Genomic DNA, 70,880 nt, shown 5'->3' with positions numbered 1-70,880 from the left:
TTTAGTCTCGGACTTTGCCACTGATTTGTGTAGCAAGAATGCAGGCAGGAATATATTATCCCAATGATGGAGGAAAGACATGAGCGGAACATAAATCTCATTTCTGTAGCCATTCACGCACTGTCACCAATGCCTCCCTGAACACACACACACACACATACACACACACACACACACACTCCAGTATAAAATATTTTGTTTCCCCAGAGATTTCCCACTTTTTCTTATTTGCTCATTCCATAATTTCTTGTATTGCCTCTTGGTTTATTTGGAGATATAACACACTTAGTGTGTGTTAAATCCCCACTTCGTTGGGAATCATTACATAATTTCTTTACCATGCTTTACTTTCAAGTTTTCAGGGGTGTTGGAAAGAGAAGGTACAGGAGAGGGCGTCCGGTGGCCTGTACTACAGGACCCGGTCTCTGTTCTGTCCTCTAGTACCTGTCTAGGAATCAGATATGCCACTCCTGCCCCTGCTTTATATTTCAAAATATCTGCTATCATGAATTAAAAATGTGATTTTGTTTCCTGTTTTTAACTAACTGCATCTCATAGAAAACCACACTGCCTACTATCTGGGACTGTGTCTGCTTTCTTCATGGCTTAACATCTAGCACATGTCACATGACCTACACAACAATAAGCTGGTTCTGAGTCCTTCTCAGTGGTGCATTTATATAGATGTGTGTCTTTAGGCAACATGTGGAGCCTCTCTTAGCCTTAGTGTTCCTGTTTGTAAGAGGAATGTAATCATGGAATCCACTGCAAAGCATTTTTTGAGAATAGAATGTGACTGATTAATGTAAACACTCACTAAGGGCTTGCCAATCTTAATTATTAAATATTTTAAAATAAATGAATACGGTGGATGTGGTGGCTCATGCTTGTAATCCCAGCACTTTAGGAAGCCAAGGTGGGTGGATTCCTTGAGCCCAGGGGTTCAAGACCAGCCTGGGCAACATAGTAGAACTCCATCTCTACAAAAATTAGCCAGGTGGGGTGCATGCCTGTAGTCCCAGCTACACAGGAGGCTGAAGCAGAAGGATCATTCGAACCCAGGTGTTCAAGGCTGCCTGAGCTGTGATCATGCCACTGCACTCCAGCCTGGACAACAGAGCGAGACCCCATCTTAAAAATAAAATAAAATAAAATGAAATAAAATAAAATAATAAATGAATGGATAAACAATAAAGTTCCATCAGTTCTACTCCCTTTCTGATCCTCGGCTGCTTTCTTTGAGAACCTATTGTCCAGCCCTGAATCTTTTCTTTTCTTCCATTCAGGGTCATCAGCCCCAGTTCCAGACAGGCATAGTTTCAGACCACCCTGCTGAGGCTGGCCCCATCTCAGAAGGTGAGCAGGAGCTCCACTACGCTGTCCTACACTTCCACAAGGTGCAACCTCAGGAACCAAAGGTCACCGACACTGAGTACTCAGAAATCAAGATACACAAGTGAGGAATTGTCCAAAGCCATAACCTTGATTGGAGAGAACATGGTACCTCTCAGTGTATTGGTTACTAGGGCTGCCACAGCAACGTACCACAAACTGAGTGACGTAAACACAGAACTTTATTTTCGGATAGTTTCAGATGTTAGAGGTCTGAGAACAAGGTATTATCAGGGTTGGTCCCTTCTAAGGCCTCTCTTGTTGGCTTGTAGCTGGCTGTCTCCTCCTTGTGTCTTCACATGGTCTTTCCTCTGAGTGTGTTTGTGTCCTAATCTTCTCTTCTTATAAAGACACTAGTCATATTGGATTAGGGCCTCCCCATGACCTAATTTAAATAAATTAACTATTTAAAGACCCTCCAAATACAGTAACCTTCTGAGATATTGAGATTTAGGACTTCCAACATATGAATTTTAGAAGGGAACAATTTAGCCCATAACACTGTGTCCAATTCTTTTAAAATTAATGTTTTTGTTGTCAATGGACTATATAAATACCTTCGTATATATGGCAGACCACAGGACTTCTGTCCAAGAGAACTGAGTTCAACTCCATCTATGCCAGCTATTGAGCAAGTCACTTTATGTCCCTGCTCTGTAAGGCAGGGAAATAATTTCCATCTAACCAGATTATTGTGAAAGGTCAAAGAAAGCATACAGCTAACATACAGCTTTGTTAGCTGTAAAACAGCTAACAAAGGCCCTGACACAAAGGTTTTCATAAAGTCTGTGTATTATTGTAAATGAATGCCTTGTATCTGGATTTGGCTAGCTTTTTTTTTTTTTTTTTCTTTTTTTTCTGAGATGGAGTCCTGCTGTATCTCCCAGGCTGGAGGGCAGTGGTGCGATCTTGGCTCACTGCAAGCTTCGCCCCCTGAGTTCACACCATTCTCCTGCCTCAGCCTCCCAAGTAGCTGGGACTACAGGCACCCACCACCACATCCGGCTAAATTTTTTGTATTTTTAGTAGAGATGGGGTTTCACCATGTTAGCCAGGATGGTCTTGATCTCCTGACCTCGTGATCCGCCCTCCTCGGCCTCCCAAAGTGCTGAGATTACAGGCATGAGCCACCGCACCCGGCTTTGATTAGCTGTTTTAACAGACAGTTTCTGCTGGCAATTTCTTCTAAGGCTAAAAAGGAGTAGGCCCAGAGGCCACAGCACCAGGTGTCTGTGTCACCCCCTGTTCAGAACTCTTCACGACTCCCCAAAATAAGGTTTCCATCCATCATCTTTCTGCTCAAGGCTCTCTACATGATCTTGTCCATCCAGATTTCCCCAAATCAGTTCCTCACCAGTCACCAATACCCCATGTCCATTTCCACAGCTTCCTCTTACAAATCCCAGTCTCCACTCTTTCAGTGAAATTGAAGAAAGCATTTAATGAAGACCAACTATTAAGGAAAATTCTTAAGAGTAGCCATGAAAAATAAAAAGACAGATTACACTTAAAAGACCACAGTTAGCAGTCACTCACGCCTGTAATCCCAGCACTTTGGGAGGCTGAGGTGGGTGGATCACTGGAGATCAGGAGTTCAAGACTAGTCTGGCCAACATGGTGAAACCCCATCTCTACTAAAATACAAAAATTAGCTCAGTGTGGTGGCGCTTGCCTGTAATCCCAGGTACTTCTGCAGGTTGAAGCAGGAGAATTGCTTGAACCTGGGAGGTGGAGGTTGAAGTGAGCTGAGATTGCATCACTGCACTCCAGCCTGGGCGACAGAGTGAGACTCCAACTCAGAAAAAGCAAAACAAAACAAACAAACAAGCAAAAAACCACAATTAGACTGACAGCTGACTTTTTTAGGAGCAATATTGGAAGGCTAAATGCAATAGAAAGATGTCTTTGATGCCTTAAGAGGAATAAATGTTGTTTTAGAAAGCCTACTCAATGAAAACACATTTTAAGACTGAAAGTGAAATATAGATATTTTAAGGAAAACCAAAATATGTGAGTGTTAATAAAGAAAAGATTTCTCAAATAAATTCTAAAACATATAATTCAGGTATTAGGAAAGTGATCCCAGATTAGATTTTTGAGATCCAAAAAAAATGAAAACCTAGGAAAGTAGCAAATATGTGAGCAAAATGAAACAAATACTTGTTGTAAAAATGATGGTTTGTAGAGGGGTCAAACATCAAATGTAATATTGAAATACCAATATTATATAGCCCAGAAACTATAATAACATAAAGTTCAGAAGAGTGTAAATAGAATTTATATTACATAAAGTCTTTATATTTTTCCAGAGAAAATTAAATGTTATGATGAATGTTACATTTGGATAATTTATTATTGTAATCTCGAGGAAATTTACTTAAAGAATCGAAGCCAAGTTTATCACCTGTGAACTAGAGGAAGTATAAAAGGTGATAGAAACATTATTCAGTCAAACCAGAGAAGACAAGAAATAAGAGATTAAAGAAAAAAAGGATGGATAGAACATGTAGAATACAAGTATAAGATTCTGTATTTAGACTCAAATACAGTCTAAGAATCACATTAAGCACAAGTGAATTAAATGCTACAGTTAAAATACCAGCATAGTAAGACTGGGGGAAAATGTAGCTATACGTTGTTTATAAGAGATCTACATAAAAGATAAATATAGGGGGGGTTGTGTGTAGAAGGATGAAAAAAGACATACCATGAAAACCGTAACCAAAAGAAACTGATGTAGTCAGTCAAGTTTCCACTGGAAAAAACAAGTCTGTAGGATGTATGTATTGAAAGATTCAACTATTCACAATAGCAAAGACATGGAATCAACCTAAATGCCCATCAATGATAGAGTAGGTAAAGAAAATATGGTACATATACTCAATGAACTACTATGCAGCCATAAAAAAGAATGAGATCATGTCCTTTGCAGGGACATGAATGGAGCTGGAGGCCATTATCCTTAGCAAACTGACACAGGAACAGAAAACCACATACCACATGTTGACACTTCTGAGAGGGAGCTAAATGATGAGAACACATGGACACATAGAGGGGAACAACACACACTAGGGCATTTTGGAGGGTAGGAGGGTGGGAGGAGGGAGAATATCAGGAAAAAATAATGGGTACTAGGCTTAATACCTAGGTGACGAAACAATCTGTACAACAAACCCTCGTGACACAAATTTACCTATGTAACAAACCTATACTTGTACCCCTGAACTTAAAATAAAAGTTTAAAAAAAGGAACTTCAAAAAAAAGAAAGAAAGACTCATTGCAAGAAAATGGCGTATGCTTTTGTGGGAGCTGGCTAGGCAAGCCCGAGATCTATAGGGAGGGTCATCTGGAAGTCCAAGCTAGGACTTCGTCATGAGCTCAAGCTGCAATCCACAGGGAGAATTTCTTCTTTCTCAGAGAAGCCTCAGTTCTGCACTGAAGGTCTTTCCACGGATTGAATCAGGCTTACCCAGAGTATGAAGCATAATCTTCCTTAAACTGATTATAAATCTTACTCATGTGTACAAAGCATCTTCACAGCAACACCTAGATTAATGTTTCATTGAATATCCTGGAGACTGTTACCTAGACACATTGACACATAAAACTGAATATATCAATATCAGAAAATATGTCTATTACAAAAAGAAGTATTAATGGAGGTAAAAGGGACCACTTCGTAGGGATTAAAGATTCAATCTACTAGGAAGATACATTTGAAATGTACCTGCACATGATAAAATAGCTTCAGAATACATAAGGCAAGAATAGGCAAAGTGAAAACAAAATAGCCTAATCCACATTTATGGAGGGCAATTTTTAACACATATTTTACAATAACTGATGGTACACACAAACAAGAGAATTGCTAAGGATATGCAATATAGTATACATAAATAACATGATTAACAAACTTGGTCTATGGCCATAGGTAGAAACTGCTCCAAACAACTGCAGAAAACATATTCTATTTGAGCACACATGGAGTATTAAAAATTTTTTTTTTACCGTATACTGGGCCAAAAGTATATTTCAACATATGTCAGAGAAGTGAAACCATACAGAATATGTTAATTGATTTCAATGTTATTAAGCTCAAAATAAGTAATAAAACGTAATTATATACCAATGTCTATGTAACTGTACATAATTAGTGGAAACTTAGAAAATCCCTTAAAATAAGTCATAGATTAAATAATCAAAACATACGGCCAGGCGTGGCAGCTCCTGCCTGTAATCCCAACACTTTGGGAGGCCGAGGTGGGCAGATCACTTGAGGTCAGGATTTCAAGACTAGCCTGGGCAACACGGCGAAACCCTGTCTCTACCAAAAAAAAAAAAGTACAAAACTTAGCTGGGTGTGGTGGCATGTGCCTGTAATCCCAGCTACTCAGCAGGCTGAAGCAGGAGAATTGCTTGGATCTGGGAGGCACTGCACTCCAGCCTGGGCAACAGTGAGACTCCATCTTAAAAAAAATTGTCATCATTATCATCATAACACAAATAAGAAATTATTTAAAACTGGATACTGAAAATACTATAAAACTTTTAGAGTAAAACTAAAGCATTTATTAGAGGAACTATATATAACCTTAAATGTATATGCTAGGGTGGGAAAAGCTAAAATTAATAAACTAAGCTTTAATTTCAAGAACTTAGAAAAAGAACAACAAAACCAAAAGGAATTGGAGAGAAGGAAATATCAAATGATAAGAGCACACAGCATAGAAAACATATTCAGTAGAAAGGAACAACATCACGAACGGCTAGTTCTTTGATACAAATAATAAAATGGGCAAACCTCAGTTGCAATTAGTCCAGAAATATAGAAGGCAAAAATAACTAGTATGCAGGAATATAAGGGAGAAAACATTACTTAATGTAATGCAAAATAAGCAGAAAGTAGTAAGCTGTATGAAAAGTTTTGAATATTTATATAAAATGGACAAATTTCTAGGAAAAAATGTGTTACCTGACGCTGTAGGCATGGTTCAGTTTGTATCTGTCCTTCTGACCTCTCAGTCTCAAAATGAAAAGCCAAATGTATTTATGAAATTCTGCCACTAGGGGGAGTTCCTTCAGCCCCGCTCTCAGGTTCACTGTGGTTGAGTTTGTCATGATGCAAAAGTCCACTCCTTGCTGTGCCAGCTGATTGAGCAGAACCACTTGAAAACCAAGATGAAATGTTTTCCTCCTCAAGCAATGGCCATAAAGAACTGCCCATGAGGTCACACATGTGATTTCATGAAAAAATAAGGCAATATCCCAGGAGGAGTTGTAGGAATCTGGGTCACCTGCTCATGTCACTTGGTTGTGATTTCTGGACTTCTTGAAGCCCATCTTGAAGTCAGTTGTATCATATCCAAATTCACTTCATAATGGATTATTGCTTCACATGCCCAACTTTTTAGCTTGATGTGTCACAGAGCACCTACTTCATGATGGGCAGTTTGTATTATATATTCATTTCATATCCCATAGTAAGGGTATCAGTCTCTACCAAGGCCTGGTAATAAGTCAGAAGCTCTTTCTCAAGAGATCCATCATGTTCTCAAAAACAGAGCATGGCTTTGCAACAAAAGTCCTAGGGGTCTTCACTCTGGGGCACACCGACATTCTTAATTATTCCAGATAATTCAAGTATAATTTAATCTTGAGTTATAAACCTCAAGTTGTAAAGCTTCTTATACTACAGCCTGGACATGCTGCAGAGCCTTTCCTTGAACTGAGAACAACTCCAAACTGGAAGTCTTAAGATTTACATAGTAAGTGGGTTAGAGCATCCAATCATAGTTGTACATTTCCTCCAAAATCCAAAGGTGACTATCAAGAATTGAGCTTCTTTGGTAGGGGTAGGATGACCTCCCATTTTATCTCTGATCCTCTTTAAAGCTAATGTGCTCAACTTATCTCTAGAGATTAAGTAATGACGCATTGCCTTTGACAATTCCATCATCCTGATTGAAAGCAGTGTGATTATATCCATTGCAGTATTTCTTTCTGTCATCCCCAATAAACTGATAATAAATCTTAATCCTGTGTACAAAGCACCTTCACAGCAACACCTAGATTAACGTTTCATTGAATGTTCTGGGGACTATAACCTAGAAACATTGGCACATAAAACTGACCATCATAAGTATGTCAATATCAGAAAATATATCTTTTACCAAACAAAGTGTTAATGGAGATAAAAGGGCCAATTTTATAAGGATTAAATATTCAATATACTAGGAAGATACATTAGAAATTTACCTGCACATGATAAAATAGCTTCAGAATATGTAAGGCAAAAGTAGGCAAAGAATGGCTTCAGAATATATAAGGTGAAAAAAAATAGGCTGAACCAGGTTAGTCTTCACAGAGCTTTTCATGGACACTTGTGCTGTCTTTACCAGTATACTACTTGAGGGGTAAGAGCAGGGGAGATGAGGGTACAGGTTGAACTTTTGTCATTTTTTACTTTCCAACATTTTTAACTCTCTAAACCTTTGGGTTATTTTTTCTCCATTATGCCAAGAAAGTTCTGACATCATCCTCGTTAAATTTGGGTCATTGTTGAGTCCATTTTCATTGGAATATAGTGATAATATTGTTTCAATCAAACATAAAGCAAATTCCTTCATCCACCTGAGAGCTTCTTGAGCCAAAACATTGTATCTGTAATCTTTTGTTAGTACACCCATATCAATACATTTGGCTAAGCCAGTGTAATATTTTATCTTTGTTGGTCTAAGATTCCTAGTGTCCACTTTAACATATATTTTTCAGGTGTCTGCTGATATAAATCAGAGAATCCAATAATTCCTTTAGAATGTAAGATCTTCTCAAGAGTCGGGCATTGCATTTACCCCATGGAAGAGACTTGCATTTTATTCTTGATCTGGAATGAATAGTGATTAGGATGAGTTTTGAAGAGACTCAGCACCTTCCTGTGCTTGGACAATCTCTCCAAGCAGAATTATTCAAGTCTTCCAGTAAGGAAAGACTAATCTCTCCAGACCAAGGAAATCAGGCTATATTCTGGTATCAAGAGAGTTTCAAAAAGTCTTGGGGCAAGCGGGGTGAAGATTTTCAACTTTATCCAAAGACCATGCATAGGGGTCATCCACATGTTCTTGGGTACTTGATCTTCATACAAGACCCCTTTCCAAGTCCAAGCCCCTCAGTCCTTTCCAATAACTGCCCTAAATTTCCTATAAGAAGTGCAGACAAATCTTTAAATTCAAATTATGTCGTAATTCTTCAATAAATACAATTAAATTTGGGGCCTGATTTTTTTTTTGCAAGATTGTCCCCATAGTCAAATGACATGAAATTGTTTGAAGTCATAAGGCATTTCTGTAGTTTACAACCATAACTTGACCTACGAGGTAAGACCTGAGCTTGGCACTTGCCCTTTGCAGGTTTTCCAGCAGAGTTAGGAGCAGAGAGTTTACCACACAGTCTTTGTGGTCATTAATGCTCACACAGCAGTGAATAGCATCGCCATTCGATCCTTCAAGGCATTTGCTTAATAGCCACTCAATCATAGGTAATTAATTAATCATGATGGCACTGTATGTGGAATTCTACGAAACATTTAAAGGAGAAATAATATCAAACTTTCCCAGACTCCCTCAGTAAATAGAGAAGGAGAAAACACTCATTTCCTGAGGCAAAATTCAAACCTGATACCAAAGCTTCATGAGGACGTTACAAGAAAAGAAAATTGCAGACCACTGCACCTCATGAACATAGAAAAGTCTTCATTTAAATATAAGTAAATCCAATCCAACAAATAAAATTGACATAATACATGATGACCAAGTGGGGTTTCACATCCAAAAATAAATGTAATTCACCACGCTAACAGAATAAAAGAGAAACATCAAATGTGCCTCTTGATTACTCCAGAAATAATGCTGGGCAGAATTTAAAACACATTTATAATTTAAAACAATCTCAACAAATTAGGACTAGAAGAGAAAAACTTCGATTTGATTAAGAGCATCTAAAAACCTGCAATTAGCATCATACGTAATAAAGAAATATTGAACACTTTTTCCCCTAAGATTGGGAGAAAGGAAGGAATATCTGCCCTATTATTTCTATTCGACATTGTAGTATAGATCCTAGCCAGTGAAATTAACTAAGAAATAAAAAATACAAGGCCAGGCACGGTGGCTCCTGCCTGTAATCCCAGCGCTTTGGGAGGCTGAGGCGGGTGGATCACAAGGTCAGGAGTTGGAGACCAGCCTGACCAACATGGTGAAACCCTGTCTCTACTAAAAATACAAAATTAGCCAGGCGTGCCAGCACATGCCTGTAATCCCAGCTACTAGGTAGACTGAGGCATGAGAATCGCTTGAACCCGGGAGGCAGAGGTTGCAATGAGCTGAAATCACACCACTACACTCCAGCCGGGGCAACAAGAGCAAAACTCCATCTAAAAAAAAAAAAAAAAAGTTTAACTGACAGGCCGTGTGGATAGATTGCATATGGGAATTGGAAATCAGGATGACACTGGGATGCAGGCAGATGCAAACAGATACCACTTGATACTGATGCTCAGACATCCCAAAGGGCCAGAGGGAACGCCCCCTGCAGGAATTTTGAGGAGAGAAACACTGAGTGCTGCCTGGAACATGTGAGGCTGGAGATGCCCACTTCATTTCCTGGAGTAGATGCCACAGAGACAGGAAATGATCAGGGTTTGGCATCCAACTTTACCAGTCATCAGCGAGTCTCTTGGTTGTCATTATCATGTGCCTTCATGGTCGTTTTTTGTTTTTTTGTTTTATTTTTGATTTGGAAACAACTACAGATTCATAGGAAGTTGCAAAGAAATGTACAGGGAGGACCCACACACCCTCCCCTCAGCCTCCCTCACTATCATCATAGGATATGAGAATATGATGATCTGAAAATCAAAGAATTGACATTGGTAGCTTGTGTTTTTAAAACAGTATATGAAATAGGACCCTTTTCATATTTTGCATTTCAAATAGGACATGTTGGAATAGGATGGATTCCAACAGTTAGGTGTCAGGAACAGAGAAGGAACCCTTAGAAAGATAAGGAAGATGGTTAGGAAGGTAGAAGGAGGCATGAAGTTTCTAGTATGTTACATATAGTTTGATCCAGGCAGGTGACTTAGGAGTATGTGTGTGTTGCCCACAACTGGTGCAAGGTGGCAGCTCTAGGTGGCCCAGAAGTCAATCTATGAAGTGTTTTAAACGGGAATGAGTGACTGAGCCTAATGCTACTGAGAGAGAGGCATCCAAGTGAGATGAGAATAGAAATTGTGCAGGTGGTTCAGCACTTTGGAGGTCGTTAGTAATCCTGACCAGAATGGTTTGAATGATGTGGTAGGGACAGAGCAAGATGAAATAGGGTGGAGAGGAAATGAAGGAAGACATTTCCTCAGAGAAATCCTCCTGTGAAGGAAGAGGGAACCCACAAGTTTGCAGGGAGACAGGCACAGGGGCTGATGGGCTCAGAAACTTTTCCAGGACCCTCTTGGCAGCACCTCCCAGGAGCGAGAAGGATCAACCCACAGCAGAGCCACTGAAGGCCCCTGACCCCCTCTCTCCCTTTCTCTTCCTATCAAACCCAGCTCTGCTTCAATTCAGCTGTGCACACAGATGCTGCCTGACCCCACACTGTCCTCCCCTCGTGCTGAAGTCCATAGATCCTCATTCTCACCACGGGGATCAGCTCTAAGGTTAAAAGGGAGATCTAACCCAAGGGGGGCCACACTCTCAGTGGAGATGGTGAGGCCTCTGAATCCACTGGGGAGTCCCAGATTGTCACCTTTCAGCCTCAAGGTGGCAGGGGGTCCTCTCTCCCTTCTCTGGCCCATGGGCAACTGAGAACAATGGCATAGAAAAATCCACAGGAGGACGGAGACGTTACCACTTTCCTGGTTCCTGTCAGCTGGTTCCATATGGGTATGAAATGCCCAAAGGCAGAAGTGGGGCTGGGCCTAGGATTGCAGGACTTCAGGGGTCATCACACCCACACCCTCCTCCGTTTACACCTTCCTGTGAGAGGCCTTTTTTCTGAGCTCTGTGGATGGAGGGGAGGGTGTGATATTTCCCAACATGAGCGTTCCCAGGAAAAAGATAACTTTTTTTTTTTTGGAGAATACACATGTTGGTGGCTCATGGGGAACCAGAGATCAGAGAAAAGGGGAGGGTCAATATTAGGGTCTGAATTGTGTTCCTCTCCCCAACCAAATTTATCTGTTGAAATCCAACGTCCAGTACCTAAGAATGTGACTGTATTTGGAAACACATCTTTAAAGAGATACGTCTGTCCCTTGGTATTAGTGGGGGAATGAACCCCCCTTGGATACCAAAACCCATGATGCTCAAGTCTCTGATAGAAAATGAAAGAGTATTTGCATATAACATAAGCACATCCTCTTCTATACTTGATATAGTTTGAATGTTTGTCCCCTTCAAATCTCATGCTGAGGCTGGGTGCAGTGGCTGATGCCTGTAATCCCAGCAATTTGGGAGGCCGAGGTGGGAGGATCCCTTGAGCTCAGGAGTTTGAGACCAGCCTGGTCAAATGGCGAAACCCCATCTCTACTAAAAATACAAAAATCAGCTGGATGTGGTGGTGGGTGACTCTGAGGGCTGGGGACACTGGCCCTCTCTCCCCAGGAGCCATATAAATGGAAAAGGTGGAGCCAGCATCCTCCAGACCCCTGACCCCCAGCCCAGACACAGGGACCCAGATCCCTGTGTCCAACCCTGACCCGCATCCCACTGCCCTCAGGGAATCCCAGTCAGGGGCCTGGGCGTCCTGGCCCAACACTCACAGAACACATTGAGTTGGATGTTCCTGTTTGTGGTCACACCAGCCCTCGGTAAAGTCACCTGACAGGTGAGGCTGGCGTCGTGGTCCTGGACTGTGGAGGGCACCGAGGTGGAGCCCAGTGGGAACATGGAGGCCCCATCCAGGTAATTGTCGGAGGCATCCCCTGCTCACAGGCCCAAGGCACAGAGCAGGTAGATTGCTGGGGCAGCTGACTCCAGGGTTATTGGGATGAAGATGTCGGGCCTGTGGGTTGGACCTGTGGGTCAGGGCTGGTGAGGAGAAGGGGACAAGCAGGATTAGGACGGGGATCCAAGGTGCCACCCAGGGGGAAGCTCAGGCTCTGGTCCAGTTCTTCTCCTGAGCCCATCAACACCATGCCATCCCAGGATGGAGATCCAGTCCCAGCCCTGCCCTGCCGCCACAGCACCTTTGCTTATGGCCTCTCCTGGAGCCCATGCCTTACGCATCACATGCATGGACAACTGGTTAATTTTGTATCTCCATTTCATATTTCCTCCCTCCACGTGAAAGAAGTATGACCCCTCAGAGAGCAGTCATTGATCTGTCGGTCCCTGGAGAGTTGCAACTGTCCCTGGGTCTCCTCCTGCACTTTTCTATCTGGGTTGTTTGTGGCCACTGGAGCATCTGAGGCTGGAAGGGCCACTTCCCCTAACCAATAGCTGTGAAGTGGGTCAGAGTCAGTCCAGCTGTCTTGGGGGTAGCAGAAGGAGCAGGGCACATGGACACCACCAAGGGTGGAAGGACTCCTTTCCCTTCCTCCCCAGTCCCCAGCCCACCTTGCCACTTGTCCTCTGGGTCTCCTGGGGGCTGCCTGGCCTCGGATTTGCTGAGCTGGTCCTTCCAGAGCCTCCTCCAGGGAAGAGAAGAGGGAGAGCTGTGTCTGTCCTGGGGGCATGGCTATGGGTGCAGAGGGGTTTGGGGGCTCTCCCTCTGGCCCCCAATTTAGAGGTCATTGAGGAAACAGCAATGAAAGTCCACAGGGAACTCCCCTTATCTGGGCTACCAGCAGTGGTGGTGATGGATGCAGGGGAGGAACAGTTGCTGGAGGGGGCTGGTCGTCTCAGATAAAATACAGGATGCCTGCTTGAAATGGACTTTCAGATAGAGAATAAATAATATATTTTTTTAGCATAAGTATGTTCCAAATATTGCATGAGGCATGCTTACGCTAAAAAAAAAAAAGGTTTTATCTGAAATTCAAATTCAACCACATATGTTGCATGGTTTTTCTTTTTTGTTTTGATAAATCTGTCCACCTTAGGCTGGTGTCAGCCCCACGCCTTCATGCTTCCTGGTGAACTCACTGACCTTTGGTCTCCCAGAAGTACCCTCCCACCCCCACTAGGCCTTAGTCCACTTCCCAGTCTCCCTTCCTCCTCTGTCATTCAATTGGGCAATGCTTGCAACAGCTTTTGAGATCTGAACACTTGTACTCAAAGGTAACACTGAAGGCGAGAGTTTCAGGCAACATGAAGGGCTTGGGGTATGTGGGGTGAGTGGAGTAAACTCGGCAAGATATTGTCCCCTCACTTGGCACTTCCTGAAATGACTCTGTTTTGGTCACGGAGAGACAAGGAGCTCATCCCTCAACCTCCATGCACCGGGAGTACCAAACAGATGCTGAGTTAAAGAGGATAGATGGAGGTGAATCTTACATGGCATATGAGCTCCAGGGACCCCAAGTTGGTAAACGAAGACTCTTAAAAATAGAAAAGCACTGGGGGTCTCCTAAGTGACCCAGATGCTGGAGAGATATTCAGGACAGGTCCTGGGAAGGGAGTGGTCAGCTCTGTGTAATGGAGGAAAGTCAGGAGAGGCCTTCTGGAGGAGGTGACCCCTAGCTGTTCCTGTCTCCGCCTTGTCCTTGTTCTCTTATCCACTTTGTTAGTCACTCAAGCTCTCATAGCAACGTGCCACAGGCAGAGAGGCTGAAACAACAATTTTTTTTTCTCACGGTTCTTGTGCTGAACATGTCAGCAGAGTTGGTTCCTTCTGGAACTCTCTGCTTGGCTTGTAGCTGCTGACTTCTCTCTGTGTCCTCACATGGTTTGTGTGTCTCTGTGTCCTAATCTTCTCTCCTAGATGGACAGAAGTTATATTGAATTAGGACCCATACAAGTGGCCTCATTTCAAATGGATACAGTGCACCCTCCATATCCACCCATTCCATATCCTTGGATTCAGCCATCTGGGGATCAAAGATATTCAAAAAAACAAAAACCAATAAGAACAACAACACAATCATGAAAAATAATACAATTAAAATACATTATAACAACTAGCTGCATAGCATTGACATTGTATTAGGTATTATCAATAATCTGGAGAGGACTTAAAGTATTGTGTTAGTCCGTTTTGCATTGCCGTAAAGGAATACCTGAGACTGAGTAATTTAGAATGAATAGAGGTTTATTTGGTTCACATTTCTGCAGGATGTACAAGTAAGGAATCAGCATCTGCTCAGCTTTTAGTGAAGCCTCTGAAAACTTCTAATCATAGCAGAAGGTGAAAGGGGAGCAGGCATGCCACATGGTGAGAGAAGGAGCAAGAAGAGACACCAGGCTCTTTTCAACAACCAGCTCTTCTGTGAACTAATGGAGTGAGAATTCATTGTCATGGGAGGGCACCATGACCCAAACACCTCCTACCAGGCTCCACCTCCAACATAAGAGATTACATATCAACATGAGATTTGGAGGGGACAAATATCAAGACTGTATCAGTCTGCCTTGGCTCCTCAAATCTCATCTCTTTCTCACATTGCAAAATACAATAATCTCTTCCCAGCAGTCCCCCAACATCTGAACTCTTTCCAGCATCAACTGAAAGTGCAAAGTCTCATCTGAGACTCAAGGCAAGTTCTTCCCACCTATGACCCTGTGAAATAGGAAACAAGTTATTTAATTCCAAGATACATTGGTGGTTCAGGCATTGGGGAAATATTCCCATTCCAAAAAGGAGAACTTGCCCCAAAGAAAGTGGCAACAGGCTCCATGTAAATCCAAATTCCTGCAGGCAGACATTAAACCTTAGAGCTTAATAATAATCTTTGACTTTGTGTCCCACATCCTGGGCACATTGGTGCAAGGGGTGAGCTCCCAAGGCCGTGGGCAGTTCTGCCTGTGGCTTTGACAGGTGTAGGCCACGTGGCTGCTCTCATAGGTTGGAGATGAGTGCCTGTAGCTTTTCCATGTTGAGGTTGCAAGCTGCGGATGACTCTACACTTCCCTATCACTCCCCTAAGACTCTTCCACACACACACCCCTCAGCCCCACAGCAAAGGCAGGGGGAGATTCACAACGCAGGCTTTGAGGCCTGTTTTCTTCCATCTCCTGAAAACACCACCTACCTCATCTTTCCTTTTCCCCAATAGTTTTGAGCTACGTTCTTTTGGATACATGTTATGGTCACATGGGTGAAAATTCAAAATGCATAGCAGAGTCTGTCCCCAGAATCGCCCAGCGTCCATCTAGGCTGCCCTGGGCCTTGGTTTGCTCACCTGGAGGATCTCAGAGGTGCACCAATATCAGTAGTGAGACTGCCCACACCCTCCTCTAGGGCTGTGTGTGATTCCACTGCATGGATGGACTCTGATTGTGTAGCATCTCCCAATGGAAGATCATGGCACTAATTTTATCATACTGCAGAAACACTGTAATGAATAATCATAAATCTACTTCCACAAGCAATATCTGAGTGTATAGGATAGTTCCTAAAAGCAAAATATAACAGTGTTATATGTTCTTTCTAATTTTAATAGATAAAGTGAAGTTGTTCTCAACTTAAAGTGGGCAAGTTTACATTCCCAACAGTGAGCAGAGAAGGTGTGTATGTCCCTGCACTTCAGCCTGTATCAGTGTCTGTTCCATCCACCACTCTCTTTCTGTATCGTTCCTCCTTGTCTTGATCACTGTCTCTCTGACCCTCTGTCTCTTTCTCTACAGCATCCACCACCTTGGGGAATGGCTCAGCCCTTCCAGTCCTGGAAAGCCAGTCCCTGCACCTGGTCTGTGCTGTTGACAGCAATCCCCCTGCCAGGCTGAGCTGGACCTGGGGGAGCCCAACCCTGAGCCTCCCACAGCCCTTGAATCCTGGGCTGCTGGAACTGCCTCAAGTGTATCTGAGGGATGAAGGGGAATTCACCTGTAGAGCTCAGAACCCTCCGGGAGTGATGCTGCAGGCGGTCGGGGGAGCTGAAGCCCCAGCCCTGGTCTTCCTGTCCTTTTGTGTCATCTTCATCTTGTGAGCATTGACCCTGGAGAGGAAGGGAGAGCCCTGGGGGAGGGTGGCCTGGGAGCAGAATCCCTGAAGCCGGAGCTGGAAGGACCTGGCTGAGTCAGGAGTGTGAAGCAAGGGAGAGAATGAGCATGGGTGCATGGTGAGAATTTCATGAGTGCCCTTGTTTGTGGGGCCACATGTCTGTGACAAACCTTGGGCCCCACTGTCCAGGAAAAAAGAGCCTCTGTTTTCAATGTTGGGGTTTTGGGGACTACAGTCTGCTTGAATTCCTCCCCTGAAAATGGGCTTTTCTTTTCTACCACTTGGCCAGGCTGCAAATTATCCAAACTTTTACACTCTGCTTCCCTTTTAAATACAATTTCCAGCTTTCAGTGATTTCTTTCTTTGCTCACACATGAGCATATGCTGTTAGAAGCAGCCAGGCCATGTCTTCAATGCTTTGCCTCTTAGACATTTCTTCCACGAGATACTGAAAATCTTCACTCTCGTGCTCAAAGCTCCACAGATTCCTAGGGCAGGGGCACAATGCAGCCAAGTTCTTTGCTAAGGCATAACAAAATGGACCATTGCTCTGGTTTCCAATAAGTTCCTCATTTCCGTCTGAGACCTCTTCAGCTTGGCCTTCACTGTCCATATCACTACCGATATTTCAGTCATAACTATTCAACCAGTCTCTAGGAAGTTTCAAACTTTCCTTCATCTTTCTGTCTTTTTGTGAGCCCTCCACACTCTTCCAACTTTTGCCTGTTAACCAGTTCCAAAGTTGTTTTCAACTTTTCAGGTGTCTTTGTAGCAATGCCCCACTCCTCTGTACCAATTTTCTGTATTAGTTCATTCTTCCATTGATATAAAGAAATACCTGTGACTGGGTAACTTATAAAGACAAGAGGAATAATTGGCTCATGGTTCTGCAGGCTGTACAGGAAGCAGGATGTTGGCATCTGCTTGGCTTCTGGGGAGTTCCTCAGGAAACTTACAATCATGGCAAAAAACAAAGGGGAAGCCAGCATGTCACATGGCCAGAGTAGCAGGATAGAGCAAATGGGGAGATGCTGCACACAGACAACAAGCAGATCTTGCTAGAACTCACCCACTCTCACAAGAACAGCACCAAGAAGATGGTGCTAAGCCATTCATGAGAAATCCACCCCCATGATCCAACCACCTCCCACTACACCCCACCTTCAATATTGAGGCCTACAATTCTGCATGAGATTTGGTGGGGACACAGATCCAAACCATATCAGGCTCTAATCCTATTAGGCTAATCCAAACCACCTATCTAAACACCATGCCTTCTAATACTATCACATGGGGGTTCAAAGGTCAACAAATGAATTTTGAGGAGAGACATGTAGCTGTAGCACTTGTCACTCTGGTCCTTAATATCTTCCTCTCCAAATTGTGGAAGTGGGTCTAGAGGGCCCATCAGCTCCTCTGAGTCATATGTGGTTCAAACGTTCTTCCTTTGCAGATTCTCTGTGGCTTCCTCATGTCTCTCCTTCCCATTTTTCTGCTTTTCTTTGCCAATTGGGGACTGTGGGAAAGAGATGGGCCATGGTCAAGCCCTTCTTCCCACTGAGATGCTGCAACTGTCCTTACGGGAAGAAAGTGACACGGCAAGGATGGGGGCCCAGGAGCAGATTGGTCTGCAGGATGAGATACAAGCTGCAAATGCAGGAATTAGTGGTGTCAGGGAGAGGAGCAGCTATGCATGCCCCAATCCTGCACATTTCCTTTTCAATTATCACAGCCGACTGACTCTACTCCGGGTTATGGGCAATTGGGGAAAACATGGGGATGGGAAGATCCATGGAGCTGAGTAAAATAAAACAGATTGTGGTTTTTATGTAAAAATAGTCTTTAGAAAAACCTATGCAAAGCCATAGTATTGAAGGCAGTGCACTCAGATGATAAAACTACATAGAAAAGCAAGGAGACCATTATCATTAAAGTGAGGCTGGGGCCTCTTCAGGAGGAAGTGCATGTGGCCTATAGGAAGGGGAAACACAGGGCTGAATAAATGAATGCAATTTCTTTCTTCATCTCATGGGGGAAATTTGGCAATTATCTTGTGATGTTCTATTTCTTGAACAGTGATAATTTGGTGAAAATCACTGAGTCATTTTTTTAGGTGGCACTTTTATTTACTTGTATGACATTTCCCCAAAAATCACTGTTTCAAGAAAAGCTGACATGGGTGTAAGGAGGGCGAATCTTGCAGGATTTTCCCCACCTTCCTCCCAGCACATAGCATACAGTTTCAAAAAATCTTCTGCTGAATTCAGGTGCATTTCTTCTCCCATGAAATCCTGTCCATCATTGAGCGTGGACACGCCAGGGCTGGTGTCCTCGCTCCACGTCTCCTGTTCACCTGAAACCCTGGGAGCAGAGCCTGCAGGAACAAAGGGCCAGCAGACCCCTCATGCTCTGGAGTAAGGAGGACTTGTGAGAGAGCAGTGGTGAAGGATCCCATCCTGATCCCAGAGAGCCATGGCCGAGAGAGAAACGCCTGCCCCTTTAGAAATCTGTCCCTTCCCATCCAACATTCCTCCCTTCCAGACCTCACTGTACAACAGTCACAGCCTTAGTTTCTCAGGCCTCCTGTGAACTGGGCTCTTCTCTGTGTCTTTGGTGTGTATTAACACACGGAATCCTCACCTCCACGACCCCGTGTCTCTCTGCTCAGTCCTCCCGAGACTGATTCCCCAACATAGGGGAGAGCGACCACACCCTGCCTGGTACCCCCACTGAAGCTCCTGCCATGGAGAGCTCAGATATCAGGAGCCTCAGTGTCTCCCCACTACACAGTGACTCTTTGGGGACAGTGTCTAGCTCTGCTGTGTTGAACTCCACCTCATGGCCGCTGAGGGAGGAAGGAGAGGTTGCCTGCTCATCCCACCTGCACCCCCATCTCTTATATCCTAGTGTCACCTCTGACCTACAGAGAGACATCCACAGCCTGTACTTCATAGGTCTGGCCATATGGGACTCATTTTCACCTTATGGAAAATATCACCCAAGGGGAAGGGCACTGAGAGGGAGGCAGTGGGCGGGGTGGGCCCTGCATGGGGTGGGAATCTGGGTGAGTCTTTCATCCTCTCTGGCCTCAGGGTCCCCAGGAGTGGACGGGGTAGTGGACGGTGGATCTTCCAGGGGTGACCCGGCCCTGACAGTGTCTGTGTGTGAAGTTCCTCCTGTGAGGTCACCGTTCAGACCTCACCCCCAACTTCCTGTGCGGCTTCCTCGAAATCTTGAGTTCTTAGTTCCTGAGAGAAGAACCCTGAGGAACAGACTTACCTCAGCAACCCTGGCACCTCCAACCCGACACATGCTACTGCTGCTGCTACTGCTACTGCTGCCACCCCTGCTCTGTGGGAGAGTGGGGGCTAAGGAACAGAAGGATTACCTGCTGACAATGCAGAAGTCCGTGACGGTGCAGGAGGGCCTGTGTGTCTCTGTGCTTTGCTCCTTCTCCTACCCCCAAAATGGCTGGACTGACTCCGATCCAGTTCATGGCTACTGGTTCCGGGCAGGGGACCATGTAAGCCGGAACGTTCCAGTGGCCACAAACAACCCAGCTCGAGCAGTGCAGGAGGAGACTCGGGACCGATTCCACCTCCTTGGGGACCCACAGAACAAGGATTGTACCCTGAGCATCAGAGACACCAGAGAGAGTGATGCAGGGACATACGTCTTTCGTGTAGAGAGAGGAAATATGAAATGGAATTATAAATATGACCAGCTCTCTGTGAATGTGACAGGTAAGGCACGGGCTCCAAGAGAGGCCAAAGGCAAATGTGATGAGGGCTTTAGGGCACGGCTGAGATGGGACACATGTCCTGGGAGGGGGCCGGGGGTGATGGACTCAGGAGAGGAGCTGGACCAGAGCCTGAGCTTCCCCAGGACCGCACCTTGGATGCCCCTCCGGATCCTGCAAGCCCCTCCCCTCACCAGCCCTGACCCACAGGCCTGACATCCTCATCCTGCTCTGACGCTGGCATTGTGGCATGTGGGGCCTTATGACTCCTTGTTTTGGGGCCTGTCCTAGGCACGGCAGGGGTTTAGCAGCATCCCAGGCCTCTCCCTACCAGATGCCAGAAGCACCCACCCCACCCATGCAGTGAGACAATAACAATTATCTCCACACATTGTCAAACGTCCTGGGGGGTTAAGTCCTCCCCAGTTGAGAGCCTTAGGTCTACACAACCCCGTGACTCTCTCAGGCCAGGCCAGGGAGGAAGCACTTCCTGGCGCAAACCAAGGGCAGCAGAGGCACCTGAGCCTGGACAGGGAGACTCAGCACACGGCCCCTCCATCTCTCATGCCCCAAGGTCCTCAGAGATCCACATTTAGATGCTCAAAAGACAGGAGGGACCTCCACAATGGTCCAGAGGCTGGGAGGGCAGGACCCACGTGTCTGGTGCAGGCCCTGGTGCTTCAGGGAAGCCCAGAGGTAGGAGGTGGGACACGGTCTCTGCTCCTCCCTGGGTGGGTCTCTAGGGTCTCTGAGCTTCAGGGTTTCCTTCACTCTGTGCAGAGGGAACGAGTTCCTATAGCGTGTGGGTTTGCAGTTTCTCTTCCATGCAGGGCTGAGGTCTCCAGCTCCTCTCCAGCCCCCTGTGGGTCCCACAGCCCTGCCCCTCCTCTCCCTCCCCCTTCTCTGCTCACACAGGGAGCCCAGGAAGCCTCTGCCTCAGAGATGCTGCTGCCCCTGCTATGGGCAAATGAAGAGAGGGACAGTGGGGGCTGGGCTGACCCTCGTTTCTCCACAGCGTCCCAGGACCTACTGTCAAGATACAGGCTGGAGGTGCCAGAGTCGGTGACTGTGCAGGAGGGTCTGTGTGTCTCTGTGCCCTGCAGTGTCCTTTACCCCCATTGCAACTGGACTGCCTCTAGCCCTGTTTATGGATCCTGGTTCAAGGAAGGGGCCGATATACCATGCGATATTCCAGTGGCCACAAACACCCCAAGTGGAAAAGTGCAAGAGGATACCCAGGGTCGATTCCTCCTCCTTGGGGACCCACAGACCAACAACTGCTCCCTGAGCATCAGAGATGCCAGGAAGGGGGATTCAGGGAAGTACTACTTCCAGGTGGAGAGAGGAAGCAGGAAATGGAACTACATATATGACAAGCTCTCTGTGCATGTGACAGGTAAATCTCTGGCTCTAGGACCAGCCAGAGGGGAAGGCCTGAGGGCCACAGGGTAGGGCTGAGATGGGACCCCCATCCTGGGAGGGAGTTGGAGGTGAAGCATGTCTGGCTCAGGGGAGGAGTAAGACCAGAGCCTGAGCCTCCTCAGCACCACACTTCAGACTCCAACACCCTCATTTTGCCTGTCTCCCTTTCATCACCAGCCCTGACTCACTTGCCCACCTTCTCCATCCCGGGGACCCTGGAGTCTGGCCACCCCAGGAACCTGACCTGCTCTGTGCCCTGGGCCTGTGAACAGGGGACGCCCCCCACAATCACCTGGATGGGGGCCTCCGTGTCCTCCCTGGAACCCACTATCTCCCGCTCCTCGATGCTCAGCCTCATCCCAAAGCCCCAGGACCATGGCACCAGCCTTACCTGTCAGGTGACCTTGCCTGGGGCCGGCGTGACCACGACCAGGGCTGTCCGACTCAACATATCCTGTGAGTTCTGGGCCAGGACATCTAGGTCTTTGATCGGGATTCCCCGAGGCCAGTTGGATGTGGGACCCAGACTCAAGGATCTGGGTCCTGGAATCTTGGCTGGCAGTTGGGGGTCAGGAGGATGCTGGCTCCACCTTCCCCATTTATGGGGCTCCTGGGGAGACAGGGTCAGTATCCCGGGTCCTCAAAGTGATGGGATCTCCTTGTCTTTCTGTTCCAGATCCTCCTCAGAACTTGACCATGACTGTCTTCCAAGGAGATGGCACAGGTAAGATGGAGTCCTCTCCCTGGGGCTGGAGGAGCAGAGCCTTCAACTCAGGGGAGAGCCAGGTCCCTCCTTATCCTGGACTCACCCTGGTGACCTGAGACCCCTTTGTGGGTGAAACCCGGGCCCCCCCTCCCTCATCCTCAGCCTTGTGGCCACCTGAGCACCTTCTCATCACCCCCTCACTCCCCTTGAACTCCTCCACACACACACCTATTTTGGCCCCACAGCAAGGGCAGAGGGACATTCACACAGCAGCTCAAGGATTTGAGGCCTCTTATCTTCCAGCTCCTGAATATTGCCTCCTACCTCATCTTTTTATTTTCACCAATAGTTCTGAGCTATATTCTTTTGGATACATGCTATAGTCACATGGGCAAAAATTTATAATGCACAGCAGAGTCTGTCCCCAGAATCGACCAGGGTCTGTCCAGGCTGTCCTGAGCCTTGGTTTGTGCACCTGGAGGATCTCAGAGGTCGTTTGATGTCAGTAGTGAGACTGTTTGCACCCTCCTCTAGGGCTGTGTGTCATTCCACTGTCTGAATAGTCTCTAATTTTGTGGCATCTTCTAATGGAAGATCACGGCACTAATTTTATCCTACAGCACAAACACTGCAATGAATAATGTTGTATCTACTCCCACAAGGAATATCTAAGTGTATGGAATAAAGTCCTAAAAGCAAAATATAGCAGTGTCATATGTCTTTCTGATTATGAAAGGTACAGTGAAATTGTTCTAATTAAAGATGGACAAGTTTACATCCCCAACAGTGAGCAGTGAATGTGCATATGTCCCTACAATTCAGCATGTATCAGTGTCTGTTCCATTCACCACTCTCTTTCTGTATCCTTCCTCCCTGCCTCGATCACTTTGTCTCTCTCTGCCCCTCTGTCTCTTTCTCTACAGCATCCACAACCTTGAGGAATGGCTCAGCCCTTTCAGTCCTGGAGGGCCAGTCCCTGCACCTTGTCTGTGCTGTCGACAGCAATCCCCCTGCCAGGCTGAGCTGGACCTGGGGGAGCCTGACCCTGAGCCCCTCACAGTCCTCGAACCTTGGGGTGCTGGAGCTGCCTCGAGTGCATGTGAAGGATGAAGGGGAATTCACCTGCCGAGCTCAGAACCCTCTAGGCTCCCAGCACATTTCCCTGAGCCTCTCCCTGCAAAACGAGTACACAGGTGGGTAGGGGAGGGTCTGGAGGAGGAGAACACACATGTCCCACCCTCAGGGTCCAGCTGGGAGACCTGGAATTTCCCTGCAACCCACAGCATCACAGTCCTCTTCCTGCCAAGCAGTGAGTGCGGGGTGGGGAGAGGGGAGGAGTTGATCTTGGAGGGGAGGAGCTGGGGCCTGGACAAGTGTGTTTGGGGATACAAGGGCCTTGCTTTCCAGTGCCTGGACTAGTGTGAGGCAAGTGAGGCACTCACTTTGGGCACACAATTTAAGAACCAAAAATAAAACAACTCAGCAAGCAAGAGAAATAATCTTGCCATGTGATTATCTTTTCGAAAATTAAAAATTATTGTAAAATAATTCCATGGTGAACACTAATCAAAATTTTAAATAAAGGCAGACTGCACCCAGCACTCTCATGCCTCAGTGACCTCAGGAGAAGTTCCCTTCCGTCCTTGTTCTTTCTGTCCGGGAAGCGGAACTGGGGTACCCAAGTCTGGGGCCCTACAGGCAGTGGGAGGAGAAGAGGCCCAGTTCTTGGAGGGTAAACCCCAAAACAACTCCAATCCATCCTCAGGCAAAATGAGGCCTATATCAGGAGTGACGCTAGGGGCGGTCGGGGGAGCTGGAGCCACAGCCCTGGTCTTCCTGTCCTTCTGCATCATCTTCGTTGTGTGAGCATTGACCCTGGGGAGGAAGAGCCTTGGGGGAGGGCAGGCTGGGAACAAAATCCCTGAAGCCAGACCTGGAAGGACCTGGATGGGTCAAGAGCTTGAAGCAAGGGCCAGAATGAGGTCATGGGTGCATGGTAAGAATTTCATGAGCGCCCCTGTTTGTGGAGCTCCATGTCTGTGGCAAACCTCAGACCCTACTGCCCAGGAAAAAAGAGCTTCTGTTTTCGACATTGGGGTCTCTGGAATGGGACCACTCCCCACCCGCCTCAGTTACCCCTCCAGCTCCCCAGTAGGAAATACAGGGCAGGGGTTGGTCTGCCCACTGCACCCCGATGTGACCACACTGAAGGGCTCTCTGGTCTTTTCACTCAGAGTGAGGTCCTGCAGGAAGAAATCGGCAAGGCCAGCAGTGGGCGTGGGGGATACAGGCATGGAGGACACAAATGCTGTCAGGGGCTCAGCCTCTCAGGTGAGTGAGCATTGAATCACAGCCCTTCTCCCCTGCTTTCTCCCAGGCCAGGCATGGTAGGGCATTATTTCCTCACTGTCCTTCCTTTCTTCCCCTACAGCCGAAAAATCACGTCCTGTCCACTTTTTCCTCAAAAGAACAGCTTTCATTGCCCTCCCCATCCCATCCTGACCCCTCTCACTGCTGAAGCCTCTGGATCTCTGTCTGGGACCTCCTCACCTCCCTGCCTCTTGCCTCCCCTTCCCGGCCTGGAGGGACAGTTCCACAGCCATCACTGTCTGCTTCCTCTGCATGTTGAATAGCTTTTGCTTCAAGTTCCATTTGGCTCAGCAGAGCACTGTCACTAATCTGGGTTTATTTAAATCTCTGTTCTCCAGGAATTTTTTGTTTTTATTTTTATTTATTTATTTATTTTGAGACAGAGTTTTGATCTTGTTGCCCAGGCTGAAGTGCGGTGGTGCGATCTCAGCTCACCACCACCTCCACCTCCCGGGTTCAAGTAATTCTGCCTCAGCCTCTCGAGTAGCTGGGATTACATACACGAGCCACCATGCCCGGCTAATTTTGTATTTTTAGTAGAGACGGAGTTTCTCCATGTTGGTCAGGCTGGTCTCAAACTCCCAACCTCAGGTGATCGCCTGCCTCAGCTTCCCAAAGTGCTGGGATTATAGGCGTGAGCCACCGCGCCCAGGCTTTCCATGGACTTTTTATATTAATTTTGATTTTTTAAATATTGTGTTAAAATTGTATTCATCTTCATTGCTGAGATTTGGGGCACCCTTTTAATTTTGTGCTCTGGGTAAGGGCCTCCCTGGCTTTGCTCCAATCCCAGCCCCGCTCCAGCCACTCCTGCCTCTGCTCCATGCTCCATCAACGCTGGACTCCAGTGTCATCACCAACAAGGTTATTTGTGTCTCTACATCTTCACATTGGCTGTTCCTCCTCCTCAGATGCTTTTTTTCTCCCCACTCCCTGATTCCTATTCATCCTTCATGCCCTGATATAAATATTACACTCATCATTTATTGATTGTATTGAATGTGACTGGAAGCCTGTGGAAGGTTTCGAGTAGCAGAGTAACATCCATCCCTTCATTCATTAATTCATTCAGGAAAAGTTATAGAGCATCTCCTAAGAGAAGATGCCAGCGACCCATCTGTGGAAAACATTTAAAAGTCTTGGGCTCATCGAAGTTTAATTCTATACAGAGGGATATGGCCAAACCAATCAACTAATCAAAACTAATAAAACAACAAATGAATAAAATATAAAGATAGATATATACTTTAGGGAAAATGCAATGTAGAAGAAATAGGAAGTTCCAAGGAGAAGGCTTGTGGGTTTATTTTTGTTTATTCATCCAACCATTTATCCATCATCCATCCTTCCGTCTGTCCATCCGTCCATCCATCCAACCTCCCACCCACCCGTCCGTCCATCCACTCATCCATCCATCCATCCATCCATCCATCCACCCACCCACCCACCCGTCCATCCATCCATCCATCCATCCATCCATCCATCCACCCACCCACCCGTCCGTCCGTCCATCCATCCATCCATCCATCCATCCACCCACCCACCCGTCCATCCATCCATCCACCCATCCATCCATCCAACCATCTACGGTGGAAAATAACACATAACATAAAATTTACCACCTAAACTTTATTAAGTTTATGGTTGTGCTAGATCTCTAGAACCCTTTTATCTTGCAAAACTGAAACTCCACATTCGTTGAACAATAACTCCGCCCTTTCCCTCCCATCCTCTTCATCCTCCTGCAGCCACTGGAAACCACCAATTTTACTTTATTTTCCTATGAATTTGACTATTCTAGATACCTCATATAAGTGAAATCATACAGTATTGCTCATCTTGTGACTGGACGATTTACTTAACAAATATCCTCAAGGTTCACCCACATTGTAAGGTGTGACAAGATTTCCTTCTTTTTAAAGGGTAATTAATATTGCATTGTGTGTATGTTTACCGCATTTTCTTTATCCATTTATCTGTTGATGTACACTTGGGTTGCTTCCACCTCTTGGTTATTGTGAATAATGCTGCCGTGAGCATGGGCAGGCAGATATCTTTTCAATATCCTGCTTTTAATTCTTTTGGGTGTATATCCACAAGTAGGGTTTCTGGACTCTAAGATTATTCTGTTTTTTAATATCTTAAGGAACTGCCATACTGTTTTCCACAGTGGCTACACTATTTTACATTCCCACAAATGTCACACAAGGGTTCCCATTTCTCCACGTCCTCACCAACGCTTGTTACTTTTTGGTTTTCGTTTGTTTTTGACAGTGGCCATCCTAATGCGTGTGAGGTGATATCTCATTAAGGCTTTGATTTGCATTTTCTAATCATTAGTGATGTTTTCATATGCTTCTTTTGATTTGTATATCACCTTTAGAGAAAGTCTATGAGAGTTTAAGCCTATTTTTGAAACTGTTTTGTTTCTCTGCTGTTGAGTTCTAAGAGTTTTTTTTATATATTCTGGATATTAAAACTTTTTTCAGATGTATGGCTTGAAAATATTTTCTACCATTCTGTAGGATGACTTGTGTTTCTGTCAGTGATGTTTGAGCACAGGAATGAAGGAGGCTCAGATCTGACACTGACTGTGAGAAAGAGCATTCCAGACAGAGGGAAGAACAGGGTGAGGCTCAGGCACAGGAGGGACCAGTGAGAGGATCCACAAGGACGTCTGTGTGATTAGACAGAGGGAAGCAAGGCCAAGAACAGGAAATGACTTTGGAGAAGTTGAGCCTGTGTGTGAATCGTGTCTGGCTGCACAGGGCACTGTGAGCATTTGGAGAGTTTTGTGCAAGAGACCATGATTAACTTTCATTTTCATGGGATCCCTCTGGCCGTTGTGTGCAGAAGAGACTGTGTGGTAGAGGAAAGACAGAGCAGAGAAGATAGAGAGGAGGCTGGTGAACATCTCAGGCAGGAAGTGGTGCTGGCTGGAACCAAGATGGCAGTGGTGGTGGACATGGCTGTCTTATGGGTAAATTCTGAAGTTAGACTTATGAGAATTGCCAATAGATTGGGTGTACAATGTGAATGACAGAGAGGGAGCAAGAAGACTTCCAGATTTTTGCCCCAAGCCATGGGTAGAATGGAGGGGTCAGTCATTGAGGCAGAAAAGATTGTGCAAAAAAAGAGATCTGGGGGAAAAAAGGAGGGGTTCAGATAGAATAGGTTGCATTTTGTGTGCCTTTCGACAAGAATATGTGGGTTTGAAGTATACTATTGGATCAAGGACTATAGTCAGGAGGGGAGAGGGCTGGGTGTAAATTTGGAAGTCGTCAGCCTATTGAAGGCATGAAGACAACACAGTGGATGAGATTGCAAAGCAAAAGTAAAGAAGAGCTCAGGGCTGCTCTGATATTTAGGGTCAGGGAGATGTGGAGCATCTAGCAAAAGGGCTGCCAAGAAGGTGAGATGGAGCCAGAAAGCACGATGTCCTGTAGTTAAGTCAAGAAGGGCTTCTGTGTAGGGAAGGTGAGCAGCTGGGTCCTCGGCTGCTGCGAAGTCCAAGAAGGAGAAGACTGCAAGACGGACATTTGGACTCAGCCAAGCAGTGGTCATGGTGACCTTGATAACAGCAGTGCTGAGATGTGGTGTGTGTGTGTGTGTGTGAATGTTAATTTGAGTAATCAAGACAGAATGGGGGAGTGAGATCACAAACAGTTCCATGGAGCATCTGCTGTGCAGGGGAGTAGCAGGGAAGTTCAGAGATGAAGGAGGAGCCTCCCAGGCAGCCTCTGTCACTCTCCACCGTGTGAGTCTGTATTAGTTTCCTGTGGCTGCTGTGACAAATTGCCACACATTTCCTGGCTTCAAACAACATACATGGATTAACTTAAAGTTCTGAAGGTCACAAGCCCAAAATGGGTGTCTCTGGGCTAAAATCAAGGCATTGGCAGGCAGGGCCAGTTCCTTCTGGAAGATCCAGGGGAGGATGCGCTTTCTCACCTTTTCCAGCTTCTAGAGGCACCTGCATTCCTTGGCTCAGGACCCTCCCTCTGCCTGCAAGTCAAGCAGCCTGGCATCTTCCAATCTATCTATGCCCTCCTCCTTTCACTACTTGTAAGGACCCCTGTGATTCCACTGGGCCCACCCAAGTAATCCAGGATAATTTCCCCATCTCAGTATCCTTAACCTAATCCCATCTGTAAAGCCCCTTTAGCCATGTAAGGTAACAGATCAACAGGTTCCAGGGGATTAGGGCATGGACATTTTGGAGGGGTCATTATTCTTCCTACAAGAGGGATATAATTTATTTTATTGACTTGTCTTCCCCACACCACCAAACTGTGAGCTTCTCAAGGGCAGGTGCCATGTCTGAATCAAGGCCCTGTAATTCTCTCTCACTTGCCCTCTTCCTGCCCATCTTATCATAATTCACACATAGATATTCATTTGTTTGGCAGTCATTTATTGCCATCTCCTTCAGTTAAAGAGTGAGATGCAGGGGGTCAGAGCCTATGCCTACCATGTCCACCACAGTCCATCCAGCACTCAGCCCAGGAACTCACACACAGGAGGCCTCAGCAGGACTCCAGGCTTTGGGGTCAGAAGGAACTGACTGGATTGGGTCCCAGTATAAGAGGGAGTTTGCGCAGGGTACTTAACCACTTCTACCTCAGTTTTCAAATTTATAAAATGGAGACAATAATAATATCTTACTATGGAATTGTTGTTGGAAGTTAATGAGATTAGTAAACACCAAATAAGGTGATAATTGAGTATTAAACATTAGAGGAACGTATTAAAGAGATTTCAGCAAAGTGCACATGGGATGAATGGAGGAAGGAACTCCTGGGCTTCCTTCCTGGACGCTCTCTGGTGCATGCTGGCCCCACTGCTCTGCACTGACTCCCTTCTCTTCCTCCATTCAGGGACCTCTGATTGAATCCCCGGCAGATGACAGCCCCCCACACCATGCTCCGCCAGCCCTGGCCACCCCCTTCCCAGAGGAAGGAGAGATCCAGTATGCATCCCTCAGCTTCCACAAAGCGAGGCCTCAGTACCCACAGGAACAGGAGGCCATCGGCTATGAGTACTCCGAGATCAACATCCTCAAGTGAGAAACTGCAGAGACTCAGGCCTGTTTGAGGGCTCACGACCCCTCCAGCAAAGAAGCCCGAGGCTGATTCCTTTAGAATTAACAGCCCTCCATGCTGTGCAACAGGACATCAGAACTTTATTGCTCCTGTCTAACTGAAAATGCATGCCTGATGACCAAACTCTCCCTTTCCCCATCCAATCGGTCCACACTCCCCGCCCCGGCCTCTGGTACCCACCATTCTCTTCTCTACTTCTCTGAGGTCGACTATTTTAGGTTCCAAATATAGTGAGATCGTAGAGTGTTTGTCTCTGTACCTGGCTTATTTCAACTCAATGTTCTCTAGGTTCATCCGTGTTGTTCCAAATAACAGAATAATGTATTGAATATTTCAAAATGGCTAAAAGAGAGGAGTTTAAATGTTGTCACACACACAAAAAAATTAAATATTTGAGCTGACGGATGTACTAATCATGCTGACGATGGTTCCACGGTGCATCCAGGTGAGGGAGCCTCACTGGGGCTGAGTTCAGGTCGCTCAGATACTCAGGGCAGGGCTGAAATTTAATCCCTGCCTGATTCTAAGGTCTCTTCTCTCATCCGGCACTGAGTGGAACCACCACTGATTGGCACCCCTTGGCCATAAGTTTACAGCATCGCTGTTGATTCCACGGGTGAAGAAATCTGAGAAGCTGGAAGCGCCGGAGCTGAGGGAGGAGGCGCTTGGAATTAGAGCCCAGCTTTGCGCATGGCCCGCCCCGACCTGCAACCCATTGACCAGCTCTGATTGGCAGATGAAGCGCCCAATGGCCACGCTACCCACGACATCATCTTCAGGTCCCGAGTGGGGTCTGCAGACCTCCTACTGGAGCCTCCATCTCCAGGCTTCCGGGTGACTGGGCTGGGTCCCTCTCTTGCCAGTACCCTCCAAAGAGACCCTGGACCCTTTTCAGCCTCGCTGGCCCTATGGGGACCCCCAGCCCTTCTCCATCACCCTCTCCTCACCTGCTTGCCCTTCTGGTCTTGTCCTCAGGTCTGGGGTGGACACTCATGGAGCCCGATTTGTCCTACGGGGAGAAATCAGGGAAGAAGCCACATCTCAGGTCCCTAAGAAACATGGGAGAGTCCTGGGTAGAGAGAGGTGAAGGGGCCCGACTTCCCACCAAGTCCGAGCCTAAGTCCTCCTCACATGGGACCCTATGGAGGAGATGGTCTGAGGGCTTCACCTCTGCACCGACAGTCCTCAACATCGCCATGCTTTTAAAGATTTCCGAGGGCACTGGAGGAAGATGCCGTTGTGTGGGGGGAAAGAGGCCGGGTGAAGCTGAGGAAGGAGTTGGCACTGCTGGCCTAATTATGAGGGATCACAACGATGGAGGTAATAACAGTAATTTACTTCATACCAATTATATGCCAGGCACTATAGCTTATGACAGGGTTATCTTTAACCCTCCCAACAGCCAAGCAAGACAGATACTTTAACCCATTTGCAGATGAAGAAATGAGGGTCCAGAGAGGTGATGTTACTTGCCCCGGGTCACACAGCCAGAACATAACAGAGGCCAATATTCCCAAACTGGCTTCTCTGATTCCAGACCCCTGCTCTCATATCGGAGGGGAAGCCCCAGACCATGGACACCATGGCGCCTTTGAAAGGAATGGGACAGTGGCGTGGAGGTGGTTCTGCCAGGCCAGGGGGGTTCTTCCAGGTGGTGGAAGATGAGGTGATTCAGATACACTCTTTGAAATACCCTTGAACTTTCTTGAGTTTATCACAATCAGTTTAGAATTGCACATTGAATAATATGATGGCATTAATAATAATATCTGAGATTTTATGAAGTGCTTACTGTGTACCAACCCTTCTTCCAAGGTGTTTACTACTAAGAGCTTACTTTATCCCCATAGGAGATATCCCTGTGAGGTTTGGACCAGTGTTAGTCCCATTTTACACATGGCAAGTAAAGCACAGTCAGGCCGATTGCCTGCTATCTCACTGTATGGCCGACGTTGTAGGCTCCTTGGTGAAGGGACCATATAATAATCATAAATAGGCTCAGTATCTAAATATTAAGATAATTTAAGATGTATCTTCTAAAATCTTTAGCTAACATAGTGAAAACGCATACACGTATGCTGTGTGTCTCCTCAGCTCCCTCTTGCCCCACCATTTATTCTAGGAAATACCACTCCTGTGCCTTTTGGGTGGTATCCAGATCCAATCATGATTAAAATATGAGTAACTCCAGGGTGATCTTTGGGGGAGGGAGAAGGGGAGCTGAAAGGAGGGGGCTGGATCGTGGTAGCTGTGATATTACTGGGGGCAGGGAAAGCAGTTTGTTCATCTTTTGTTCATCAGAGGCCCAAGAATAAAGTCAGGAGCTTGGTGAAATGTGGGGGGACCGAGAAACTGAATGAGAGACAAATGAATGAGTCACTGAGGTTGACTTAATGTCAACCTCATCATCCAAAATTTCACTTTGGATGATGAGGTTGACATTAAGTCAACCTCAGTGACTCATTCATTTGTCCCTCATTCAGTCTCCATCAATGGCTTTGAACACAAGGATAGAAACCCCTGGAAACTTTTCGTCTGAAGAAATTCGAGTGGAAGCAGGATCATTATGGACAGAGGCACTAAGGCCCATTATACTTTTAGGGATCACAAAAATGTTTCAATTTCTTCTAAAATCAGAAGAAAAAAACTGAATACAACCCACCCTATATTTTATACATATTTATATCAAGAGAGTCGTAAAATATAATTTTTAATATTTTTCTAGAGGAGGGCCCACAAAAGCCAAAATGCACCCCTGGATGGAATCCATTCCGTAAAACAAAAATGGCCCTGCTCTTAGGGGAATGAGGAGGGATTCTGGAGCCCTGTCCACATGAGTTCCCTGCCCCACTCCAAACTCTGGCACCTTCTGCAGCCCTTCTGAAGAAAGTGGTTCCAGGTCCAGGAGGGGCCTGCCCCCAGGGCGGAGCCCACCCTAAGGCAGGGGCCCACCCCTTCTCAGCTGAATTCTCTGAGACCTTTTGTCTTGAGACCTGTCTTGAAGACTAGCCAACAACCGGGCATTTCCAAGACCTCGCTGACCTCCCAGGCGAGGTCTTGTATTTAGATATTGAGCCTATTTATGATTATTACATGGTCCCTTAGCAAAGGAGCCTACAACATTGACCATACAGTGAGAAAGCAGGGAGTCAGCCTGTCTGTGCTTTACTTGCCATGTGTAAAATGGAACTAATACTGGTCCCAACCTCACAGGGATATCTCCTATGGGGATAAAGTAAGCTCTTACTAGTAAATACCTTGGAACAAGGGTTGGTACACAGTAAGCACATCATAAAATCTCAGAGATTATTATTAATACCATCATATCATCCTGTTTCTGCCCTTGACCTGAGCCCCTCCCCACTATGTCATGGCCACTCTCTCCATCTGCTTTTGCAATCCCCTTTTCTCTGCTCTTTCCTGAATATGAGAATTCTGTTTCCACCTCGAGCTCTCTTCTCTTCCCATGCAGCATAGTTCCTGGGGTTGGGGTGAGAGACAGAGGAGGGACTAGTGGTTGTCTCTTTCTACTTTTTCTGGTTTTGTTTGGTTTTGTTTTTACTCTTTAAGAACATTCTACATAATTGGTTTACAGCAGTGCTGTCCGGTAGAACTTTTGGCAATGACGAAATGGTCTATATTGGCACCGTCCAATCTCATAGCCACGAGCTGGTGTGACTGAGGAGCTGGATTTTTTACTTATTTAATTTTAATTCATTTTAAACTTAGTCACGTATGACTAGTGGCTACCATATTGGTTAATTCATGTTACAGGCCTTTCCTTCACAGATTATTTACTTATTTATTTTTGAGACGGAGTCTCGCACTGTCGCCCAGGCTGGAGTGCCACGGTGTGATCTCGACTCACTGCAACCTGCATCTCCCAGGTTCAAGTGATTCTCCTGCCTCAGCCTCCCAAGTAACTGGGATTACAGGTGACTACCACCACACTTGGCTAATTTTTTGTATTTTTAGTAGAGACGGGATTTCACTATGTTGGCCAGGCTGGTCTCGAACTCCTGACCTCATGATCCGCCCGCCTTGGCCTCCCAACATGCTGGGATTACAGGCGTGAGCCACTGTGCCTGGCCTATTTATTTATTTTTTATACAGGGTGTCTGTTGCCCAGGCTGGAGTGCAGTGGCACGATCTTGGCTCACTGAGCCTCTGCCTCTTGGGCTCAAGAGATCCTCCCACCTCAGCCTCCTGAGTAGCTGGAACTCCAGAAGCACTCCACCACTCCAGGCTAACTTTTGTATTTTTTGTAGAGATGAGGTTTCACCATGTTGCCCAGGCTGGTCTTGAACTCCTGGGCTCAAGTAATCTGCTTGACTCAGCCTCCCAAAATGTTGGGATTACAGGCATGAGCTACCATGCCTGGCCATTTCTTCACAGTTTAAATTCAATTTAATATTAAATGAAACAGGTACTAAATCTTACTTAATGTTTAATCTTTCAATTAGATGAACTTTCAATATAATTTTGATCTCACAGTTTATATTTCAATTACATTTTCATTTAGTTTAAATTTTTAGATGAAAATTAGCTCAATAAGGCCAGGCGTGGTGACTCACACCTGTAATCCCAGCACTTTGGGATGCTGAGGCGGGCGGATCACGAGGTCAGGAGATCAAGACCATCCTGGCTAACACGGTGAAACCCCGTCTCTACTAAAAAAAATACAAAAAAATTAGCCAGGTGTGGTGGCGGGCGCCTGTAGTCCTGGCTACTTGGGAGGCTGAGGCAGGAGAACCGCATGAACCTGGGAGGCGGAGCTTGCAGTGAGCTGAGATCGCGCCACTGCACTCCAGCCTGGGCGACAGAGCGAGACTCCATATAAAAAAAAAAAAGAAAGAAAGAAAGAAAGAAAAAGAAAAAAGAAAATTAGCTCAATAAACAAAAGTTTTGTTCTGCAGGACACCTAGGCATATGTGAGAGTCCTTGAGGACTGAGCTGTCACTAGGCATGTTGATCTCAGGTGAAGGAGACTGGCCCCAAGAGATGAGGGCTCTCCTTCCTACCAGTGGGCTCAAGTAGTTCCATCTGCTGCTCCTACTGCAGTCTTAGTAGGAAGGAGATGCGGTCCCTGACCCTGGAAAATCCCCTAAGAAACAGCTTCCTCCGGGCACAATGATGCAACCTGCTGACCCAGCTGCACCCTTGGTCTAGGATTGTTTTTAAGGCTCAGAGGCCTGCCTGTCACCCCAGAGCTCACAGAAAAATATAGGCATTGTGCTTCATCATAATCATCACCATCAGCACTGCATTTGCTACCGTCATCATTAGCACCACCATCACCAACATCATCACCATAATACTATTGTCACCATTATGGCCATCATCATCACCATTGTCATCATCATCATCACTACCAACGTCACCATCACTAGCAACACTAGCATCATCTTTGTCATCATCATCATCATCACCACTATCACCACCACCACTATTACTATCATCACTATCATCACCATCACAATAATGCCATTTCCACTGTTAATCTATACCATCATTGCCATTCCTACTATAATCACCACCATCATCATTGGTACCATTATCTCCATCATTAATGTCATCATCCTCCCAAGCATCACTGCACTTTCTAACATCTACTCCACTGACTCTCAACCAGGGCAAAGTTGCCTCCCATGTGATCTTCATAGTGTCTACAGACATTTTTGGTTTTCTGAACTGGGGTGGTGGTGGTTGTTACTACCAGCATCTAATGGAAAAAGGCCAGTTATGCGGCTAAATGTCCCACAATGCACAGGAGAGCCTTACTACCTCCTCTTCCCCATCAGAGAATTATGGTCCCAATGCTGATAGTGCTGAGGTTGAGAAACTCTGGTCTACTCTATGCTGAGAATGCTGCAAGTCCCCTTTTCCTCCAAGACGTGTATCTAATCCCCACATCACCCTTCAGGCAGGAGTTGCTCCGTTCATTCTTCAGCTGCGCTGAGGATGAGCTATGAGGAGAAGTGACCTACCCAAGGTAACCTAGCCTACAGGTAGCAGAGCTGGGGTTTGAACCCAGACCTTAACCATCCCACCGCCCAATCTCTTCTCCCTGCATAGTTCACCGCTGATACCTGTTTCCCCAACTTCACTTGGTAGCAAAGGATGACTATGTACCAGGAATTGACATGCAGACCTCTCATTTTTTTACCTGTGCCTCTAGGTAAACCTTAATATCCCTTATAAACACAAAGAGAAGGGAAGTTGCTAGAAGAAACCCCACAGCTATTTAGAACCATGGCTGACTCTAAACCCTCTCTTGCTCCCATCAGCTTCAGGTCCTGGGGGCTGATCTGTCTGCCCCAGATGATCCCTGACAACCCAGTTCCTGGCTTATCCCTCCCCCTCTGGCTCTGTTTCCCCTCTGGAGGGAGGGCTGGCTCCTGAGTCCCAGCCCCCAGACAACATCCCACCCTTGTCCCAGAGCAATGAGGGCACCTGATTGAGTAGTGGTTGATCAGAGCATGGATCAGGACTCCACAGAGGTAGACGCCACCCAGCACTGTCAGCATGATGAGGAACATTACCATGGATCCTGAGATGGAGAAATCTCTGTGGACAACAGGTAAGATCCCTGAAGGAAGAGGACACCTGGGGGTCAGGACCACGACTGACCCATTCATGCATTCACTCATCTCTTCACCCACCCACATATCCGTTCTTCAAAGATTTTTCAACATCTATTATCAGCAAAGCACTGTTCCAGGTATGAGGGATTCAGCAGCCAACAAAACAAACTCCTTGTACCCATGGGCCTGACATTCTAGCTGGGAAGTGGACAGTGGACAATTAGGCAAAGAGATGTCTCACACTGCAAGCAACCATAAGTGAATAGAGAAGAATAAACCCTCATAAGGGGAGAGACAGTGACTGGAAGGGGGGTGTGCGACACAGGGTCATTAACTCATCCATAAGGGGAGAGACAGTGACTGGGAGAGGGGTGTGTGACACAGGGTCATTAACTCATTGCATAAATGTTCACTGAGCACCAACTATGTGCTACACACTGTGCCAAGCACTGAGGACAAATGGAAAACAGAAAGCTTGCCCAGGGTGGATCACCTGAGGTCAAGAGTTCAAGACCAGCCTGGGCAACATGGTGAAACCCCATCTCTACTCTATTTTGTAAAAATACAAAAATTAGCTGGGCACAGTGGCGTGTGCCTGTAATCCCAGCTACTCAAGAGGCTGAGGCAGGAGAATCACTTGAGTCCGGGAGGTGCAGGTTGCAGTGAGCAGAGATTGCACCACTGCATCCAGCCTGGGCAACAGAGCGAGACTCTGTTAAAAAAAAAAAAAAAAAAAAAAAAAAAGCTTCCCCAGCTTCTGCCCTCCTGAAGCTTGTAGTCCAGGGGAAGAGAAAAACGTGAATCAATGACTTGGAGGGCTGCATGCACACATCGTGTCTGGTGCATAGTAGGTGCTTAGGAAGTAGTGTGGCTGAAGTAAAGTCTGCAGACCACATCCTGTAATGTCTCCTGTACTTTCTTGCACAGTTATTCTCACAGCACCCTTTCCCTGCAGGGATTCTTATCCTTTCATTACAGGTGAGGAAACTGAGTCTCGGAACAATGGAGCTGCTTGTCCCAGGTTCATGGAGATAGGCAGCAGCAGAATGGGGATTTGGACCCAGAACCTTGGGCTGTAGAGCCCCTGCATTTACCTGCCACACTCCTCTGCTGTCTCCCTGAGCACGTCAGTCTCTCTCCTTGATGCAGAAGATTGGACGCATGGTTGCTAAGAAGATGCTTTCCCCATTTACAAATTCACTCCCAAGCCAAGTTTCTGACGCCATGGCCATGCCAAATCTCTACTCCCCCTCCACCCGTCCCGTCCCTGCGTCTTTCTAATTCCTCATCTTGAAGCAGCTGAGGAGAGCAGTTGAGGGCGTAGGCTATGCCTGCCTGGGCTTGAATTCCACCTCTTCCATGGGTTATGGAGCAATAGAGCCTTGAATAAGCACTCAAACTCCATGGGGCTCAGTTTTCTCCCCTGTCAAATGGAGATGATGCTAATCCCACTCACTTACTCCATAGAGAAATGGTGAGAGTCACACAGGTTAGAACAAAGGCGGGCACATAGTAAGTGCTCAGCCAATGTCTGCTACTCTTATCCCCCTGGGAGTCACCCTGACTCTGATCTGAGGACTCCAGAGGATTCACAGAGGAGGCAGCTTTGGACCCAGACCTCAGAGAACTGGGAGATTTCACCCAGAGGTTGCGAGCATGTCATGGCAGGGTGGAGGTGGCACTCCTGAGGGTGGGCACTGCCTAGCAGGGCATGGAGGCAGGGAGATGTGCAGAGCATGAGCCTGGACAGGAGCTGCTGCACTCATGGGGGGCCTGGATCCTGACGTCCATGTACATGATCAGCTGTGTCACAGGGTTCTCCACAGTGCATTGCTAATGGCCCATCTACTCCCAGGCAAGACTCGAGAGGTTCATCTTTGCATCTGAGAAGTTCAGGAGGGAGCCATTGTGGATCCAGTGGTACTTGAGATCCAGGAAGGAATAGCAGATACACTCCATTTCCACTTGGGAGCCGATCTCAGCTGTCACAATGCCGCTGAAATCATCAGGATTGCTCCTCAGCAGCACATAGTCGGGCCCATCTGTAGAGACAGGGTAGGAGGCCCAGGCTATGTTTCTGACCCCTCGGCGTCCCGTCTCATGAAGTCCTCCCCCAGCCAAGAGGTTCCCCACTGTGCGCCTCGGGCTAACCCCTAGACCTGCCCCAGGCAAGGCAGCTGTGTCAACAACAATAACCATGAGAGCATCTTCTATGATTAAGGAACTACTAGAGGCCAGGCCCATGGTGCCATTTACATGGTAATAAAATTGGTGGAGTAAAAGCCAACACATGGGGCCTGCTGTGTGCCAGGCACTGTTCTAAGCTCTGTGCCTGTCCCCACATTTGTGGAATTCCCAGAACAACCCATGTGACTGGTTCCACCATTGATCCATTTTATAGATGGAAAACAATGAGGTTTGGAGGAGAGGATTAGGACTTTATGACTCCAACTGACACAGGAGGATTGAGCCAGTCTCAGGGCCTGGGAGCAACTGCCCTGAGCAGCTGCAGCCTCTGGATCCTGGGTCTTGGTTCCAAGCCTCTGACCTGTAAACAGCTGTATGGAGGTCAGAAATTGTTCACCCCTCAACCCCACCTTCTACAGGATGGGTGCCGTAGCCTGTGCTTAGGAAATCTGACAGACCGCTGGAGTAGTTCCAGGAGACGTGAAAGTGATTTTAGATGTGTGATTATGTTTTTCAGTTGGAAGATGTGGAAGAGTTTATTAAACTCTGTGAGCAGTCCTGGAATACTAGGGAAAAATCTAAGTGTTAATGTATTTATGAGTTCAGCGTATTCAATTTCCAAGAGCTGTCTGAGAATTTGTGGAGGTCTTCCTGGGTGGTGAACTTGCCCCGGTAGGCAGCTAAAGGGCTATAAAGAAAAAAGAATGTATGGAATGCATAATTGAGTCTTTAAATAAAGCTCTCTGTTTAAGGGAGCATAGCCTGTTCAGTTTCAGTGAAAGAGAGTGACAGGGACTATACTAAATTTAGTAGAAAAGAAGAAAGAAATTAATGAGCAGTATTTCAAGGCTCAAGGGGCTTGAAAACTTAATAATTGAACATCAATTTAAGAAACAATGGTATTAAGTAGTCCCCTCTTTACACAAAAGCAGACCTCAACAAAGGCACACTGACCATTTCTAATCTGAGAAGTGGGGACTGGCGTCTTCATTTCAAACTCGAGTGTACCACGTTTCTGAGTGGCAGGGGCAGCTCCCAAGTTCACAGGGCTCAGGAGCCTGAGCTGATTCCAATCCAGAGTGAGCTGGCTGCAGGCTGGCCCAGGATGCCCCCTCTCTCCAGCTCAGCCTGTCCTAACATATTCCTATCCCTAGAAAGCCCTGAGACCAGCCCTGGCTTCAGTCCCAGGAGCCCAGACCACTCACAGGCCACAGTCAGAGAGATGCATTCACTTCTCTGAAAGATCTCTGGGAAACTCTCTATCACGCACTGAATTGTTCTGTCATAGCGGCTGACCCTGAGGATGACGAGGGTCTTGCCGTCCGGGGAAATTGTCATCCGGTCACTACTAGAGGTAGGCACGTCGTTCACATACCACGTGATGTTGGTGACATTTGTGTGGCAGTCGGCAGCCACAGAATCCATGTTCTCCACCAGGGAGCTGGCATTGACGGAGATACCCGGATTGCTTCCCAACTCTGGGTGAAGCAGGAAAGAGAAAAAAATTACAAGTGGGGTCTGCTTCCCCAAGCACTGCTCCTCTCCAGGGGACTTCTGGGCATGTTGGAGAGAAGCCAAGAGCTGTAAGATAAGATCTGGCATCCTGGCAAGGGAGCCGAGAAGGGCAGAGGAGTAGGCACAGGGCAATGAGGCTGCCGAGGTGTGGGCCTTGCCTGAGCCACTGCCGTGCTGTCTGCTGCCATAATGGTGAGCTCTTGGCATAAACATGTGGCCTAATCATTGTTTCTGATCCCCCAAACCAGGACCCTCATCCAGGAGACATGAGAGGTTCTGAGTGAGAGGTGGCATTTGGCTACACAATACTACTCCATTATTTGAGTCCCATTCACTTTACGAATACTCCCTCCAACGCTACGACAAACCACAATGGTGGGTTCCTCCCCACTCTACAGATGAGGAAACTGAAGAACACAAAAGGAACACAAATGGGCCAGGGTCCTGCAGTATGTATTTGCAGCCACTGTCAAATACAGGACTGCTTGTCTTCCAACTCCGCCCTCTCCACCAGCCCTCAGATCCCCCAGGAGCTGTCCATGGTACACAAGATTCCAGGGCGGCTCCGTGATTTCCACTCCCGGTGTCATGCTCTGTATACTGTCCTTCTCTCAAATGTGTCACATCTAGCTCTCCTTGGGGGTTGGGAAACAGAGCACCTGCTAACCCACCTAGAACCTCCAGCCAGCCGGTTGCTCTTTGGGTCTCATTGCCTGCAACCACCCGAACAGTGTAGTTTCCCGTGTCATTTAATGCAGTCGGCCTGATCAACAGGCTGCCTTCTCTGTTCACTCTCTCCCTGCCAGTGTACATGGGCCCAGGCTGCTGGGCACTGGACGGTTTGTGGCTGATAATCATGTTTCCTGCGCTGTCGTTTGCACCCCAGTACCAGCTGTATTCCTGAACATCCCCAGGGACGTTATCCAGGGCCAGGACAGTCCGATATCCCTTGATCCCCAGGGTTTGGGTGATGAAGATTTGGCCAGAGGCCTGGCAGATCCCACAGGCCAGCAGACTGGCTGAAGAAGACAAGGAAAAAAGACACAGAGAAGTTCACAAAGAGATTCAGACTGGCTGAGAAGACAAGGAAAAAAGACACCATCTGGGAACGATTCCCAGAAACGCTGGTGAACCAGGCAAGAGTTTCTGGCTCCTGGTAGAGTCCCCAGCTTGTCCCCTCCTGTGCCTCCCCTCAGCCCCTGCCGTGGTCCATTTTACCCTTATCTTCTCCCAGGCCCTCCTCGCTAGCCACACAGCCTCCAATCCATCCTCACATCACAGTTATGTAAATGTTAATAAGCCCAAGTTGCGACCCTGTTCTCCTCTGCTCAAACACCTTCCATGGCTCCCCAGTGCTCTTAGGATAAAGCCCAAACTCTTAGGTGGGTATATGAAACACTCTCAGCCAGAGCTGGTGTTTGTGACTCATCGAGCCTCCTTGTGGAGCACACCTACCCCGTCCTGTCCCCATATGCACCTTTTACTCATTTATTCCTGTAGTTATTTATCAGAAGACATGACTGCCACGCTGTATGCCCCAGGCCTCTACATAGCTCTCTTGGTGCACCACACCTACTCCTAACTCCAGGCTTCGCACACGCTGTTCCCCATTCCCGGCAGGGACTCCTTTTCCCTCCTCTCCATCTGCACCCTTCTTGCTGACTCACTTCTATTCATCACTCAGGTCTCAGCTTGGATGTCTCCTCCACCCCAGCCTGGGTCAGGTGTCCCCTCTGGGCTCCCCCAGCTCCTCCTGGACTCCCCCCATCCCAGCCATGACTTCTGGGGGTCCTCAGAGTCTGGTCACATATCTATATCTTGCCCTGGACTGTGGGCTCCAGGAGGGCAGGACTGCCCTGTCTCAGTCACCACTGAGTCCCCAGCACCCCCGAGCATAGGCTGGACACAGGGGGAGTTCAGTAATGATTGTCTGGGTGAGAAATACTCCCCCGAGAATTTCTACATGTCTTTGATTTTGCATCTAAATTCACTGGAGTGGGTGTGAATGGAGGTGGCAGCCTGTTACCACATATGACATGGGCAGTTGTCCACTGCCCTGTGAACCCCAAGCCTGGGCTATGTGGAGGAGGCAGAGATGCCTGAGACCCCAGCTCTAGGCCTCACGTATGGACACACTGGACCTGTTCAAGGACAGTACACGTGGTAAAGCAGGACAGTTGTGCTTGTAGGGGGCACAGAAGGTCCTGGGCAAAGGTGAGGGGCTGGGAAGGAATCTGGCCTGAGAGGTGGGGGAGGGGATGGGGCAGATGGGGGCACCCAGTGGGAGGTGAGTGCAGGGAGGTGAGGGTGAAGGTCCAAGCTCCTGATTCCTGGGCGTAGATAGAAATACATTTTCTCTCTCTCTCTCTCTCTCTCTGTGTGCGCGCGCGTGTGTGTGTGTGTGTAACACCACATGTGTGGGTCTGTGCAGGGGTGTGTCTAGGGGCAAAGTGTGCCCACGTGTGTGAGCTCATGAAAGTTGTGCTGAGGGTCCTGCCCCTTCTCCTCTCCCCGACCCCTGCTCTGGGAGTTTCTTGATGTGCCCGTGGATGGGGATGGTCCCAGCCCCCTCCCCGCCGCTTTGCTCCTAGCTGCCCTTCCCTCAGTCCTGGGAAGCTCATCCAGCATCCAGCATCTCTTACCCATGAGGAAGACCCTCCTCCACAGGCTCCATCTGGGTCTGGAAAGGTCCACGAGCTGCCTGGGATCCTCCAGGAGGAGGGGTCCCTCCAGAGACACAGCCACCTCCTCTGCTCCCTCCAAGACCTGTGTCTCCTGGCACAGAGGCTGCCGGCCTCGTCTCCCAGCCTTCAGGGCGGCCTTTCCTCCCCAGGGTGGACTCTGACCAGCAGGGGTGGGGCCTGGGGAAGACGGCTCTTGAGAGCCCGACCTTATCTTTATGGCTTTATGTTGCCTTTAGTTCATTATTTATTTACTTATTTTTATAATAATTTACATTTTTTTCTCTGGTCATGAAAAAACGGAAAAACACAGGCTCACTGTTGGGAAAACAAGGAAAACCAGAAAATACAGCCAAGTGCCTCAAAGATAGGACATCAAACTCCTCAACTGTATGTCCTGTTTCCATTTGGTTTGGTTTTCCTATGCAGGGCCCAGCTTTTTTTTTGTTTTCACAGAGTCTCGCTCTGTCACCAGGCTGGAGTGCAATGGCATGATCTTGGCTCACCGCAACCTCGTCTTCCGGGTCCAAGTGATTCACCTGCCTCAGCCTCCCGAGTAGCTGGGACTACAGGCTCGTGCCACCACACCCAGCTAATTTTTGTGTTTTTAGTAGAGACGGGGTTTCATTATGCTGGCCAGGATGGTCTTGATCTCTTGACCTCGTGATCCGCCCACCTCGGCCTCCCAAAGTGCTGGGATTACAGGTGTGAGCCACCGTGCCCGGTGCAGGGCCCAACTTTTAGACTGCCTGGGGCTGTTTTACAACTGGCTGCTTTCCTCCTCAACAGTGGACTATTTCTCTATGTCACTAAATATTCCTCCCATGACCATTGTGAATGGCTGCAGGGAATGCTCTTCTAGACCTGAACTAGTGTGTGCATAACCAGGTCCCTTTGTGAAAGTTCTCACAAGCCAAAAAATCCCTGAGAAATACAGTGGGGAAGGCTGTGAAGCGAGGGCTCTCTGACAACAAAAATTTTCACAGAAGACGCTGCAGAAACCATAGCCTTGCACAAAAGCCATCGCAACCTTCCACCAAAAAAAATACTTCTGTGACAAGTATTTGGACAGCAACCTCCGGTCCAAACTTGGACTGACGTCACCCTCGTTAGGGATCCTTGTAGCCTAGGATAATTTTCTCAAAACATTTATGGGGTCCTCCTCATTTTTCCATTGAAAACCCTTTGTGTTCTTTTACCTCCCTAAACGTGCACGTAGTTTACTATAGCACCTGGATTCCCATTGCAATGCCCCATTCCTGAATACATATCATTTTCTTTTAGAGAGCTTCTCTCTGTTTGTTATTTAGGTTGACACTTTGTTGTTGGAGGGTCAGGCTGTTTCTAAAAACAGGGATCCAGGACAGGGGAGTTGTGCACAGAAGTAATGAGGTATGGGCGCCTTGAAACCTGACAGAGAGACAGACAGACAGGGACGTAAAAAAAAATGCAGGCAGAGTGAGATACAGAGGGAAGACACAGAAACAGAGAGAGAGAGAGAGAGAAAGAACAACTCAGAAATGTCCAATTGACAAGGTCTTTCTAACCGTACTTGGGAATGTGTTTGTCTTTCATTTTGATAACACACCCTACTTTTTAAATTATAAAAGGAGTGAATTTGAATTTGTTATAAAAATTTTTGATTTACATACTTACATATTTATGTAATATTATTATTTAACATTTACATATTTATATTTGTATTTACATATTTTATATGTATAACTATGTAAGTATGTAAAATAAATATAAAATTATTTATTGTCATTTAACGAATACCATTTTTTAAAACCACCCAGAGATACAACCAGCTGTTTTCTATGTGTCTTTTCAGTTTGGGTATGTTATAGCTGGCATACGCATGCACATATGAATCTCTTTTATTAGAGCAGAATTATATCATTAAATTTTTGTTTTTATTAGGGCTTTTCAAATGTTAAACCCAAGTTTTGTCAGAGTAAGGTGAATATGCACCTCTGGATGTCTACTGGTTTATAAAATATCTTTGAAGTCTTCTTCTGTGCCCTGAAAACCCATATGAATATTTGCAGCCTACAGCCAAACACCTCCATGTTAGTTTTAATAGGAAAATAACGCATTTGTTACCACTGATGTTAGTTAATTGGCCTGCCCCAGTATGACAGTGTAAATGGTGCCTCTGAAATATATACAAAGTGGATCTTCTGGCTTTAGCTCCCTTGAAGCACTCCCCACATTCTGCCTCAGGTCCTGGACTCCCACGGGAGAAACATGGCTTTGCACCATCACTGTTCATTATTCATGGCTGCGTAGTATTCCACTGGATTGGATATGGGTTGAGTTATTCAACCAATCCTCTATTTGCAATCATTTATGTCCTTTCAGTTTCGTTTTTTTTTTTTTTTCCAGACAGAGTGTCACTCTGTCCTCCAGGCTGGAGGTCAGTGGTGTGATCCAGGCTCACTGCAACCTCTGCCTCCTGAGTTCAAGTGATTCTCATGCCTCAGCCTCCAGAGTAGCTGGGATTACAGGCATGTGCCATCACATCGGGCTAATATTTTTTGTATTTTTAGTAGAGACGGGATTTTGCCATGTTGGCCAGGCTGGTCTTCAACTCCTGGGTTCAAGTGATCCATCCCCCTCGGCATCTCAAGTGTTGGGATTACAGGCATGAGCCACTGGGCCAGGCCGGGTTCTTTCAATTAAAAAACACGATATTTTAGAGCAGTTTTAGGTTTACAGCAAAATTCAGCAGAAGGTACAGAGGTTTTTCATATATTACCTGCCCTCCCGCATGCACAGCCACCCCCATTATCAACAGCCCCACCAGAGTGGTACATTCATTGCATTTGATGAGCTCACGTTGACGCAATATTAGCACCCAAAGCCCATAGTTTATATTAGAGTTCTTTTTTTTTTTTTTTTTTGAGACAGAGTCTTGCTCTGTCGCCAGGCTGGAGTGCAGTGGCACAATCTCAGCTCACTCAACCTCCACCTCCCAGGTTCAAGCGATTCCCCTGTCTCAGCCTCCCAAGTAGCTGGGACTACAGGCACACACCACCACGCCTGGCTAATTCTTTGTGTTTTAGTAGAGACGGGGTTTCACCATGTTGTTCAGAATGGTCTCAACCTCTGACCTTGTGATCCACCCACCTTGGCCTCCCAAAGTGCTGGGATTACAGGCGTGAGCCACCATGCCTGGCCCACTTTTTTTTGTACACAGCAGCATGAACAGCTTTTGCCTAGTCCCATTTGTAGATCCGTGATTAATCCCAGAGGTGAACTTGCACAGGAAAGAACTCAACCCTACTTAAATAGAGGTCTGGCCTTTGCTCTCAGCTACTGGGAGGGAACTCTAAGCCCCTGGAATATCTCACCTGATAGGAATGTCTTTATTTACCTTAGCGCCTTGCCCAATAATATGACTAATATTCATAATAATATGACCAAATAGTTATATTCGTCTAATAATATGACCACCAAATAGTCTAATAATATGACTAATGGTAGGGACTTTGGGTCACTGTTGTCAGCTCTATCTCTAGAGCAGCTGAAGCTAAGATCAGCCATGTGAACAGCCATCCATATCTACATGGCAAAGCCACAATAAAAACCCTGGGCATCAAGGCTTGGGTGAGTGTCCCTGGTTGGTGACACTCTATGCATGTTGTCACACGTCATGTAAGGAGGAATTACTGCTGTCTGTGATTGTACTGGGAGGGGACAACTGGAAACTACACATTTGGAATTCACTGGACCCTGCCCCATGCTCTTCTCCCCTTGGCTGACTTTAATCTGTATCCTTTTGCTGTAATGAGACATAACATGAGAATAACAGCTTTCAGTGAGTTCTGTGAGTCCTACTTGTGAACTGTCGAAACTGAAGGTGATCAGGGGACCCCTGAGTGTGAAGCTGGAGTTAGAAGTGAGGATGGTCTTGTGCACTGCCCCCAAATTACTGAGGACTGCTGGGTCAAAGGCTGTACAGGCTGTTTGAGGAAAGACCATGGTTAAGACGGGGGATTCCTGGTCACACTGCCTGGTTTGAACCTAATGCTGCCACTTACCTGCCACGTGATCTCAGTTAAGTTTCCTATCTCCCCTAAACTTCGCTTTCTACACCTGTAAACTGGGGACATTACCTTAGAAAATTAACACAGAAACAGAAAACCAATGCCGCATGTTCTCACTTATAAGTGGCAGTTAAAAGATGAGAACACTTGGACACATAGAGGGGAACATCAGACACCGGGGCCTCCTTGAGGGTGGACAGTAAGAGGAGGGAGAGGAGCAGAAAAAATAGCTATTGGGTACTAGGCATAGTACCTGGGTAATGAAATAATCTGTACAAAAAACCTCCATGACACAAGTTTACCTATATAACAAATCTGCACGTGTACCCAAAACCTAAAATAAAGGTTAAGAAATAAAAAATTTAAATAAATTTAAAAGAATCTTAGGGTCTACAACTACTATGTACCCACAAAAATTAAAAAGAAAAAGAAATTGTTTTTAATTGGGATATAAAATGTTTCCTCCTCATAGGGCTGTTCAGAAAAAACTACAGAAGAAAGTGTAGAATGTAGAATCCTTCTTAGCTGGGCTCTCGTGTCTGAGGTCCTTATTACTAAGGAAAAAGAGAGAGTGGATACTGAGAGGAGACCAGCAACCACAGCCACAGAGAGCGTCCCATCAGCTCCATTTGGCTGCACCAACATGAAGCATTCCTTTTAGACACAGCATTGTGCCATGTCCCTGAAGAAACATGTCCCTCCCTCCATCTAGCCTGTGCATGGTCAGTGATGCCTAGTCTGAACAATCAGGATGAAGATGGCAGAATTGGTTTAATTCAGAGCCCATGGCATGACCCTGACTGTCTCATGCAACGAGACCCTGCTGTTAGGAGAGGAGTGCAGGTTTGGAGGGTGTCTTGAGTTTCAAAGACTCACTCTCATTCCTTTAAGCAGACCCCAGAGCTAAACCTGACCCATCCCATCCGGGATCCCCCATAACTTGGAGAATTTCTTCTGAAACCCTGTCTCTCCAGTCAGGAGTGGCAGCATCCACTGCTCACCTATGGACAGGAAGCAGCCTGGGGAGCAGACCCAAGAGGCCCCTCAGTCTGTTTCTGGAGCCCAGCTTTGTACCTTTTTATTAAGAGAGCAGAACGTCATAGTCCCTCCCAGGGCAAAGTTCTGCCTGGCACAGCCAGAGTGAATGCTAATAAACAGCCACTCCTTCCTGTCTATCTATCTTGGAGATCACAAAAAATGTTAAGTTGGGATCTCTGAGGCGCTGTACAAAAGGTGGGTTTCTCACAGCCCCCTACTCTGGTTTTTGCCACAGGAGGTAGCTGTTATAACTTAATGTTATTAGTAATGTTATTGTTATTGTTAATGTCATTCTTGTTATTTTCCATCTCACTCCCATCTTTGGAAGCTGACTGGAGGCTCCTGCCTCTCACCCTCTCTATCCACTTCTTACCCCTATCCCCAGGAGGTTGTACAAAGATTAGGGTGGATGCATCGCACAACTCTATGGCTCCCCCTGGTGGTGAGATGCATTTGAGGTGATGGGTTTGCCCAGACACCGCCGCCTTCTGTGTACATCAAATCTCCATCTGTTCCTCTCCCAGCAAGACACTTCTGATTGGATTTAAGGATCAACTCGATAATTCAGGATGAGCTACACTGGTCAAAAGCCTCTATATTATATACATACAATGAAATACTATTAAACCTTAAAAAGAAGGAGATTCTGACACGTGTTGCAACTTAGATGAAGCTTGGAGACACTATGCCACATGAAATTAGCCAGTCACAAAAGTTACCAATACTGTATGATTCCACTTATAGGAGGTATCTAGAATAGGCAAATTCATAGACAGAAAGTAGAAAGTTGGCTGCCGTGGGCTGGGAGCAGGACAGAATAGGGAGTTATCTTTCAGTGGGTACAGAGTTTCAATTTGGCAAGATGAAGAAATTTCTGGAGATCAATGGTTGATAATTGCATAAGAGTGTGAATGTACTTAATGCCACTTACCTGTGCACTGAAAAATGATTAAAATGGTAATTTTTGTTATGTGTATTTTAAGACGAATTTTAAAAAGCACTAAATATTTCATCAGCCTCCTCATCAAAGAAGAAAAACTCACGGCAAATAATCACATGAATGGAAACATTCCCAGTGCCATTTGCTGTTACGAAATCGCAGATTAGAACCAGAATGAGGTGACAGGACATACCTATTAGAATGGCTACAAAACCAAACCAAAAGAAAAATAAATTTTACATATTCCTGATAATACCAAATATTAATGAGAATGTAGAGCAACCAGCACTCACATGTTTTGCTGGTGGGGATATAAAGTGGCACTCACACTTTGGAGAACAGTTTGGCAATTTCTTTTTCTTTTTTTTTTTTTTTAGACAGAGTCTCACTGTGTCATCCAGGCTGAAGTGCAGTGGCACGATCTCGGCTCACTGCAGCCTCCGTCTCCCAGTTTCAAGCGATTCTCCTGCCTCAGTCTCCTGAGTAGCTGGGATAGCAGGCACCCACCACACCTAGCTAATTTTTGTATTTTTAGTAGAGATGGGGTCTCGCCATGTTGGCCAGGCTGGTCTTGAACTCCTGACCTCAAATGATCCACCCGCCTCAGCCTCCCAAAATTCTGGGATTACAGGCGTGAGCCACCGCGCCCAGCTGCGATTTCTTATAACTTACACATGTGACTAAGCACCCAACTCCTAGGTATTTATGCAAGAGAAAAAAAAAACTAGTGTCCACACACAGAAATCTGCATGGGAATATTTGTACTAGCTTTACATTATATTCACCAAAACCTGGAAACATTCTGAGTATCTGTCAAACAGTGAATATATACAAAATGGGGTATCTGTGGGAAACAATGAAGTCTGAGTCAGCAATTTAAAAACAAAAACAAATTATTCATATATATACCCAATCACATAGCTGAGTCTCAAATGCATTACACCGAGTGAATGAATCCAAGCCACATTCTTAACTTTAAAATAACTTACAAGAAGGTATTATATTACTTATTAAAACCTCAATTATTTATATAGTAAGTGAGGATACAAATAGCTCTCCATGTTAATAAGGACAAATGAGCATTTATCTAGATAATACTGTAATAAATATTTTACCAATATATGGTGCCAAATAGTATTATGTCCTAGATTTCAAGAGTTCGTTGGATGTATACGATACAGAGTGAGATGGAAAATCATGTAGCTGAACCTAAAATTGTTTTTTATCCATTAAGTTTTTTATTTTGATTTTTATTTATTTATTTATTTTGAAACTCAAGGGAATTGGCCAGGGCATTTAACTGTGTGACTGTCAGGAAGGTCACACCTGGGTATAGTCAGATATGTGTCATATGATTTAGCGAGGCAAATTTCCAAATCCTCAGATAAGAGAACAGCATGGCCACATTGTCTGAGACTCTTCATAGACAAGAGGGAGGAAGAGGATTAGGAAACATCAGAAAAACTAAATTCCAACAAGACAATTATAAATGCATGTCAATGCCCAAACAAGCAACTCATGAAAGAAAAATAGAGACCGGACGCGGTGGCTCACGCCTGTAGTCCCAGCACTTTGGGAGGCCGAGGTGGGCAGATCACCTGAGGTCGGGAGTTCGAGACCAGCCTGACCAACATGGAGAAACCCTGTCTCTACTAAAAATACAAAATTAGCCAGGCATGGTGGCGCATGCTTGTAATCCCAGCTACTCAGGAGGCTGAGGCAGGAGAATCGCTTGAACCTGGGATGCAGAGGTTGTGGTGAGCCGAGATCATGCCATTGCACTCCAGCCTGGGCAACAAGAGCAAAACTTCATCTCAAAAAAAAAAAAAAAAAAAAAAAAAGTAAAGAAAAAAGAAAAGAGAAATACAAATAGCCATAAACATGAAAAATGGAACCTAAAATTTTAATTTTGTCTGTATACTCATGTTGTCTGAAAATATTATGTCTTATGAGCCTCATTTAACTGTGAGCAGCATATTTTTACATGAAAGGAAATGCTAATCTTTATGAAGAGGACCTTAAATAAATCACTTCTGTCCACACTACACAGAATGGCAACATCCATGGAAAAGAAGTTTCTTCTGCACTGCAGTCCATAGAATATGTGTCCTTCCTTTTGGTTTACAAGAAGATCCTGCATGGTTCTTATTCTGAAGATGTCATTCAAATTTTGTAAATCAGCATACCAGTTGTCAGGGAAAAAAATTCAGTACTCAAGTTTTTTAAAAATACCTAGTATTGGCTGGGCGCGGTGGCTCATGCCTGTGGTCCCAGCACTTTGGTAGGCTGAGGCAGGTGGATCATGAGGTCAGGAGTTCGAGACCAGCCTGACCAACATGGTGAAACCCCATTTCTACTTAAAAAAAATACAAAAATTAGCCGGGTGTGGTGGCAGACACCTGTAATCCCAGCTACTCAGGAGGCTGAGGCAGGAGAATCACTTGAACCCAGGAGGCAGAGGTTGCAGTGAGCTAAGATTGCGCCACTGCACTCCAGCATGAGCGACAGAGCGAGACTCAGTCTCAAAAAAAAACACCTAGAATTCTACCATGACGTACGGCAAATTCACCAGTGTCCACAGCTCTAAAGCCAGTGTGTGTGTGTGTGTGTGTGTGTGTGTGTGTGTGTGTGTGTGTATGGTGAGGACATGAGGCTATGGGCGGGGACCATCTCAAGGGTAGGAACCAGGTCCCTGGCATCTTTTCTCCAGCCCCACTGACACACAGATGCTCACTGTGTGTTTGGTGAATGAATGAATGTATGAATGAGTGAATGGCTACCACCCACACTGCACCCAGGACCCTTCTTCTTTTCACTGTCCCAGACACTCCCACAGACCCTACAGAATCCTCCATCCTGCAGGACTGACTTCCTCATGACTCTAGATGAGGTTGTGACTCTCTGGGACCAGACCAGGAGTGACATGTTCCCAGGTATAAACAGTGGTGCACAAAAAAGCACCTCAGGGTGGGAGAACCTTAGACCCTCATGGGCGTCCCGTGCCTCAGATGTCCCCAGAGATCCTAGTCCAGGCTCTGGTGGTGGAGGGAAGCTCTCAGATGAGAGGAAATATAAGATCTCTGCTCCTTATTTGCTCCCCTCTGGGGAGGTCTCTGGAGTCTCCCTCTGCTCTGTGCAGAGGGGATGAGCTCTGACCACGTGTAGGTCTGAGGTTTTTCTTCTGTGAACCGCCAAGTCCTCCTGCTTCTCCTCAGCCTCCAATGGGCCCTCAAACCTTCCCTTCCAATCCCTTCCCCTTCTCTCATTACACAGGGAGTCCAGGAACCCTCTGCCTAAGAGACGCTGCTGCCCCTGCAGTGGATAGGTGAGTGGTCCATGGGGAGAGGGACTCTGGGGCTGAACTGAGCTGACCCTCATTTCTCCACTGGAGCCCTGGCTCAGGATGCAGTTTTCTAGCTGGAAGTGCAGGAGTCTATGACTGTACAGGAGTGTCTGTGCACCCTCATGCCTTGCTCGTTCTCCTATCTCCACCCTACTACATGAATAACTCTGTTCATGACTACTGGTTCCGGGAAGGAGGCAAGGAATTCTGGGACACTTCAGAGCCCACAAACAACCCAAATTGAAAAATGAAGGAGGAGACCCTGGGCCTTTTCTGCCTCTTCAGGAATCCCCAGAGGAACAACTGCTCCCAGAGTATCATAGATGCCAGAAGGAGGTGAACAATGGTTCACATTCTTTCAGGTGGAGCGAGGAAGTACCAAATACAGGTTAAAATCTCCCCAGTTCTCTTTGTGTGTGACCGGTAAGAAACCAGCTCCAGGACTGACCACAGGGGAAAGTCAAAGGGGCTGCAGGGCAGGGTAGGGCTGGGATGGGGTCCCTGTCCTGGGAGGGAGTTGGGCATAAAGCATGCCGGGGGTTTGGGGGAGGAGCTAGACCAGAGCCTGAGCTTCCCCCAGGGCTTCACCTTGGACCTACCCTTTTGATCCTGCATGCCCCCCATCTCCTCACTAACCCTGACTCATATACCCAACATTCTCATCCTGGAGACCCTAGAGTCCAGCCACCTCTGAAGCCTGACCTGATCTGTGTGCTGGGCCTATAAGCAGGAGACACCCCCTTATCATTTCCTGGATGTCAGCTGCCCCCACTTCTCTGAGCCCCAGGACCACCCATTCCTTGGTGTTCACAATCACCTCAAGGCTCCAGGACCATGGCACCAACCTGACCTGTCAGGTGAAGTTTCTCAGAGCTGGTGTGACTGCAGAGAGAACCATCCAGCTCAATGTCTCCTATGAGTGCTGGGCCAGGATGCCTGGGTTCCTGAGGGTGTGGTGGGGACAGGACAGCTGGAGCTGAGGACACTTGATATCCTGGAGGACTGGCTGAGCAGGGGAACAGGAAGGACACAAGCCCTGTCCCTTCTGCATGCCTTCGGCTTCTAGGAGGAGTAGGAGGAAATCTTACCCTTATCTCCTCCCCACCTCCAACTGAAGGAAGTCCTCTCTTCCTGTCCAAGAGGTTCCACAAAACCTGACAACTAGTGTCTCCCTAGGAGATAGATCAGATAGGAGGGCACCTCTCTACATGCAGCTGTTACTGGATTGTTTGTAGGGGGGTTTTGGCTGTTGAGGTGTTTGAGTTCCTTGTATAGTTTGGATATTAATCCCCTGACAGATGAATAGTTTGCAAATATTTTCTCCCATTTTGTAGGTTGCCTTTTCACTCCGTTGACTGATTCCTTCTCTGTGCAGAAGTGTTGTAGTTTGACAGAATGTCATTTGTTTATTTTTGCTTTTGTTACCTGTGCTTTTGCGGTCTTATTTATAAAATCTTTTCCTAGACAAATGACCTGAAGCATTGCCCCTGTGTTTTCTTACAGTAGTTTTAGAGTTTGGGTTCTTTAATTTAGCTATTTGATCCATTATGAGCTGATTTGTATATAGGGTGAAAGGTGGAGATGTAGTTTCATTCTTTTGCATATGGGTAATTTTCCCAGCACCATATTGAAGAAACCGTCCTTTCCCTAATGAGTGTTCTTGGCATTTTTGTAAAAATCAGTTGGCAGTGGATAACATGAATTAATTTATGGGTTCTCTATTATGTTCCATTTGCCTATGTACTGGTTTTTATGCCAGTACCCTGCGTCTGGGTTGCCACAGCTTTGTGGTATATTTTGAAGTCTGATCGTGTGATGCCTCCAGCTTTGTTCTTTTTGCTCAGGATTGCTTTGGCTATTCAGGTCTTTTGCAGTTCCATACAAATTTTAAGACTTTTTTCTATTTCTGTGAAGAATGTCATTGATATTTTCATAGAGATCACATTGAATCTGTAGATTACTTTGAATGGCATGGTTATTTTAACAATATTAATTCTACTCCATTTGTTTGTATCCTGCTCAGTTTCTTCCATCAGTGTTTTGTAGCTTTCCTTGCAGAGCTCGTTCACCTCTTTGGTTAAACATATTCCTAAGTATTTCATTGCTTATAGGTATTGTAAATGGGATGCTTTCTTGATTTCTTTCTTAGCTAATTTTTTGTTGGCGTATAGCAACACTACTCATTTTTGTATGTTGATTTTGTATCCTGCAAATTTGCTGAATTCGTTTATCAATGCTAAGAGTTTTTTGGTAGTCTTTAGGTTTTTCTATAGGTAAGATCATGTTTATCTGCAAACAGAGACAATTTGACTTCCTCCTTCCAAATCCGGATGATCTTTGTTTTTTTGGTTTTTGTTTTTCCTCTTGTGTAATTGCACTGGCTGGAACTTTCAGTACTATGTTGAATAAGAGTGGTGAGAGTGGATATATTTGTCTTGTTCCACTTCTTAGAGGAAAAGCTTCCTACACTACTCCATTTACTATGATGTTAGCTATGGGTTTTTCTATGTGGTCTTTTTGGGGTTGAGTTACTTTACTTTCATAACTAATTTATTGAGAGATTTTATCATGAAAGAATGTTGAATTTTATCAAACCCATTTTCTACAACAATTGAGATGATCTTATAGGTTTCGTCCTTCATTCTGTTGACATAATGTATCATGTTTATTGATTTACATATGTTGAACCATCCTTAACATTCCTGGGATAAATCCCATTTGATTACGGTACATTATCTTTTTGGTGTTTTGCTGGATTTGGTTTGTTAGTATTTTTTTGGAGATTTCTATGTCTATATTTATCAGGGTTATTTGCCCGTAGTTTTTCTTTTGTGTTGTGTCCTTGTCTATTTTTGGTATCAGGATTATGCTGGCCTCACAGTAGGATATAGGACAAGTTCCCTCTGCTTCAATTTTTCTTGAACATTTTGAGAAGAATTTATGTTAATTCTTTAAATGTTCACTAGAAATCAGCAGGGAAGCCAGCTAGTCCTGTTCTTTCTTTGTTGGGAGGTTTATTACTGATTCAATCTTGTTGCATGTCATTGATATGTTCAGGTTTTCTGTTTCTTCCTGTTTCAATCTTAGCAGATTCTATATGTCGAGGAATTTATCAGTTTCTTCTAGGTCTTCAGATTTATTGGCATATAGCTCATATATTCTTCCATGATCTTTTGTATTTCTGTGGTATCCGTTGTGACATCTTTTTCATTTCTGATTTTATTTATTTTCGTCTTCCCTCTTTTTTTCCTAGTTACTCTAGCTGATGGCTTGTTGGTTTTGTTTACCTTTTAAAAAATCCAACTTTGTGTTTTGTTGATCTTTTGTATTATTTTGTCTCAATTTGATTTGTGCTCTGTTCTTTATTATTTCTTTCTTTCTTTTTTTTTTTTTTTTTTGAGACAGAGTTTTGCTCTTGTTGCCCAGGCTAAAGTGTCATGGTGCAATCTTGGCTCACCGCAACCTCTGCCTCCTGGGTTTAAGCAATTCTCCTGCCTCAGTCTCCCGAGTAGTTGGGATTACAGGTATGCGCCACCACACCCAGCTAATTCTGTATTTTTAGTAGAGGTGGGGTTTCTCCAAGTTGGTCAGGCTGGTCTCAAACTCCCGACCTCAGGTGATCTACCCTCCTCAGCCTCCCAAAGTGCTAGGATTACAGGCATGAGCCACCGCGCCCGGCCCTATTATTTCTTTTTTTCTACTAATTTTGGGTTTGCTTTGTTCTTGCTTTTCTAGTTTCTTGAGATGCATTGCTGTTTATTTGAAATCTTTCTAGTCTTTCCTGTAAACATTTATTGCTATAAACTTACCTCTTAATACTTAATTTTCTCTGTCCTATAGTTTTTGGCATGTTCTGTTTCTATTTTAATTTGTTCAATGAATTTTTAAATTTCAATTTTAGCTTTGTCCTTCACTCATTGGTTGTTCAGAAGCATGTCGTTTAATTTTAATATATTTGTGTAGTTTCTAATGTTCCTCTTGTTACTGGTTTTGAGTTGTTTTCAACTATAGTCAGGTAAGATACTTGACATTTTGATAAACGATGCTCTGTTATTGGGTGCATATACATTTAACGTATTCACGTCTTTAACAAACTGATAGAAGCCAGATACATAAATATTGTGTGAGTCCATTTATATGAAGCTCCAGAATAGAAAAAACTAATAGATAGTGATGGGAATCATGTAAGTGATGGCTGCAAGTGAAACACTGACTGGGATAGAAAAGAAGAAAGCACCAGGCGCTATGGCTCACGCCTGTAATCCCAGCACTTTGGGAGGCCGAGGCGGGTGGATCACGAGGTTAGGAGATCGAGACCATCCTGGCTAACAAGGTGAAACCCCGTCTCTACTAAAAAATACAAAAATTAGCCAGGCGTGGTGGCGGGCGCCTGTAGTCCCAGCTACTCGGGAGGCTGAGGCAGGAGAATGGCGTGAACCCGGGAGGCAGAGCTGGCAGTGAGCCAAGATCGCGCCACTGCACTCCAGCCTGGGCGACAGAGCGAGACTCCGTCTCAAAAAAAAAAAAAAAAAAAAAAAAAAAAAGAAAATAAGAAAGCTTGGAGGGATGAAAAAAAGATTCCCTATCTTGATTGAGGACATAGTTACAGGGTGTTTACAGTTGCCAAAACTAATTTAACTGTATGCTTACAATGGGTGCTTTTTATTATACGTAAGGTATGTCTTCATAAAGTTTATATTAAGTTAACGCTGTAGTAGATGGGAAAAATGCAATATAATAGTGATGAAGAGTAATGACTTTGGGTTGATATGGGCGCTCTCTCTCTGTCTCTCTTTTTCTCGATGAAATCTGCTTTATTTTCTCACACTTTACCCACTGCACACTTTCGAAACACTTCTTGCTACTCAACAATATTTTTGTGACCGCCGCACTAGGATACAGGCTCACTGCAAGCAGAGTTTTTGCCTTTTTTTCTCACCGCTGTTGCCCCCACGGCCTTTGGCTGCGCCCTGCTCGCTGCTCTGGGATGAACTTGCCTTTCAGGCAGCCCTGCCCGTCTCTCACCTCCCAGCTCACCTGTCCCACCTGCCTGTGGATCCTCACCCTCTCCGCTGGGCTGCCACAGGCCCGTCCTCCCCGCTGGCTCAGCCCGGACCACTCCAGGCTGTGCCCGCCTCTGTCTCCCCTGCCCGTGGCCGGTGCCCCTCCAGGCTCCGCCTCGCCCAGCCCAGACGCCCAGGCGGCTCCGCCCCATAGATGGGAGGCAACTGCCCAGGGTGCAGGGGCAGCGAGGGGCTGCGCCTGAGAGCCCTGCCCGGTCCTGGGGAGGGAGGGTGAGTGTGGGTGGAGGGGGCAGCCCTGCGGATATCACAGACAGGGCGACAGCAGCACAGGTTTCCTCTGGTGAGGAGCCGTTCCCTTCCCTTTTCTCCTTCCATCCTCTGAGCATCCCATGTTACAGGCTGTCCCAGACCCCTGTGGGACTCTGCATCTACCGCGGTCCACACCCGGCTGTGCTCACAGGAACACATCGAATCCTCTCGACCACTCCATGGACTCTCTTGCCAGGGCGGCCTTGAGAAAGGAACACAGACCGAGTGGCTTCAACAACGCCTTTGTTTTCCCACCCTTCTGGAGGCTGCAAGTCTTAGACCAAGCTGTGGTCAGCGTTGCTTCCTTCTGAGGCCTCTCGGTGGCTTGCGGGTGGCATCTTCTCTCTGTGTCCCACGTGGTCTTTCTCCCGAGTATGTCGCTGTCCTAATCACACCTTCTTTTTTTTTTTTTTTTTTTTTTTTCTGAGACAGAGCCTCACTCTGTTGCCCAGGCTGGAGTGCAGTGGCACCATCTTGGCTCACGGCAGCCACCGTCTCCCGGGTTCAAGCAATTCTTCCGCCTCAGCATCTGGAGTAGCTGGGATTACAGGCACATGCCACCACGTCTGGATAATTTTTGTATTTTTAGTAAAGACGGGGTTTCACCATGCTGGCCAAGCTGGTCTCCAACTCCTGACCTCAAGTCATCTGCCCGTGTCGGCCTCCGGAAGTGCTGGGGTTACAGGCCTGAGCCACCACACTCCACCCCTAATCAATCACCCCTTCTCATAAAGACACAGCTCATGTAGGATGAGAGCTAACAACTTCATTTTAACTTAGTCACCTTTTTATAAGTCCTCGTCTCCAAATATGGTCACATTCTGAGGTGCTGGGGGTTAGGACTTCAGCATAGGAATTTGTAGGGGACACAGTTCATCCCTGACACCCCGTAAGTGTGGACATCCGATGATGCACAGTGCAGGTAAGCCCCCTCCCAAGACAGCACCGTGGGTTTTACATAGCCCAGCTCAAGCCAGCAGCCATCCAGCTACAGAGCCTGTACCCCTGAACTCTCTCTGCGAGGCCTCAGCTGAGGAAGCCCCACAGCAGTGTGGACCACCAGGAGCCCCTTACTGAGGGCAGGACTCCGAGTGACCCCTAAGAATGGTTAGGGCCAGACACGTGGATGCTTAGGGCCTGCCCAGGGACACAGAGCATGTTGGCCATGCCTGAGTCTGCAGAGAACGTCGCCTCCTCAAGCTGGGTTCTCCCTCAGGCTGAGGGGTGGGTGCTGTGATCCCTCCAGGGGACAGATGAGGAGACTGAGACTTGGAGGGAGAGGGCCCAGGACCCTCACACTCCAGAGCCAGGGCCTCCCCTAGCATCTTGGGCTCAGCCTTGCTCCCCATGCTGGGCTCACAGGGCCTCAGCTGTGCAGTCACCACCAGGCATGCTGGGCAGGGGGCACTGAGAAGGTTAGGAAGGCTGGGGACCACCTGTGGGGCCACATGCTCACAGCACCTCAGAGTTCTGGTCCCGTCCACTCTGCCCGAGTATACCTGAGACCGCACCTTCTAGCTGCACAGGGCCCTCGGGTTTCCACAAGCCCTGCCTGTGTTTCAAGCATCACAGCCCTTACTAACAGGAGCTGGGGTGGCCCAGGGCTCCTCTGCCCCCTCGTTCATTAGGGAACTTCCCAAGGAAGGAGACAGAGTCTGTCACACTCTCCCCTTTGCCTCCACCCCCCTGAAAGGAGGAGATGCTCCTGATGTGGTGGTTGTGCTCATTCATTAAACATCACCTCTCCCGCCTCGGGGGACCCCTCCCCATCTCTCATGCCTCGTGGTTCCTCCGCCAGCCCCTCCTGAGTCCCAGCTCTGGCAGGACTGACCCTCCCGAGCACCTAGAAGCTGTAATGGACAGGCAGTGCCTGCTTCCCTGGTGTGGACAGTGCTGCGGGAGGGAAAGGCTGTGGGCAGAGAGCCTGCAGCTGTGGGTTGGGGCCTCCCTGCTGTGTGTGGCCCACACTGAAGACCCATCCGGAAAGTAGAAATGGCCACTCCCCAGGAGCCCTGACAGCTCTGGCAGTGTCGGGGCCAAGGTCCTCTTTTGTGGTCAGTTATTTTTCTGATCTTACCCCCAGGCTTCCTGTGGGGCCCTTCTAGGGCCCTGCGACACCAAGGCTCACCCTAAAGAAGCTCACACTGCAGTTGCTGTTGCCCCGGCTGTGGGCAGGAGAGTGGGCCTCGGGGAGAGGAACCATGGGGCTGGGCTGGGCTGACCCTCATTTCCCCACAGGGGATCTGGCTCAGGATATGAGATCCCGGCGGGAAGCCCCAGAGTTGGTGCAGGTGCAGGAGGGTTTCTGTGACTACACACTGCTCCATCTTCCACCCCTGTGGGTCCTTGTATGACTCCAGCCCTGTCCAAGGCTACTGTCCCAGAAAGGGGACATTTCCATCAGGATCCTCAAGTGGCTGGAAGCAATCTAGTTGGAAAAGAGCAGGAGGAGACTCAGAGCCAATTCCACCTGCTTCAGACACCAGGCCAGCACCTGCTTTCTGGACGTCAGAGACACACAGAGGCGAGATGCAGGGACAGACCTCTTTAGGGAGAAAAGAGAGATCTATGTGAATGTAATTACAGAAATGCTCTATGTGCATGTGAAGGGTAAGGAATGAGGTTAAGAAAGGACACACGAATGGGGGTTCCCAGGGCAGTGAAGCTGACACATCAAATTAACTGTCACACTGCCCAAGGAGGCAGTGCTCAGCTCATACACAGAAACACACAGGTACACACAGACACTCCCTCTCCCTCACACACAGGGTCTCTCTCTCTCTGTATCTCTCTCTCTCTCTCAATCACACACACACACACACACACACACACACACACACACACACACACACCCCAAGCATTGGGCATTCTGGGTACTGAGATGCACTGTGTCCTTCCCTTTGCCCTGGGAAGCTGGGTCTCCCCTGAAAAGGTGAATGGCACTAGTTGTCAGGTCAAAGAGACCCTGGGACATCGTCTTAGGATGAGAGAACTATTTGGGATGCCATTTTATGGATCCCTTGCCTGTCACTGTATGTGTCTCTCTGGGCCACCTGTGTCCATGTGGGTCACCAATCCCCATGTCAGGATTCAATGATTCTCTGCTCCCTGAGGCACAGCCCGTGGTGTCCCACACGCCCTCCTTGCCGTCCAGCAGGTGAACAAGTGAGCGGCTATCGTGTCTCCCTATGAGATGGGCCAGTGGTCAGCGTCAATATGTGAGAGCTGCAACAGCTCCTGCCCCTACACGGACCCCTCAGGGCTGCTGCTCCAACTTCCCCCTTCCCTTGTGGTGAACTTTCTCCAGGAAGCAAACAGGGAAGGGGATTCTGGGAATTGTAGTTCCAGCCTGGCTAAGTTGCTGGAGAGCATGGCGTGCACAGGAGTCTTCACTGAAGGCTTCAGTTACCACTTGGGGACCATGGAAAAGACCTGTGCCATGGCTCGGCCCTTCTGACTATTGAGATACTGCAGCTGTGTCTACTGGGCAAGGATAGGAGGCCCAGGAGGGGGAAGTGGCTGCAGGATGAGATACCAGCTACAAATGCAAGCATTGGTGATGGGGGTGGGAGTCGGCTATGCACACCCAAGCCCTGCACCTTCCCTTCTCAATTATCACAGCCGAATGATCTACTCCAGGTTATAAGTAATGAGGGGAAGATAGGAGACGGGCAGATCCATGAAGCTGAGTGGAAGAAAGTAGAGTTTGATTTTCTGTGTATACAAAGTCTTCAGAAAAACGTGCAAAAGCTTAGTAAATGCAGCCTGCTCAGATAATAAAACTACATAGAAAAGCATTGAGGCAATTTGCACCAAAGTGAGGCTAGGGGATCGTTTGGGAGGGAGTGGGGTGTGACCAATAAGAAGGAGAAACAAATGAGCAGTGCTGGGGACTTTGTCAATGTGCCATTTCTAGGAGGGGGCTCGATGTATGTAAATCACTGAGGTCTTCTTTGGGGGTTGTTTTTATCTATATTTCTTATATTTACCCCCCAAAAAATGTTTCAAGAAAATTGACCTGAGTCTAAGGAGGCTCCGCCTCCCAGGATCCCCCTTAACTTCTCCCCAGCCCCCAGCCACACAGTTTAAAATAATCTGTTGAGGCCAGGCACGGTGGCTCACACCTGTAATCCCAGCACTTTGGGAGGCTGAGGTGGGTGGATCATGAGGTCAGGAGATCCAGACCATCCTGGTCAACATGGTGAAACCCCGGCTCTACTAAAAATACAAAAATTAGCTGGACGTGGTGGCGTATGCCTGTAATCCTAGCTACTTGGGAGGCTGAGGCAGGAGAATCGCTTGAACCAGGGAATCAGAGGTTGCAGTGAGCCGGGATCGCGCCACTGCACTCCAGCCTGGCGACAGAGAGAGACTCCGTCTCAAATAATAATAATAATCATCATCATCATCATCATCATCATCATCATCTGTTGAATTCAGGTGCACATTTCTTCTCTCAAGAAATCCTGCCCATCGCTGAAGGTGCACACCCCAGGGCTGGTGTCCTCGTTCCATGACACCTGTTCACCTGGACCCCTGGAAGCAGAGCCTGCAGGAGCAAAGCCCCAGGGCCGACAGACCCCGCCTGCTGTGCAGTAACCAGGGGAAGTGTGGCTGAGTAAGATATGGGTGGTGAAGAAACCCATTCTGATACCCAGATAGCTGCAACAAAGGGAGAAGTGTGTGCCCTTTTCAAATTGACCCTTTCCCTTCTGACATTTCTCCCTTCCAAACCCCACAGTACAACAGTTACAGCCTCAGTTTCCCAGGCCCCCTGTGAGCCAGGCTTCCCCCCGCCCCCCGTCCTTCGTGTGTATCAACATGCAGAATCCTCACCTCCACAGCCCCGTGTCCCTCTGCTCAGGCCTCCTGAGACTGAACCCCTGACCTAGGGGAGAACGACCCCACCTTGCCTGTGCCCCCCACTGAAGCTCCCGTCCTGGGGAGCTCAGACGTCAGGAGCCTCCGTGTCTCCCCTCTGCACAGTGACTCCTTGAGGACAGTGTCTGGCTCTGCTCTGTTGACCTCGTTGTGTAAAGAGGAGGTGCCCACTTCGTTGCTGCTGAGAGAGGGAGGAGAGGCTGCCTGCTCACCTCACCTGCACCCCAGTCTCTCATGGCCCTGAGTTCCACCTTTGGCTGGTATGACCTCCACAAACAGTGACAGCCCCAGGGGTGATTCAGGGGTCTGGCCAGATGGGACCCAATTTCACCTTGCAGAAAATGGTACCCAAATGGAAGGGCAAGTCCGGGAAGCAAGAAAGAGGTTGGGCCCTGCATAGGGTGGGAATCTGGATGAGTTTCTCACCCTCTCTGGCCTCAGGGTTCCCAGGAGTGGAAATGGGGTGGTGGACAGTGGATCTCCCAGGACTGACCCGGCCCTGACAGTGTCTGTGTGTGAAGTTCCTCCTCTGAGGAGGTCACTTTTCTGACTTCACCCCAACCTCCTGCAGGACCTCCCCTAAGTCTTGAGACCTCAGTTCCTGAGAGAAGAACCCTGAGGAACAGACGTTCCCTGGCGGCCCTGGCGCCTCCAAACCCAGACATGCTGCTGCTGCTGCTGCTGCTGCCCCTGCTCTGGGGGACAAAGGGGATGGAGGGAGACAGACAATATGGGGATGGTTACTTGCTGCAAGTGCAGGAGCTGGTGACGGTGCAGGAGGGCCTGTGTGTCCATGTGCCCTGCTTCTTCTCCTACCCCCAGGATGGCTGGACTGACTCTGACCCAGTTCATGGCTACTGGTTCCGGGCAGGAGACAGACCATACCAAGACGCTCCAGTGGCCACAAACAACCCAGACAGAGAAGTGCAGGCAGAGACCCAGGGCCGATTCCAACTCCTTGGGGACATTTGGAGCAACGACTGCTCCCTGAGCATCAGAGACGCCAGGAAGAGGGATAAGGGGTCATATTTCTTTCGGCTAGAGAGAGGAAGCATGAAATGGAGTTACAAATCACAGTTGAATTACAAAGCTAAGCAGCTGTCTGTGTTTGTGACAGGTAAGGCACGGGCTCCAGGACAGGCCACAGGGGAAGGTCATGGGGGGCTGAAAGGCAGGGCTGGGATGGGGCCTGGGAGGGGGTTGGGATTGAAATAAGTCGGTCTCCGGGGAGGAGCTGGACCAGAGCTTGAGGTTCCTCCAGGGCTGCACCTGAAATACCTCCTCCTGATCCTGTGTCCCCATCTTCACCAGCCCTGACCCATAGGCCTGACATCCTCATCCGAGGGACCCTAGAGTCTGGCCACCCCAGGAACCTGACCTGCTCTGTGCCCTGGGCCTGTAAGCAGGGGACGGCCCCCATGATCTCCTGGATTGGGGCCTCCGTGTCCTCCCCGGGCCCCACTACTGCCCGCTCCTCAGTGCTCACCCTTATCCCAAAGCCCCAGGACCACGGCACCAGCCTCGCCTGTCAGGTGACCTTGCCTGGGACAGGTGTGACCACGACCAGTACCGTCCGCCTCAATGTGTCCTGTGAGTGCTGGACCAAGAAGCCCAGGTCCCTCATGGGTTGGGAAGTGTTCCTGAGGGCAGGGGATGGGGTTCAAGCCTGGACGCTGGGTTCTGGGTCCCAGAATCTGGGCTGGGAGTGGGGTCAGGAGAATGCCGACTCCATTTTCCCTGTATTTGCAGCTCCTGGGAAGACAGGGCCAATGTCCCCAGTCCTTATAGTAATGTGGGTCTTCATGTCTTTCTGTCCCAGACCCTCCTTGGAACTTGACCATGACTGTCTTCCAAGGAGATGCCACAGGTAGGACAGAGCCCCCTCCCTGGGGTTGGGGGAGCAGGACCTTCAGCTCAGGATGGGGCTGGATCTCTCCTCATCCTGGACTCACTTTGGGAAACAGAGCTGCCACTGTGCGTGAGCCCAGGGCACAAGAGCCCACATCTCCAGCCCGCGTGACCATCTGAGCCCCTGTCCCCATCCTGTCCCTGCTCCCCTTAGACTCCTCCACACACCCCCTCCTTGGCCCCACAGCAAGGACAGGGTGACATTCACACAGCTGGATAAGAACCCAATTTTCTTGGTTTTTGTTCGTTTTTATTTTGGGACCAGACTTTCAAGTTTCTTGTCAGGCATCTCCTGAATACTTCCTCTGTCTGATCTTTCTGTTTTCCCAGTAGTTTCGATCTAAGTACTTCTGCACAGATGATACAGTCACATGGGCAGAAATTCAAAATGCACAGCAAAGTCTGTCCTCCAGTGCCCATCCCCCTCCACGGAATTGACCAGCGTCCGTCCAGGCTGCCCTGAGTCTTGGTTTGTGCACCTGGAGGATCTCAGAGGTGGTTTGACATCGTAGTGAGACTGTCCGCCCCATCCTCTAGGACCGTGTGTGATTTCACTGCACAGATGGACTCTGACTTTGTGGCATCCCTTAAGGAAAATCATGGCACAAATATCCTTCTGCAGAAACTGTGCAGTGGATAGTCTTGTATCTACTTCCACAGGAATATCTAAGTGTATGGGATAAATTCCTAAAAGCAAAATATACCAGTGTCGTATGTTGTTTCTAATTTTGAAAGATGCAGTGAAGTTGTTCTCAATTAAAAGTGGACAAGTTTACATTCCCAGCACTGAGTGTGCATTTTCCTGCACTTCAGTCTATGTCTGTGTGTCAGTCCCTCTCACTAGTCTCTTTCTGTGTCCTTCCTCTTTCTCTGGATCCATTTGTCTCTCTGACCCTCTGTCTCCTTTTATTATTATTATTATTATTATTATACTTTAAGTTTTAGGATACATGTGCACAACGTGCAGGTTTGTTACATATGTATACATGTGCCATGTTGGTGTGCTGCACCCAGTAACTTGTCATTTAGCATTAGGTATATCTCCTAATGCTATCCCTCCCCCCTCCCCCCACCCCACAACAGTCCCCAGTGTGTGATGTTCCCCTTCCTGTGTCCATGTGTTCTCATTGTTCAGTTCCCACTTATGAGTGAGAACATGCGGTGTTTGTTTTTTTGTCCTTGCAATAGTTTGCTGAGAATGATGGTTTCCAGCTTCATCCATGTCCCTACAAAGGACATGAACTCATCATTTTTTGTGGCTGCATAGTATTCCATGGTGTATATGTGCCACATTTTCTTAATCCAGTCTATCATTGTTGGACATTTGGGTTGGTTCCAAGTCTTTGCTATTGTAAATAGTGCCACAATAAGCATACATGTGCATGTGTCTTTATAGCAGCATGATTTATAGTCCTTTGGGTATATACCCAGTAATGGGATGACCCTCTGTCTCTTTCTCTGCAGCATCCACAGCCCTGGGAAATGGCTCATCTCTTTCAGTCCTGGAGGGCCAGTCTCTGCGCCTGATCTGTGCTGTCAACAGCAATCCCCCTGCCAGGCTGAGCTGGACCCGGGGGAGCCTGACCCTGTGCCCCTCACGGTCCTCAAACCCTGGGCTGCTGGAGCTGCCTCCAGTGCATGTGAGGGATGAAGGGGAATTCACCTGCCGAGCTCAGAACCCTCAGGGCTCCCAGCACATTTCCCTGAGCCTCTCCCTGCAGAATGAGGGCACAGGTGGGTAAGGGAGGGGCTGGAGGAGGAGAACACACCTGCCCCACCCTCATGGACCACCCACTGCCCCTGAGCTTCAAGGGGGAGCTCAGCTCTGGTCTGTGCTCAGCTGTGAGGCCTGGAACTTCCCTGCGACCCAGAGCATCACTGTCCTCTCCCTGCCAGGAAAGGGGTGCGGGATGGGGAGAGGGGAGGAGTGGGTCTTGGAGGGGAGGAGCTGGGGCCCGGACAGGTGTGTTTGGAGGGACAAGCGCCTTGCTTTGCAGTGCTTAGACTAGGATGAGGCACATGAGGCACTTGCCTTGGCACCAAATTTAAGAAGCCAAAGAAAAACCCAACTCAGAAAGCAAGTAAAGTAATATTGCAATGCCATGATCTTTTGAAAAAAATAAAATTGAATGCAAAATGATTCCACAAGAACACAATATCAAAATTGTAAATAAAGGCAAGACAAGCTGCATCCAGCACTCTCATGCCTCACTGGCCTCAGAAGTAGTCTCCTTTCCTCCCTCCCATTCGTATTCTGTGTCTGGGAAGGAGAAGAGGGGAATGGAAGTCTAGGGCCCTGCAGAGAGTGGGAGGGGAAGAGACCCACTTCTCCGTGATATAAATCCCCAAAGCAACTCCAATCCATCTGCAGGCACCTCAAGACCTGTATCACAAGTGACACTGGCAGCAGTCGGGGGAGCTGGAGCCACAGCCCTGGCCTTCCTGTCCTTCTGCATCATCTTCATCATGTGAGCATTGACCCTGGGGAGGGAGAGAGAGACCTGGGGCAGGGCAGGCTGGGAACAGAATCCCTGAAGCCAGAGCTGGAAGGACCTGGATGGGTCCAGAGCTTGGGGCAAGAATGAGCTCACGGGTGCACGGTGAGCATTTCACGAGCGTCCTTGTTTGTGGGGCTCCACATCTGTAGCAACCTCGGGCCCCACCATCCAGGAGGCAGGAGCCTCTATTTTCACCGTTGGGGTCTCTGGAACTGGACCACCGCCGTTGCACCTCGGTCACCCCTCAAGCCCCCAGTAGGAAATACAGGGCAGGGGTTGGTCTGCCCACTGCACCCCGATCTGACCACACTGAAAGGCTCTCTGGTCTCTTCACTCAGAGTGAGGTCCTGCGGGAAGAAATCGGCAAGGCCAGCAGCGGGCGTGGGGGATACAGGCATGGAAGATGCAAAGGCCATCAGGGGCTCGGCCTCTCAGGTGAGTGATGTGGGCGTCTCCACACCGAGCATCCAGCCTGGACACCTCCCACAGGATGGCCCCCAGGATCGCTCTCTTTGGTATGGCCAAAGTCACTTCCTCGTCTCCTCTTCCTTCCCACAGGCCGGCTTCTACAGGACTCCCCCATCTTGCTGACAGCATGGCAGTCCCTACCCCCAATTTTTCCCAGGCCAGGCACTGAGTAGGAGTTATCTCCTCTCTCTCCTCCTTTTCTTCTCTATAGCCCCGATTCACCATCTCTCCTCCATTTTTCCTCCCCAAGAATAGCTGGCTTCTCTTCTCCCTGGCCCCAGCCATCCTGACCCCTCTCATTATTTTTCCTATTGGCGGGACCTGATTTCTTTGACCGGCTTGTCATCCTTACGCCACTAACCTGTGAGCTTCCCCAGGGCAGGTATCATGTCTCAATCAAGGCCCTGTAATTCTCTCTCATTTACTCTCGTTTTGCCCGTTGTATCATAATTTACATGTAGATACTCATTTCTAATTTTTATTTTTTTCTTGAGGCAGAATCTTGCTCTGTCACCTAGGCTGGAGTGCAGTGGGGCAATCTCGGCTCACTGCAACCTCTGCCTCCCAGGTTCAAGCAATTATCCTGCCTCAGCCTCCCAAGTAGCCAGGATTACAGGCACGCGCCACCAAGCCAGGCTAATTTTTGTATTTTTAGTAGAGACAGGGTTTCACCATGTTGGCCAGCTGGTCTCGAACTCCTGACCTTGTGATCCGCCCGTCTCAGCCTCCCAAAGTGTTAGGATTAGGGGCATGAGCCACCGCACCCAAGCTGATATTCATTTCTTTAACAGTCATTTGTTGCCACCTCCCTCAATTAAAGACTGAGCTGCCACTTTGGGAGGCCAAGGTAGGAGGATCGCTTGAGCCCAGGAGTTTGAGACCAGCCTGGGCAACATAATGAGATCCCATCTCTACAAAAAAATGCAAAACTTAACCAGGCATGGTGGTGAGTTCCTGCAGTCCCAGCTACTTGGGGGGCTGAGATGGAATGATCCCTTGAGCCCAGGAGGTGGAGGTGCAGTGAGCTGGGATTGCACCACTGCACTCCAGCCTGGGCAACAGAGCCAGACTCTGTCTCAAAAAAACAAAAAACAAAACACAACAAAACAAAAACTGAGCTGCAGGAGGTCAGGGCCCACACCTACCATGTCCATCACAGTTTATCCAGCACTGGCTCAGGTCCTCACACACGGGGGCCTCAGCAGGACTCCAGGCTTTGGGGTCAGAAGGAACAGATGGATTGGGTCCTGCTGCAACAGGGACTTTGGGCGCAGTGCTGACTGTTTCGACCTCAGTTTTCATATTTATAAAGTGGAGATAATAATAATATCTCACTATGGAGTTGTTGCGGGAAGTTAATGAGATTAGTAAACACCAAACAGGTGCTCAGTAAGTGTTAAATGTTGGAGGAAAGCATGAAAGACACTTCAACAAAAATGCAGGTGGGATGAATGGAGGACGGACCTCCTGGGCCTCCTTCCTGGACTCTCCCTGCCTCATCCTGGCCCCACTGCTCTGTTCTGACTCCCTTCTCTCTCTCTGTGCAGGGACCTCTGACTGAATCCTGGAAAGATGGCAACCCCCCGAAGAAGCCTCCCCCAGCTGTTGCCCCCTCGTCAGGGGAGGAAGGAGAGCTCCATTATGCAACCCTCAGCTTCCATAAAGTGAAGCCTCAGGACCCGCAGGGACAGGAGGCCACTGACAGTGAATACTCGGAGATCAAGATCCACAAGCGAGAAACTGCAGAGACTCAGGCCTGTTTGAGGAATCACAACCCCTCCAGCAAAGAAGTCAGAGGCTGATTCTCATAGAACAAGAACCCTCTAGAGCCCCATGCTATGCAGTAGGTCACCAGGGCTCCCTCCTCCTGTCTAACCAAAACTTGGACCAATGTCTCCCCTTTCCCCGGCTACCAGGGACCCATCCCTGCCTCTAGCTTCTACTACCCACCATTCTCCTCTCGACCTCTCTGAGATTGACTATTTTAGATTCCACATAGAGATGAGGTCATGTGGTACTTGCCTCTCTGTGCCTGGCTCATTTCACACAAAAAAAATATCCCCTAGGTTCATCCATGTTCTCTCAAATGACAGAATCATGCACTGAATATTTTTTTTTCTTTGAGAGATGGAGTTTCGCTCTGTTGCCCAGGCTGGAGTGCAGTGGTTCGATCTCTGCTCACTGCAACCTCCACCTCCCGGGTTCAAACGATTCTCCTGCCTCAGCTTCCCAAGTAGCTGGGACTACAGGCGTGTGCCACCACGCCCAGCTAATTTTTGTAGTTTTTAGTAGAGACGGGGTTTCACTATAAGTGGGCCAGGCTAGTCTCAAACTCCTGACCTCAAGTGATCTGCCTGCCTTGGCCTCCCAAAGTGCTGGGATTTCAGGCATGAGCCACCGCACCCAGCTTGCATTGAATATTTTCAAGGAGCTAAAAGATTTTAAATGGTCTCACAAAGACAGATAAATATTTGCGCAGATGGGTGTGCTAATCATTGTGACTTGATGGTTCCATGATGGATCCGGGTGTGGAAATCTCACTGGGTCTCTCTCAAGGCCACTCAACTACTCAGGGCAGGGCTGGAATTTAAAGCCTGTCCGATTCTGAGGTCTCTTCTCTCATCTAGCACTGAGTCAAGCAATCAGCAGGCTGGGCACCCCTTAGCCATAAGTTTTCAGGAAATAAATTCCTTGAGGGCATTGACTTTTACAAAAGAGGGAGCAGCAATGGCCTAGAGTCTCGGGAACAAGACAGGTGCACTGAGGAGATGAAGGCCGGGACCCCCTGCCCAACCTGTATGGCGGGTCTGTACTTATTTTGTTTACCCCCAATTTAAAACATTTTTTTTTATTGCAGGTTGTTTGTTTGATATGGTTTGGCTGTGTCCCCACCCAAATCTTATCTAGAACTGTAATCAGAATTATAATCCCCATGTGTTGGGGGAGGGACCTGGTGGGAGGTGATAGGATCATGAGGGTGGTTCCCCCATGCTGTTCTCCTGATAGTGAGTGAGTTATCACGAGATCTGATGGTTTTGTAAGTGGTGGTTTCCCCTGCTCTTCTCTCTTGCCTGCCACCATGTAAGATGTGCCTGGTTCCCCTTCCGCCATGATTGTAAGTTTCCTGAGGCCTCCCTCGCCATGTGGAACTGTGAGTCAATTACACCTCTTTTATTTATAAATTACTCAGTCTTGGGTATTTCTTAATAGCAGGTGAAAACAGGCTAACACATTGTTCTTTGAAATTTAAAAATAGCGTTAGCTTTTCAGTTGAATCACGCAGCTCTTACATGTGCCATGCCATGAGTGTTGCCAAGCATGCACCCCTGTGTAACCACCTCCTCAATCAAGGATAGAGAAACTTTCCTTCACTCCAGAAAGATCCTGGTGTCCTTCCCAGTCAATCCCTAGCCCTGAGAGCCTCCACTTTCTGATTCCTATCACCAGATATTATTTTCCATGTCCCTTGAACTTCATATAATTGTCAACACCCAGTGTGTATTCTTGTGTCTTTTGTTTTTCACTCAGTGTTGCGTTGTTGTTGTTGTTGTTGAAGACAGAGGTTCACTCTGTCTCCCAGGCTGGAGTGCAGTGGCGTGATCTCGGCTCACTGCAGCCTCCACCTCCCGA

The 70,880-nt window shown here is 47.4% G+C and overlaps 4 protein-coding genes across 6 annotated transcripts in view; 3 read left to right on the top strand and 1 right to left on the bottom strand.

Moving 5' to 3' along the window:
- SIGLEC6 (sialic acid binding Ig like lectin 6) overlaps positions 1-2,255 on the top strand; it is a 12,567-nt gene extending 10,312 nt beyond the window's left edge. The window contains exon 7 of the mRNA XM_054672671.2: positions 1,287-2,255. Coding sequence (XP_054528646.1) covers positions 1,287-1,460 — 174 coding nt within the window. The 3' untranslated portion in view covers positions 1,461-2,255. The remainder of the gene's footprint in view (positions 1-1,286) is intronic.
- Positions 2,256-19,702: 17,447 nt separating this feature from the next.
- Positions 19,703-29,786, top strand: SIGLEC8 (sialic acid binding Ig like lectin 8). 2 transcript variants are annotated; one of them, NM_001009040.1, is given in 8 exon segments: positions 19,794-20,226; positions 21,238-21,618; positions 21,822-22,100; positions 22,321-22,368; positions 23,274-23,543; positions 24,116-24,212; positions 24,585-24,681; positions 29,598-29,786. In NM_001009040.1, coding segments are annotated over 8 exon segments (1,794 nt in total).
- Positions 29,787-30,765: 979 nt separating this feature from the next.
- On the bottom strand, positions 30,766-43,813 carry CEACAM18 (CEA cell adhesion molecule 18). Its single transcript, XM_054672935.1, is given in 7 exon segments — positions 30,766-30,831; positions 36,276-36,411; positions 38,169-38,448; positions 39,799-40,071; positions 40,780-41,127; positions 42,751-42,969; positions 43,774-43,813. Coding segments are annotated over 7 exon segments (1,362 nt in total).
- A 19,100-nt stretch (positions 43,814-62,913) lies between these two features.
- Positions 62,914-70,435, top strand: LOC107966154 (sialic acid-binding Ig-like lectin 8). 2 transcript variants are annotated; one of them, XM_009436152.5, is made up of 7 exons: positions 62,914-63,493; positions 63,688-63,966; positions 64,196-64,243; positions 65,749-66,018; positions 66,656-66,752; positions 67,121-67,217; positions 68,798-70,435. In XM_009436152.5, exons 1-7 carry the CDS (start codon positions 63,040-63,042, stop codon positions 69,050-69,052), a joined length of 1,500 nt encoding a protein of 499 aa, XP_009434427.4. In that variant the 5' UTR covers positions 62,914-63,039; the 3' UTR covers positions 69,053-70,435. The 2 variants fall into 2 exon arrangements, with proteins under 2 accessions (XP_009434427.4, XP_009434428.3); XM_009436153.5 differs by lacking the exon at positions 63,688-63,966.
- Positions 70,436-70,880: the final 445 nt, after the last annotated feature.

The sequence above is a fragment of the Pan troglodytes genome, chromosome 20 (genome assembly GCF_028858775.2).
Source record: "Pan troglodytes isolate AG18354 chromosome 20, NHGRI_mPanTro3-v2.0_pri, whole genome shotgun sequence".
NCBI lineage: Eukaryota > Metazoa > Chordata > Mammalia > Primates > Hominidae > Pan > Pan troglodytes.
Note: the sequence above shows the minus strand (reverse complement) of the source record. Positions and strands in the feature narration are given on the sequence as shown.

Excerpts from the sequence above, each read along its gene's own strand:
- LOC107966154 (XM_009436152.5), top strand. The coding sequence starts at position 63,040 with ATGCTGCTGCTGCTGCTGCTGCTGCCCCTGCTCTGGGGGACAAAGGGG. Across the intron at positions 63,967-64,195 it reads CGTCCGCCTCAATGTGTCCT|ACCCTCCTTGGAACTTGACC; the intron begins GTGAGTGCTGGA and ends TTTCTGTCCCAG. Across the intron at positions 66,019-66,655 it reads CCTGCAGAATGAGGGCACAG|GCACCTCAAGACCTGTATCA; the intron begins GTGGGTAAGGGA and ends ATCCATCTGCAG.
- SIGLEC8 (XM_016934009.4), top strand. The coding sequence starts at position 19,794 with ATGCTACTGCTGCTGCTACTGCTACTGCTGCCACCCCTGCTCTGTGGG. Across the intron at positions 22,101-22,320 it reads TGTCCGACTCAACATATCCT|ATCCTCCTCAGAACTTGACC; the intron begins GTGAGTTCTGGG and ends TTTCTGTTCCAG. Across the intron at positions 22,369-23,273 it reads CTTCCAAGGAGATGGCACAG|CATCCACAACCTTGAGGAAT; the intron begins GTAAGATGGAGT and ends CTTTCTCTACAG.